The 72,089-nt window shown below is 44.5% G+C and overlaps 1 protein-coding gene across 1 annotated transcript; it reads left to right on the top strand.

The window, feature by feature from the left end:
• The first annotated feature begins 30,025 nt into the window (after positions 1-30,025).
• Positions 30,026-57,733, top strand: Ercc4 (ERCC excision repair 4, endonuclease catalytic subunit). The gene is made up of 11 exons (XM_057776373.1): positions 30,026-30,241; positions 31,593-31,773; positions 40,216-40,411; positions 41,180-41,387; positions 43,356-43,536; positions 44,470-44,598; positions 45,173-45,283; positions 47,947-48,544; positions 50,368-50,460; positions 54,312-54,424; positions 55,993-57,733. Exons 1-11 carry the CDS (start codon positions 30,035-30,037, stop codon positions 56,724-56,726), a joined length of 2,751 nt encoding a protein of 916 aa, XP_057632356.1. The 5' UTR covers positions 30,026-30,034; the 3' UTR covers positions 56,727-57,733.
• Positions 57,734-72,089: the final 14,356 nt, after the last annotated feature.

Genomic DNA, 72,089 nt, shown 5'->3' with positions numbered 1-72,089 from the left:
GAGAACGTGACCAGGGGACAGTTACTATGGGTAAACAAACTCCCCTAGGCAATGACAGCCTATCAGAGAATAGCAGCTAAGCTGCACCTAATCTTTAGCCAATTGTGATATAGGATAAGTAGTTTTGTACTTCGAGACTGTAATCTTGTGACTGCTTTGTGGTTTTTGTCTTTATAAACCCCTTACAAAAATAGATGGGGTCCGTCTCCCTCCATCTGCTGTGTCAGACTGTGAGACAAGGAACCCGTGCTACCCCGTACATAATAAGTGAAATCTTGCTTTTGCACTCTGAAGATTGTGGCTCTGTGGTGGTCTTCTCGAGGGTCTCAGGACTTAGGCACAACAATATTGACCAGAACTTCCTCCTCCAGGGTGACTGCTCCCTTACAGAGACTCCATCTGGGATCATCTCACTTCCTTCTCCTACTTGCAGCCATATTTAATACATGACTGTGCTTCCCCGCTGCTGGTCAACTCCATCAGACCCGACACAATCTAGAATCTCCCAGAAAGAGACTCTCAATAAAGGATCGTGTCTCTATAGGGATCGTCTACATTGAATTGGCCTTTGGGCCTATCTTTAGAGGATAGTCTTTATTACATCAGTTGATACGGGAAAACCCAAACAACCATGTTTGACACATTCCCCAGGCAGGGGATCCTAAACTGGGTAAGACTAGAGAAGTCAAGCTGAGCATGAGCAAATGAGGAAGCGTGCATCCACTTCTCTCCACTCTTGACTGTGGGTGGGCCTGGCTGCTCAACATACTCTAACCTGGAATTTTAAACCGAATTTATACTTTGTGCCTTAAGCTGCATTCTGTCAGGGTAGTTTTTACAGTTACAGATAGGAAATCAGGACAGAAACCAACACATGTCAGCTCATCCTCATAGATCATAAGAAGAAACCTTTTCCTTTACAGCCAAGATAGTTTCCTTTTCCTGTCTGCCTGCGCTGATGACTGTCAGCCCAGTGCCATACACTGAAGCAACAACCAGAAGCTGGCCATTCATATAGTTCTAGGTCACAACCCCCAAACAAATTCTTATTCCATGTAATACCTAGCGTATCTTCTTCTCCAGTGGACCCACTCCTCAGCATGTTTCTGGAGAATCCATCCAAAGGCAATAGATGTTTTATGATATATTGTGATGGTTAACCTGATTGTTAGTTGACCAAGATATGGAATTATCAAAGAAACAAGACTTGTGCATGTCAATCACTAGTTATCGAGAATGGGTTAATTGTGATCAGAAGATACAGCCTAACTGTGAACATCATCATTCCTTGAGCTGGGGTGTCAGACTACAAAGAAAAATGTTTTCTGAGCACTGGCATCCACAGTTCTCTGACGACCTGTTGCCTCCTGCTACATGATTTCCCTGCCATGATGGACCTTCTCCTCTGGTAATATTGGATGTCCTTCTGTATATGGGCTGCTTTTATTGGTTGAAGAATAAAGTTGCTTTGGCCTATGGCAGGGCAGAATATAGCCAGGTTGGAAGAGATATAGAGAGCTAGTAGGCAGAGTCAGAGAGATGCCATGTAGCTGCCAAAGGAGAAGGACATGCCAGAATCTTAGGAACCTTAGCAGTAGGCCACAGCCTTGTAGCAATTGTAGAAATGGGTTAATTTAAGATGTAAGAGTTAACTAGGAATGTTCTAGAGTCATTGGTCTAAGAGTGTTGAAACTAATATTGTTTCTGTGTGATTATTCATGTCTGGGAGGCTGGGAAACGAACGAGCAGTCTCCTACTACAGCCCAGAACCAGAACCACAATACACTCTTCCTCTCTTAAATGCTTTTGCTGGGCATCTTATTGCAGCAACAAAAAAAAAAAAAAAACATAAGCAGTGCAGCCACGAGTGCAGTGCAGCTACACTGGCTCTCAACCAGGGGTGTGAGACTGAAGGTTGCAGTCAATCGTCCAAAGCACACAGACCCTGGAGGAGGGGATTGGCAGAACTCTCCCAGATGTGTGAAGCTGGTGCATGGGGAACAAGAGGGAGTCCACACACAGAGAACATCGCAGAAGGCAATCAGCAGGCAGAAACTGACTAATTCTCAGCACAGGTGTTCTCGCTGGTTTGATACTTGGTCTAACGTCAAAATAGAGTCTCTGTGGCTCCTCCTCCACAGGCAGGTGTTTTCTCACTCCAGAGCCTGCAACGTATGCATCTTCTAAGACTACAAAAATAGGCATCACTGGTGTTTCTCTGTAGGAACACTGGGAAACAAAAGGCATTTCACTTGGAGAGCTGCCTACATCTTTTATGAACTTGTTCTACTTCCATGGGGGGCTTGCTAGGTCTGTGTGTGAGCATAGGTTCATGGAGAGTAATAAATTTCTGGTGCTGATGTACTTCAAGTATTCAGCTTCTGGGTGGATGGGTCAACTATAAAGAAGCATTACCTTTTATTTTAAAAGTGTTCACTAAGCAAACTTGTAAATTTCTAAATTGCTTCTGTTGCTAAAATCTTGAAGTTATAGATTAGGATTAAAAATATCAAATTCTAAGTATGATGTTGGAAAATGCTCAAATAAATTTAATTTTCTAATTTAAAAATAATTACTACCACAATAAAACAATCTTTATACAAAATATTTTCTATCTATATTTATAATTCCTCTTACAACTATATTTTGTTCCCAGTAGAAGAAAATAATACATAATAAGTTTTTTAAAGCTGTTTTTATTCTAAGACTCCAAAATAGACTGAATGTTCTTTTCTGGTGCTTTATAACTTGGGATCAATAACCCATGTGATAAAAAGCCACAGATCTTGCTATTCATAAAGAATGTTTTGGTGGAATCGTTAATTAAATGATGCAAAGACTTCTGTGAAGTTATGATTCACATGTGAGGATTATAAAAAGACACAAAACATAAGGAAAGAGAACATCACCCTCCAGACACAGAAAAAAAGCTTCAGTTAGAAGTGTTTTTCTAAAGAAATGAACAAGAACGTTGTCAAATACCAAGTAGGTATTTATATTCATATATATATATATATATGCATGCTGTCTATCCAACATTTTATCTCATGCCCTTCTCCAAGCAGTGCTGTCTTCGGGTATCTGCCATCACTCATTCTCATAACATGGCCAAAGTATCTCAAACAGCATTGCCATATCCTGTAGTTTACTTCCTTCTGTGGATGGAGATGTTTCTTAATGTCATCATTACACAGCCGATCTCTTCATGTAATACGTAGAATCCTCCTGAGACACGCCATCTCAGACACATTCAGTCACTGTTCAGGGGAGTGTTTCACTGTCCAGTTTCGGAGTTGGAAAGAAGGCAGCTCAAGACAAGTGTCTCATATAATTGTAATTTTGTTGTTTTCATTAGTCTCCTGCTGTCCAAATCTTTCCTAGTGCCTGGATGCAGTCCTCACTATCTCTATCCACCTCCACCTCTTGATGTCTGAAACAGTTCCCTCCTTTGAACTGAGGTTTCCTCCCAGACAAACTAAGTTGAGTGTTTGCTTGAGGTTCTGATTCTTTATTACAATGTTAACATCCTTGTGCGCCCTTCCCATGTGTTGTATCTCAGTCTTCTCAATGTTTATTTTCACACCAAGGGTTTCACTGACTTCCACCACCCTATTTACCATGGCCTGCAGCTCATTTAGACTTTCAGCAAGTGTGGTCAGTGAAGTGCAAGCTATTGATTCTCACACTAAACACCTATCTCTTCATCCTCCAGGGCTGTTGCTATTATTAATTCCAGGAATATATTAAAGAGCAATGGTGAGAGGACACAACCCTGCAACACTCCTATGATTGTCTTAAACTAATTACTTAGTTCTCCACAGACTTTGACTGATGCAAAGGTATCTTTATAGGTATTTTCCGTATTCTTATAATTTTCTCTGGGTACCTGTAGAACCTCATTGTTTCCCAAAGTCCTTTGCTCCAAATGCTATTAAAATGCCTCCTGAATTCAATGTAACAGACATATAAGTCTTTTCAAAATTCTTTGTATTTTTCTGCCAGTTGCCTTAAAGGGAAGATCTGATCACTTACGCTCCTGTTAGCTCTGAATACACTGGGTCTCTGCTAGGGTTTCCTCTGTTCTGCCCTTGATCCTTTGCAGGATAATAGAGGAAAAGATCTTGCTGCTATGGCACAACAAGCTAATGTCCCTGTAATTTGAGCAATCCGGCTTGTCCTCCTTGTGTATGGGAATTATGACTGAGTGCTTCCATTCTGTGGGAATCACTTCATGTTCTCATATCTCTCTGAAGGGTCTGAGAAGCATCTCGGTCCCTGAGCCTAATGTAGCTTCCTCCAGCTCCTCCACCATGATGTCATTCACTCCTGGGGCCTTCTCACAGTTTGCTCTCTTGTTAGCTTTTTCTGTCTCACTCCTGTCAATATTTAATATTTCCTTATTGTCTCTGGTATTTGAGTGGCTGCCCAAGTGTTTGTCGTTGTCTCCCAGTGCTGCCTCCTCATTTCCTAGTGCTGACTTAGGGTCAGATCACCAACTTGTTATGGCCAACAACTGAAACTTAGAAGAGGCCCGCCAGGCAAGATGAACCGGAAGATCGATCGTAAACAACTGAGGAGCCCAGCTATACAGAGAGAGTATAAGAGAACCGCTGAAAAGAATATGAGGGAAATCATGAAACAGCCTTTACAAATATATAAAGTGAATGGGAGAAAATCAAAAGAGCTACGCAGGGGGCTTCAAAGGAGATGTTCGGTTATGCAAACAGGGGACATCGGTAGAATGGCTTACTGCAGAAAGAAAGAATAGAGAGAGCAAATGAAGATGCAATCTGGAGGCAGCAAAACATCACAACTATCTGTGCAGGGAGGGCAAAAGAAGAGCGAAGAAGTAGAAAATTGTATATACAAAGAGGCCGAAGACGCTAGACTCCATAATAAAACACAGCTTGTCTACAAAGCTATCAGATGAATAACTGCCAGATATGCTTGCTCCTCAGATTCGGGTGATTAAAGATAGGCATAGTCATTTATTAACAGAATTGGGGGAAGTAAAGCAAAGATGGAGACAGTACTGTGACACCCTATACAATGACCCCAATGCTGTCAACATAGGTTGCAGTGTACTGCACACCATATCTACCATCCTGCCCTAGTGCACCACATGCCATATCCACCCTTCAGACCACAGTGTCCTGCATGCTACAATCACCCTCCAGCCCCAGCACACTGGACACCATACCCACCCTGCAGGACTCAGTATACTGCATACTGTATCCACCCTGCAGGACTCAGTGCACTGCACACCATATCCACCCTGCAGGACTCAGTGCACTGTACAATGTATCCACCCTGCAGGACTCAGTGCACTGCACACCATATCCACCCTGCAGGACTCAGTGCACTGCACACCATATCCACCCTGCAGGACTCAGTGCACTGCACACCATACCCACCCTGCAGGACTCAGTATACTGCACACTGTATCCACCCTGCAAGACTCAGTGCACTGCACACTGTATCCACCTTGCAGGACTCAGTATACTGCACACTGTATCCACCCTGCAGGACTCAGTTCGCTGCACACTGTATCCACCATGCAGGACTCAGTGCACTGAACACCAAATCCACCCTGCAGGACCCAGTGCACTGCACACTGTATCCACCCTGCAGGACTCAGTGTACTGCACACTGTATCCGCCCTGCAGGACTCAGTGCACTGCACACTGTATACACCCTGCAGGACTCAGTGTATTGCACACTGTATCCACCCTTCAGGACTCAATGCACTGCATACCGAATCTACCCTGCAGGACTCAGTGTACTGCACACTGTATCCGCCCTGCAGGACTCAGTGCACTGTACACTGTATCCACCCTGCAGGACTCAGTGCACTGCACACTGTATCCACCCTGCAGGACTCAGTGCACTGAACACCGTATCCACCCTGCAGGACTCAGTGCACTGCACACCATATCCACCCTGCAGGACTCAGTACACTGCACACTGTATCCACCCTGCAAGACTCAGTGCACTGCACACTGTATCCATCTTCCAGGATTCAGTGCACTGCACACTGTATCAACCCTGCAGGACTCAGTGTACTACACACTGTATCCATCCTCCAGGACTCAGTGCACTGCACACTGTATTCACCCTGCAGGACTCAGTGCACTGCACACCGTATCCACCCTCCAGGACTCAGTACACTGTACATCATATCCATCCTCCAAGACTCAGTGTGCTGCACACTGTATTCACCCTGCAGGACTCAGTGCACTGCACACTGTATCCATCCTCCAAGACTCAGTGCACTGCATGCTAAATCCACCCTGCAGGACTCAGTGTACTGCACACTGTATAAACCCTGCAGGACTCGGTGCACTGTACACTGTATCCATCCTCCAGGACTCAGTACACTGTACATCGTATCCATCCTCCAAGACTCAGTGTGCTACACACTGTATTCACCCTGCAGGACTCAGTGCACTGCACACTGTATCCATCCTCCAGGTCCAGTCCTGCTGCACATCCTGTACTTTAGTACAACCTGGTAAGTCTGTTTTTTTAATTCTACCCCATGTGTGTTCACGCCAGTCCTCAAATGTTGTAGCTCCCACATGCAATGCCTACCTGCACCTTCCCTAACATCCAGGCTTGACTCAGGATCACATCCTGTGTGTCAATCAAGCCTGCTGTGTTCACATCAGACACAAAGTCAACAAAAGGAGTCTGTATGCTCAGGTCTCATCCCAAAATACAAACAATGTTAAAGGTCAGAACAGAACCGCCCCCATCAACAAATTCAGGAATAAATAAAAATCCATATATTCTGTGCAACCATACTGCAGTAATATAAAATCAACAGCAAAGAAATCAATAGTGAGAATACAAACCCATGGAGATTAAAGAGCTCATTACTTACTGAGTGATGAATGGGTTAAAGGAGAAACAAGATAGAAATAAAAAAACTCCTAGAGCTAAACAGAAGCAATAATAAAATACAAGAGTACCTCTACAACATGGTGAAAGTAGTCTACAAGGGATCTTATCTCTAGCAGCTCCTGTGCTGGAATAGCAAAAAGAGCACAAATAACTTAATGATGCAACTCAAGGAAGTAAACAAACATGAGCAGATCAAGCACAAATCCAGTAGAAGGAAAGAAATAATAAAAATTAGAGCAGAAATGAATGAAATAGAAACAAAGAATCAAAAAATCTAACAGCTGGTTCTTTAAGAGAATAAATAAGTCAGCCCAACTGATCCAAAATAACAGAATCTGAAATGAACAGGAAATATTATAACAGATACCAAAAATCCAGAATATAATACCTTAAAAACCTATACACCCTTAAGTTGGAAAATCTTTTAAAAATGAATCGATTTCTAGATTCATCCTGACTGCCAAAGTTAAACCGAGATTGATGTGGGAGAGTCTTCTGTTTGGTGTTGATTTCATTGGTTAATAAAGAAACTGCCTTGGCCCTTTGATAGGACAGAAAATTAGGTAGGCAGAGTAAACAGAACAGGATGCTGGGTAGAAGGAAGTGAGGTCAGAGGTGATAGAGCCAGCCATCAGGTAAGACATGCTGAATCTTTCCCGGTAAGACACTACCTCGTGGTGCTACACAGATTATTAGAAATGGGTTAAGCAAGATACGAGAGTTAGCCAAGAAGAGGCTAGATATAACGGGCCAGGCAGTGTTTATATGAATACAGTTTGTTGTTATTTTGGGGCATAAGCTAGCCAGGCGGCTGGGAGCTAGGCGGCAGGAACATAACCCGCTGCTCCTACACAAGATGATCAACAACCTAAACAGACTCATAACCAATAAAAAGATTGAAACACCAACAACAGCAACAAAAAAGCCCAGGCCTAGATGAATTCAAAAGAACTCTACCAGACTTTCAAAGAAAATCTACAACCAATGTTTCTTTTTTATTTATTTATTTATTTATTTATTTATTTATTTATTAAAGATTTCTGCCTCCTCCCCAGCACCACCTCCCATTTCCCTCCCCCTACCCCAATCAAGTCTTCCTCCCTCATCAGCCCGAAGAGCAATAAGGGTTCCCTGCCTTGTGGGAAGTCCAAGGACCACCCACCTCCATCCTGGTCTAGTAAGGTGAGCATCCAAACTGCCTAGGCTCCCACAAAGCCAGTATGTGCAGTAGGATCAAAAACCCATTGCCATTGTTCTTGAGTTCTCAGTAATCCTCATTGTCCGCTATGTTCAGCGAGTCCGATTTTATCCCATGCTTTTTCAGACCCAGGCCAGCTGGCCTTGGTGAGTTCCTGATAGATCATCCCCATTGTCTCAGTGTGTGGGTGCACCCCTCGCGGTCCTGAGTTTCTTGCTCGTGCTCTCTCTCTTTCTGCTCCTGATTTGGACCTTGAGATTTCAGTCCGATGCTCCAATGTGGGTCTCTGTCTCTGTCTCCTTTCATTGCCTGATGAAGTTTAATATTCAGAAGGATAACTATATGTTTTTCTTTGGGTTCACCTTCTTATTTAGCTTCTCTAGGATCATGAATTATAGGCTCAATGCCCTTTATTTATGGCTAGAAAACAAATATGAGTGAGTACATCCCATGTTCCTCTTTTTGGGTCTGGCTTACCTCACTCAGGATAGTGTTTTTTATTTCCATCCATTTGCATGCAAAATTCAAGAAGTCATTGTTTTTTACTGCTGAGTAGTACTCTAATATGTATATATTCCATACATTCTTCATCCATTCTTCCATTGAAGGGCATCTAGGTTGTTTCCAGGTTCTGGCTATTACAAACAATGCTGCTATGAACATAGTTGAGCATACACTTTTGTTGTATGATAAGGCATCTCTTGGGTATATTCCCAAGAGTGGTATTGCTGGGTCTAGAGGTAGGTTGATCCCGAATTTCCTGAGAAACCACCACACTGCTTTCCAAAGTGGTTGCACAAGTTTGCATTCTCACCAGCAATGGATGAGTGTACCCCTTTCTCCACAACCTCTCCAGCAAAGGCTATCATTGGTGTTTTTTATTGAATTATTTTAAAAAATAAAACAGAAGGATCTCTTCCAAACTCTTCCTAAGAATTCAGTATGCTTTAATACTAAAACCAGGTAAAAGTAGGACAATAATGACAGACCAATATCCCTCATAAACATAAATGCAAAATTCTCAATAAGATACTTGCAGACCAAATATAAACACATGTCAAAAAGATCATCTACCATAATCAGCTTTATCCCAGAGATAGAGTGACAGTTTAGCATGTGTTAAGTCACTAAACGTAATAATTCATGTAAATGGATTAAAGATAAAAATCATATGATCATTTCAATAGATGCATAAAAGGCCTTTGACAAAATCTAGCATAACTTCATGATAAAAGTCCTAGAGGGAGGAAAACTCAACATAATAAAGACTGTATATGACAAGCCACAGGCAACATCATTCTAAATGGAGAAAAACTCTCAAGTAATGGGACAGAACTATGTTCTATCTCCACTCTTTATCATGATAGTTCTCAGAGTACTAGCTGGAGGAATAAAGAAAAGAAGGAAATCAAAGGGATACAAATAGGGAAGGAAGAAGTCAAACTATCCCTGCTTGCATATATGCAGATATATGATATTATACCCAAAATACTCCACTTGAATTGAAGCAAAGTACCAGGATACAAGATCAACTTAGAAAAATCAGTACATACCTATACACCACCAACAAACATACAGAGAAAGAAATTCTGGGCACATTCATATTTACTATAGCTCCAAAGAAAATAAAGTATCTTGGAATAAGCTTAGTTAATTAGGGAAAAGATCTCTTCAATGAAAACTTTAAATCTTTGAATTGAAAAAAACACTAGAAAATGGGAAGACCTCCCATGTCATGGATTAGTAGAATTGTGGGGGGAAAAAAACATTCTAACAAAAGTAATTTCCAGACTCAATACAATCTCAATCAAAATCCCAACAACATTTTTTACAGAAATAAAAAAAAATACTAAAATTCTTATGAAAGTAGAAAATACTCTAGATAGCATATGCAATCCTAAAGAAAAAAAACAATTCTGGAGGGATTACCTTTTCAAGTTTAAAGATGTATTACAGACTTATAGTAATAAAAGCAGTATGGCACCAGAACAAAACAGACATGAAAACCAATGGCATAAAATAGAAAACCTCAACATGAGTACATATAATGTCAGCTGTCTGATATTTGACAAAGATGTCAAAAATATACACTAAAGAAAAGAAAATGCTTTCAACAAATAGTGCTGGGAAAACTAGATAGTCACTTGTATAAGAATGAAACTAGATTTCATATCTATCACCCTACACAAAAAGTAACTCCACATATAAGACTTCAATTTGAAACCTGAAACAATAAAACTGATAGAATCAAACATAGGTAGTACCTACAAGATACAGGAGCAGGAAAGGACTTTCAGAATAGGACTCCATTTGCCCAGAAATTAAGGCCAACAATTAACAAGTGGGACCTCATAAAACTAAAAAGCTTCTGTACAGCTATGGAAAATCAATTGAGTAAAGAGAAAACCCATAGAATAGGAAAGAACCTTTGCCAGCTATATATCTCATAGAGGATTAATATACAAAATACATAAAGAACTCAAAAACAGAAGAGTCAAGAAACCAACACAATTTTAAAAATAGACTATGGTTCTGAAAAGAAAGTTCTCAAAAGAAGAAATAAAATGGCTAAGAAATATCTCAAAAAAATGTTCAGGATCCCTGGCAGGTCAGGAGATGTAAACAACTCTGAGATTTCATTTTAGCCCAGTCAGGATGGCAAAGATCAACAAAACAAGTAACAACAGATATTGTCAAGGATATGAAGAAAAAGAAACTCCAAATCGCTGTTGGTTGAAAACTGTTTTGGCCATTCTGGAAATCAGTGTGGAGAAGATTCAAAAAGCTAAAAAGAAATCTACCATATGACCCAACTTTACCACTCCTTGCCTTTTGCCCAAAGGACTCAGCATCCTACTCCACAGATACTTGTTCAGCAGCAGTCTTTGCCCCTCTATTCACAATAGTGAGAAAATTAAAACCATGTAAACGTCCTTCAAATGATGCATGGATGACAAAAACAGGGTTTGTGTACATGATGGAATACTTTTCAACCATAAAGAAAACTAAAATCATGAAATATGCAAGTAAATGAATGAATCTAGAAAAAGGGTAACTCCAACCCAGAAAGATAAACCATGTGTTCTCTCTCTTCTGTGATTCCTAGCTCCAAATCTCCAGTAATGAGTAAATAATCTGGGGTATTTTCAGAAACCAGGAAAGTTCAAAGGGACCTGGACTGTCAGGAGGACCAATAGAAGGAATAGTAGGATGCAGGTAATGTGGAGGGGGAATGGGAAAAGGGGAAAAGATTCTTAGTTGCAGAGGGAAGAGGAAGGGAATACAGAAGAAGGAAGTAGGGATAGACAACAGTAAAAATTCTTGAAAAAGATACCATGAATGATTATTCTATAGTTACGTAAAACTACTTATCAGTGTATGTATATACATGTACATATATACATACATATACAGTTTAAATTAAGTTACACCACTGGGGATGACAACATTTGTCCCAAGAGCCATAGACTGTTCAACACAAACCCCAGTGTTGGGCACAGAAAATGTTCATTTCTGTTGTTGGTCAGGGGAGTCAAGGAGACTCGAAAACAACATAGACTGCTTTTATTGCCCATAGTAGCTTTCCAGAAGTTGAAGGTGAGTCCCTATTATTAAAGATACCACACATCTTGGACATAGAACACAAAAAAAATTAGAACTAGAACTGCCTCCAAAAAAGCCCTCCTTCCTGGAAACTAGGTTTCATGGTATGAGAAAATGCTATGGAAACCGCTATGAAAGAAAGCAACCAATAGCCCTACCTCTCTGTGATACTTATGAACCACAATGATTTCCAACATGGCAAATTATACCCAAATGTACAATAGAGGTACTTATATCTTGTCAGTAGCTAAGCTAATTGAACTCAAAGAAATCACGCATGGTACTAGAAGCCCTATGCACAGCAAATAAGGTCATGGACCTGCTAGTGTCACTTTCCTAAACAACTACAGTTACTAACTACACTCTAAATACTCATCAGATAAATTTCCTAAACAACTACAGTTACTAACTACACTCTAAATACTCATCAGATAAATTTCTTTTTGCAGCAGGTGGAGACCATTACAGAAAGCCCACAACTGTTCAAAATGCAATAAACATTTGACCATAAGGTGCCCAGCCACATCCACATATACACCTCCAACACAACTCCTGTACCTATAGCTCGAGAACATACCAGACAAAGGAGTGGATAGATTGTAAGAGCCAGAGAACCAAGGGGTCTTCTGTGAGATTGTGCCTTCTAGCTATGGCAGGGAGAAATTTCAGCAACATGGTTGCCTAAACAAGACCTGAATAATTCCAACAACAGATGCCATCCCAACTTGGACAAAGGAAAACTCACATATTAAGTAATAGAATAAGTCAATAAACTCTTAGTTTTAATAAGAGTAAAATTCACATTGGCAGCAGTTTCAAGGAGAAAAACACAATAGAAGATTGTGAGTGATATAAGAGATAAACTTAAGTCATCCCAAAGCAGGAGATGAGTCAATCAAAGTCAATTTCCTCTAAGAAGAAGAACAAAAATGGCAACCATAAAATATTGGGTTAAATCAAGCATATTTTTTGCAAAGATGAAAATAAATAGGTATATTTCCTTGTCGGCTGTAATCATAAAATGAAATATCAGATGGAACACCAACCATGTTTATTGTGACAAAAAGTATAAATGGATTAAATTCCCAGTCAAATGGTTGGGAATTTCAAACAATGTTTTAAAATGATATATGCTTAAAATACATATACCAAAAATGAAGATTAAACTAATAGACCAACCACGCCTATAATCTTAGCACTCTGGAGGCTGAAACAGAAGAGTAGGAAACTACAGGACATCCTAAGCCACTTGGTAAGTTCAGGGGCAGACTGAGGGTTGAAAGCCAAGGCTTTCTCAGAGGCCCTGTGAAAACACAAAAGGTACCTAGTTCTGTGCCCCTGCCCAAGTGCAGGTGTGACAAGGCTCAGTCTGGGATGGCCATGGCCTCAAAGGAGTTAGGGTTTCAGTTCTTGGGAATCTTACTTTTCCCCTGAAGAGACTGAAGTCATTATCTCAAGGCCACTGTGTGTTTAGTCCTCAATGTACTTGAGCTACTGCGTTCCCTTTGTGCAACACTGCTTAGTTAGCTTCCTTCTGACTTCACCCCACTGTATTATACTTTCTGCTGACTTCATCTGTTTTTATCCACAAATAGCTTATAAGACGCTATACTTTTGAATAGCCTTCTTGGTATGAAACAAAGCTTGTGCAAGACCTTCCGATTCTAGTCATCCCCTGTTCCATCCCTGGGATCTGTCTCTGAATAATGTAGTCCAGGTCACTTGAGTGAGGTCACAATGAAACTGCATTCAATAAATAAGTAAATGGCAAGTATAAGCAAAAAAGGTGAAATATGCCTACATATACACATATATGGAATTGTTGTAACAAAACTCACTATTTTATATGATTAATATATGCTGATTTTAAAAAGATCATGAGAGTAGCCGGGCGGTGGTGGCGCACGCCTTTAATCCCAGCACTTGGGAGGCAGAGGCAGGCGGATCTCTGTGAGTTCGAGACCAGCCTGGTCTACAAGAGCTAGTTCCAGGACAGGCTCCAAAACCACAGAGAAACCCTGTCTCGAAAAACCAAAAAAAAAAAAAAAAAAAAAAAGATCATGATACAAGGCCAAGTATGTCAGTTTAGACATATATGAATGCTCAGGGTATGGAAACATCTTGTACCTGTTCACGAGAACTGGCTGTACCCACCTCTTCTCAACTCCATGTTTGGTAAGGTCACCTTGGTAACCAGACACCAGCAGAATGCTAACACTGAAAACACCAGTGTCGCATACAGAGATTAGGAGGGGCTCCTCTTCTCTTTGGGAAAGTGCTCTACTTTGAATCATAAATGTCTCCCCAAGGTCTGTGTGGTGAAAGGTTTCTTTGTAGCGGGCCAAGACGCTCTGCGCACCACAGCGCTGTCAGCTGTCATGTTCCGATGTAGCGCGCCACGGCGCTCTGCGCACCACGCGCTCTGCGCACCTCGGCACTGTCAGCTGTCAAGTTCTCAGGGTCTGGCACTAAGCCCGTTGCCGCCATTTGCTAGTGTCCCTAGTAGTAAACAACTTCTGCGCACGCTCGCTACCGGCCCAAGAGTGGTTTGAATCCACTTATCAATTGCTCACACATCTTGCTCACGCAATTGCATCAGTGTGGGCTGAGCCAATCAAGCAATGACACATCATAGGCAGACCAGGCACTGTATATATTCCCCGTGCGGTCGGGCTCGGGGTCTTTTCGCCTCCATCTTATCTTCAGTCTTCTGCGCTCCAATAAAGTACGTTCCAAGAAGAATCCTGTTGTGGTCGTCTTCTCTGCTGGCAGAGTTGCGCGCCGCATTTCTTCACTATTATGATGCTATAGGGTGGCAGGGCAATGTTTAAAAGGAGGGATGGCGAATTTGAAGTCTTAAGACAATTGAATGAACCCTTCATAATGGGACTCAGTCCCTTCTTTCTCCTCTAGTCCACATTCTAGTAATGAGTCGAGTGCTTTTATTGTGCTTCTTCATAGGCCGACAGCAATGGACTGAAACTCTGCACCAGTGTAAGCCTGCTCTGTTTACAAGAAGACTGTAGAAACAAAGGGCATGAGGGAGGGTTGTTGGCTGTGGCTCTGGCTAGGGTGGGTGTGTGGGTATGAAGCTGGCTACTGGAGCTTACTATAAACACCCTCCTTCATTCATCTGCTAGGGTTTTCTCAGTTTTGTTACTGCCAACTGCTCTTCAGGCCCTAATTATGATTCCTGAAGGGCTTGTATTAATTGTCATGGCCTCCTGGTTTGCATTTTGGATCTGTGGTAAGTACCATGACCAATAGCACCTTGGGGAGGAGGAATAGGTTTATTTTAGCTTACAGCTTAGTCTATCACTGAGGGAAGTCAGGGCAAGAACTTAAGGAGGGAACCTAGACGTAGGAATGGAAGCAGAGGTCATGGAGGAACTCTGCATAATGGCTTGTTCTCCATGACCTGCCCAGCCTGCTTTCTTATACCACCCAGGACCTGCCCAGGGATGGTGCTAGTCCCAGGGGTCTGGGTCTTTCCAGATCAACCATTAACCAAAATAATGCCCTCACACTCTCGCCTATATGTCAGTTTGATGGAGGTGTTTTCTTAACCGAGGTTCCCTCTCCCCAGATGACTCCAGCGAACTGACCAGCACAGTATTCTGTATGTGGGTAGGCACCATCAGAAGAAGGCATCAGAGCACTGGGACTGGAATTGTGGGTGCTTATGAGCTGCCACATGTTTGGGTCCTTTGGAAGGACACCAAGTGCTCTTAAGAACTGAGTCATCTCTCCAGCTCCTTCACTCTTTTGAATGCTAAACTTATCGTGGGTAGCCTTGAACTCTCTCTGTAACTGTAATGTTTTGAATGGAATTGGCCCCCATAATCCCACAGGGAGTGGCACTATTAGGAGGTGTGGCTTTGTTGGCATGAGTGTGGCCTTGTTGGAGGAAGTGTGTCACTGTAGAGGTGGGGTTTGAGGTTTCCTTTGCTTAGGATATGGCTCAGTGTCTCAGTGTGTTGCCTGCACAATGTAGCACTCCTCCAGAACCATGTCTGTCTGTATGCCATTGTCATGCTTCCCACCACGATGACACTGTAAGCAAGCCCCTCAATTAAATGCTTTCTTTATAAGAGTTGCTGTGGCCATGGTGTCTCTTCACAGCAACAGAAACCCTAACTAAAACAGTAATCCAGGCAAACTTAGAACTTGGCTTCCCTAGTCCCTGGGGCTACACGGAGCACCAGCCCAGCCAGTAGTCTTCCTCCCAACACACACCGTAACACACACCTTCTTGAGTCTCGAACTTCCCATGCCATGGAATGAACTTAGACATGCCAATCTGTAGTCATGTCTGTTTATCTTTTGATAAGCTGTAAATATATATATGCATCTTTTGTCTCAGTTTCTCCGGAGAACATCAACTAACACATTTCTATTATATGCTTTTGCTTTTCTTTAATGAAATTTCTGAATAGTTTGGTTAACTTAGAACTATGCTAGTAATAATTATTTAATGAAAGCATTATTAATTTGATGACTTAACACTTTATTTCCAATCATGAATTCTACATTTTTAATATCATTGATTCAATTTATCTCTTGACTTTCTAGAACACGATGGTCAGAGACTCGTTTAGGGCACAGTGTGTTAGAGGGTTGTATTGAGAATGTCTCTACTTTGTACCCACTTCAATAGCAAAGGAAGCATGTACCCAAGTGTCCTGTACAGTTTGCTCCACTGGTCATCAGATGTTTCCGAGACAGGGTGCTGGAGAAGTAGCTGAGAGTGCTGCGTCCTGCGGGCAACAGGAACAGCAATGCCCAGTTCTTGCTTCCCTTCCTCTTGGAGCCATCTTTCAAGGTGTGCATAAGTTCTCTTTTGCCTTAAAATTCAAGTATTTCATCATAAGAGCCAATTTCATGCATTCAGGAAGATGAATTTTCCCCTCATTATCCACTCTGAAATCACATGGTACAGTGGTGTGTCACATCAGCCATGCCATTGTCCTGTCTGGTGACGCTTCTGAACAACCGCCCTAAGTCCTTCCTAGGCTATGTGTGGCTTTTACTATTCTTGATTCTTTTTCATTGGTTTATTTTTGCCTCGACTGGTAAACCATAAATGTAGCACCTAAGTTCATGTCCATTTAAAAGTACTAATCTATTGTTCCTCTGAACTATTTCTCCAGAAGTTACTGCTTCCTTCCTCTGAAACTCTCACTCTTGTTCCTCTGTTCTTATTTCTTTTCTTGAGTTGGCATTTGTGTCTTTAGGCTCTTCTTCCCCTTGGTTTGGGGAGAGGCTGTATCATGTTTCCCGCTCCATTTGGTCCTGTTGTCTGAAGTACACTCCTATAAATGGGCAGCAATCACATCCCTGCCAGATTTCAGTTTTCACATAACTCCTCTCCACACACTCCTTTCCTGTCTTCACCTTCTTGTAGAACACTACAAATATAATGCGTATGACTACAGTGCTCCACAACGTGTCAAGACAGATTCAGCGATCTCTGTAGCGTGTTCTCTCCTTTCTCGTAGCTCCTCTGGCTCATAGGGCAGTGCTGGTTTTGAGTGTTGAGCCTCATCCAAATCTTCCATCTTGATGGACTAGTTACTTTACAATGCTGAGCCCAAATTTGTGGCAGACAAAGTGAAGAGGGCAGCAGTTTATTCTGGCGCACAGTTCAGGGGACACAGACCATCACAGTAGGATGGCATACACCATGTCGTAGTCCATGTTGATGAGTGCTTGCGACTGTTCACAACATAACCAACCAGGAAGCAGGAAGAGGTTCTAATCCTCAAGGCCAACTATTAGGACCCACCTCCACCAACCAAACATTTTGTAACTCCTTAAAGATTCCCACCATCCGGAGACCAAGTGATGGAGCAATTAAGCCTGTGGAGGAGATTTTACACCCAAACCACAGCTCCTGATGTGCTTTCATGCCAGCTGATTTTTCCCACACACTTGCACCAAAGAAAGCAGCAACATCAAAGCCATTGCACCTTGAGTTAGCGATGTCTATCAACTAAGCATGCCTCTACTCCTTCCCTACAGGAGAAACTAGTCCCTGAGGATTAAAATATGTGGCTTAACTAGTTAGAGAGCAAACTGCTTGATCACCACCTCTGCATTCTGCCCTTAACATCTGGCCCGTCCTCCTCGTCACCAGTGTTTCCTCTCTCATTTGAGCCAGCTAGTATATCTGGCTCAAGTCATTTATTTCTTGAAGAAGTCAGCACATTAATGAACAGCCATTCCCTAGAGCTCCATCAGTCATTTTCCTACAGAGACAAAAGACGCCCCAGAGACACACTCTTGCTTTTGCTAAAATGATGTGAGATAATTAAGATGCTATTAACTCATTTGAATCATTTTGGAGTCTTTGAAGTTTTTTACCTAATAAGATTAAAGAGTCACACTAATATCATAGGAAAGTTAATTTATTTTCTTCATCAGAATAAGTAAGCAGTTTCTCATGTCCCCACAAGATGGTGGGGTCTATATTTGGGAGCAAGACACACATACACAAGAAAAGATAAGACAGCCTTTCTGATTTACTGCTGATCACATCAAGGTCAGAATCTGCACTGGTGCAAGTCAGTCAGGGTAAAGTTAACCACGCACGGCAATTATTGTACATGCACGAAGCTACGTAAGCTTTTATAGCTGTGTTCACATGTGCTATATGTGTTCCTCACTGGTAAAGCACAAAATCACACTGTGTGCATGTGTATGAACTAAAGATGCATCTGTATTTAAAGCAGACTGAATCCCTATTTATATTTCCTTCTGACTTACTATCAACTCCAAATAAATCTTCTGACCATTTTAACTCCCAGTGTTTCCTCTTCTTTTGTTTGTTTTTCTTGCTGGAGAAAGAAATACAGGGAAATTTCTCTTAAATATATTTTTATTTAATTCAATAAAATAACTTATTTTAAATTTTAAAGGATTCCTTTATTTTATTTGCCTATATCTTGTATGCACACCATTTAGGCTCCATAAGAGGCCATTAGATCCCCTGAAATGGGAGTGATAGAGTTGTGAGCTGCCGTGTGGATGCTGGGAACCGAGCCCCATCCTCTGCAAGAAGAGCCAGTGCTCTGACCCACTGAGCTGTCTCTTCAGCTCCTTAATTACATGTTTTAATGGGAGCTGTCATAAAGAATAAATAAAAACTAAAGAAAGAAAATGTACTTTCCCAAAATACGCATAATTCAATACACAATATAGTTCTTTGAAGCAGCAACTCCAACAAAATTGCCTATGTAGTATTTTTTAAAAATCTATGGTTACAAATTGCTCTGATGGGTCAGGGATCTACTTAATTAAATAATGTCTTTGCCCTAATACTCTCTGATCTCTAACTATGCTATAGGGGAAGTAAGTTAATTATTGAGACATTCCCACCAGATGTCCTCCATTTATGTATTCCCATTTTACATGGAAAGGGCAAACACTAAAGATACCTGTGGACATGTCATGGATACGATGAAAAGAGAAACCCAGCCACATACTCTCAGGCTCCAGCAGATCAGGCCGAAATGCCTTGGAATGGAGTTTCACCTTTGGTTACTATGGTTCCATCTCATATGTTCTTCCAAGGGTTTCCACAAGCACTATTACCTAATTATCTAAAAGTCATGTGAAAATCAAGTATGGATTAATATTAGGACATTCAAAACTCGGCCCATTTCTATAACAGGTCAAAGAGAAGATTCACTTGACCACAGCAATAGATGCTTGAAAGTATTTTATAAAATTCAACACCCATTCTCAATTTATATACCTTATAAAGGAGAACTGTGGTATATGAAACTGTCTCAGAGCAGAGCATACACAAGTGACAGTGACCGGCTCTGGAGGCAGAGGGGAAACATGGCCATCACTAGACTTGGATCTACAAAAGGAGGATGGCAAAGGTCTAGAGTCATGGAAACCATAGTTGGGCTTGTAAAAGACTAGTGGACTCATCTTCACAAGGACAAACCTGTTCAAGAGGAGAGTACTAGAGGTATGAGGCCCAGACATCCCTCAATGAAACCAAGAGGTCCAGGAGCTCCGTGTATGCAGAGTTGACAGGCAATGCGCAGGTTCCTTACCCTGTCCTTCTCTGTTAACAGAATCACAGGTCTCCAGGCACATGAGCCAGCCTCCAATAGGCAAGATGGAACCAAAGAAAAAAAACTTCTAGAAAACAAAAAATGGCCGATGATTCCCTTTCCAGACACTAAAATAGTCCATTTACAAGTCTCACCCATTTCCTAACTGCTGGATTACACATAGATACTTTCACACAGACTCCTGAGTCTGAAGCAAGAGACACTAAGAGACTGGGGAGAAGACTACATCCTCCTTCCACAGAGCAAACTCCTGCTGTCTTGATCTCTACTGTCCTTGGTTCCTGCACTCACACTCTCTCATGTTTCTCTCTCTCTCTCTCTCTCTCTCTCTCTCTCTCTCTCTCTCTCTCTCTCCCTCCCTCCCTCCCTCCCTCTCTCTCTCTCTCTCTCTCTCTCTCTCTCCCTCTCTCTCTCTCTCTCCCTCTGTGTGTGTGTGTGTATTTGCAGGGGGAGGTGCACACACATCTTCACACTGAGTAGAGACAAGAGGGCCATTTTCAGTGTCATTGCACAGAAGTTAACCACCTACCCACCTCGTGTTTTGAGACAGGGTCTCTAGACAACTTGAAGCTCAACAATTAGGTGACTGTCCAGAGTCCCAGGGACACACTCATCTCCACCTCCCCAATGCTGGGATTAGAAATTCATACCACTGTACCCAGCTTTTTCGCACAAGTTCTGGGGATCAAAATCAGATACTTATGGTTGTGTGGCAAGTTCTGGGCTGAATAAGCTGTCTTCCCACCCTGTTCCTTTTAAATAACCTGGTTCTTCATCTTCCTGGAAATTATGTGAGTCATATAATAGCTTACCATAAACTCCTAGGCTTTTTAATAAGCCAGAATTCCTTTCAGTTGCTAGCCATTCAGCATCTGTCTCAACTAATTCCCAAATGTCACTAGACAAAATATAATACAATATTTATGGTATCATTTAAATAAAAATAAACTTGCCCACAAAGCAATAATTATGGTTGTCTTTATGCTCTTCCTTTTACTGTTCTGTATTTTCTAATTATTGTGCAGTATGTATGTATATAATAATGATAAATATGGTTAATAATTGATAAATGTATTCACTCACTATCACAGTCTCCCAAAAGCTGATTCTGTGAAACAAGTCTTCATGCAGAAAGTTCACTGGGGAATTCTCAACACCCGTGAGGAAACAGCCCCAAACCTGGTTCGTGGAGGAGCTGAACTGAGCTGCATTCCCAAAGACTTCAGGAGGGACTCTGAACTTAAGCTAACCATTCTGTCACCCTGGACTGGATGGTAACCACAGCTTAATCCTCACATAAACAGGGCATTATATATGGCCTATCCCTAATCATGAGCAAAGCAGCTTTTTAACTGAAGGCAAATCTTTGAAAAGAGTTTGGCTGAGCTTGCAGCTGCCAAAACCCAAGCAGCTGAGGGAATTATTCCGCACTGCCAGAGTGGAGCAATCTGCTCAGTACTGAGCAGTGCACACAACTGCTCGGATGTGTGCTTAACATAATCAGATCTGGAAACAGCTCTTCCAAGACTCCACTGGGCATCTTTTCTGGGATGAGTTTGGAAGAGGCTAGTTAATGCAATGAACTAAAGTGACTCCAACTATCACTAAAGCTTCCTTCTTCCCTCTTCCCTTTATCCCCTCTTCCTTCTTCCTCTCTTCCCTTCATCCTCTCTTCCTTCTTCCTCTCTTCTTTTCCTCCCCTCTTCCTTCTTCCTCTCTTCCCTTCATCCTCTCTTCCTTCTTCCTCTCTTCTTTTCCTCCCCTCTTCCTTCTTCCTCTCTTCCCTTCCTTCCCCCACTCTTTCTTTCTTTCCCTCTTCCTTCCCTTCCTCTTTTTTCTTTCCTTCTGCCTTCCATCCTTTTCTCTTTCTCTTTCCTTTCTTCCCTTCTTCCTACCTACAGAACTGTTCTTGATTCCCCACCATGGACAGCACATTTGCTTGAGAAGTCAGAGACTCCCATCACCAAGAGGTCTTCTAAGAGGCATCTGTGCCTCTTAGAAGTGACTGCTGTTTCCATGCTTTGTCCAGCAAAATTGGAGCAACAACAACCAAAAGACACCCATGGGAATGATGACCTGTGTGTCCACTATATTCTTTTCTGCCCTTGTTACATCATCTAAGCCCAGCATTCTTTCTGTGACTAGTTAGAATTATACCTGTCAAAATGGTGGCCCTGTCCTTATTCACTCTCTTTACTCTTACCATAAAAAGTCTCAGGTGCCCAAGAGCATGGCTTTTACTGTCTCCTCTAGTGTAAGTATTCTATCTTGGGATCCAGACCTCTAAATCCACAGAATTCAAAATGTGTGTGGACAGAATGTATAAATTCTTGTGAGTCACTCTGGCCAGCCCTTGTTTCCAAGACCTGTTATTTTTACACATATGATGCACCATAGACAGGTGATTCCCTTAGAGTTGAACTGTGTACTGAATGATGCTGTGGGACAATGGTTTTACCCTGTACTTGTTTAATAAAATGCTGATTGGCTGGTAGCCAGGCAGAAAGGAGAGGTGGGACAATGAGAACAGGAGAATTCTGGCAAGAGAGTCATTCTGCAGTCATCAACGAGACACAGAGGAAGCCCACAGAGCAAGCAAGATGTGACTGCCTCGTCACATGGCTATCACAGATAAGTATTGTGGGCTAATATAAGTTATAAGAATTAATAAGAAGCCTGAACTACAAGGCCAATCAGTTAATAATTAATGTAGACCTCTGTGTGTTTCTTTGGGACTGAACGACTGTGTGGCCCTGGTGGGACAGAAACCTCTATCTGTCAACAGGATGATGCTAGTCTACAGGCTACCCTCACCTAGCTATGTCTCATCTACAGATCCACAGGCCATGTTCTCAATCTATCAAGCCAACAGTCCCATGTCCTTATTCCTTGGTGGGTATGATACATTAATCTTCTTTCATCTATCATATAAATGGACTTCAAGGTCAGTGACCTATGTAGTCATAGTCAAAAAGGACCTTTGTTCAATTAATTACATTACTCTATTGTCACTCTCTTGAAAACATCAATAATTGTGTGTGTGTGTGTGTGTGTGCATATGAGCACACGCACATGCATGATGGTCAGAGGACAACCTGTAACGCTTCACAGAAGCCATCCACCTTGTTTTTTAAGACAGGAACTCTCATTGGCCTGGAGCATCCCCAAGCAGACTAGACTGGCTAACCGGGGAGCCCCAGGAATTCTCTTGTCTTAGTTCCCCAGTAATGTGCCCACAATTTTTAGTGTGAGTTATGGAAAATGGACTCAGGTCCCCATGTTTACAAGACAGGCATCTTACTGAATGAGCCACCTCCCCCGTGCCTGAATGATTACTTTTTAACAGGATACCCTGCGTTTTTTTATGCTGAAATGCACTGCACAGATTGTGCAGCCAGTATTCCCTCTGCCTCTTCTCAGAGTAAACACCAAGAAGAGCAAAGCAGGAGGGAAAACATTCCAAATAAGGACGAACATTCCACAAAGCTTGCCTGCTTCCCACACTATTTTCTGCACAGAAAAACTTCCTTAAGACATCCAGTGAATCCGTACAGGTTAACTAGTAAGCCATGCAAACACTACCATGTTCCCAAAAGGGGAGGTTGTCTGGTGTTCCTGTTCAGCTTCATTCCTGCTTTTCTCTGCCCATTTCTGATTGTGATGAATGGCTTGTCAAACCATGTAAAAAATGTTTAATTTAACAAGTCATCAGTGGTCCTTATTTGCGAGAAAAGAGTTAATGATTAAACGCCCTCTCCCTCTTAGTGGTTAGATACCAAATAAGCATCTCCAGTCAGTGGGCACAGGCCAGTGTGCAGGTGACTTTCTCCGCAGAGAATTAATGTGATACCATCTGGGTCCCTGTTTTCAGAGAACTGATTTAAGTGGTGCAGACAGCAGGGTCCCCCGTGGCTTCCAACCCTGGGCAGAGCTTTGGAGCCATTGCAGCTTACAACGGTTTCTTTTCTGCCAGCCTAACCCAGGCCACAGTATGGCTGGATGTTTGGTGGGATATTATTCTAGGAGTTTCTGTGAGGGTGTTTACTTCCTGATTTATCTACTTTTACATACAGATTGTGTTTTAGTAAGTAATCTCCCACTTTATACTTCAAGTGAAAGTAGAAAGGGAACTATGAGAGAAGGGAACCAGGAAGTGGGGGACAGTTGATTTTTCTTTTTACCTAGATCTGTATATGACAGAATACAATGCTTCTCTACTTCTTAGCCTAGATCGGTATATGACAGAATACAATGCTTCTCTACTTCTTAGCCTAGATCTGTATATGACAGAATACAATGCTTCTCTACTTCTTAGCCTATATCTGCATATGACAGAATACAATGCTTCTCTACTTCTTAGCCTAGATCCGCATATGACAGAATACAATGTTTCTCTTTCTTAGCCTAGATCTGCATATGACAGAATACAATGTTTCTCTTCTTCTTAGCCTATATCTGCATATGACAGAATACAATGTTTCTCTTCTTCTTGGCCTAGAATCTGTATATGACAGAATACAATGTTTCTCTTTCTTAGCCTAGATCTGTATATGACAGAATACAATGCTTCTCTTTTCTTAGCCTAGGTCTGTATATGACAGAATACAATGCTTCTCTTTTCTTAGCCTAGATCTGTATATGACAGAATACAATGCTTCTCTTTTCTTAGCCTAGATCTGCATATGACAGAATACAATGCTTCTCTTTTCTTAGCCTAGATCTGTATATGACAGAATACAATGCTTCTCTTTTCTTAGCCTAGATCTGTACATGACAGAATACAATGTTTCTCTCTCTGGCTATTTTGTTTTGTTTAATGATGCTCTCCAATTCTACCCATTTCCTCTAAAGGTCATAATTACATTCATTTTGTAGCTGAATAAAACTCCTTGTGTATATTTACCACATGTATTTTACCCACTGATTTTATGACTTGGCTATTGTAACAGGACCACAGCAAATATAGAGATATACAACACACAACTGTTTCTCTAGTCTCTATCTCTGTTAACCATTGTCAGAAAACATAATATGTTAAAAGTATAACCTATCTAAAGATGGCTACTGGATTCTTTAAACATTTGCAGATGCTGTTGGATTAACAAGACACAATCTATATGCAATTGTTGCTAACTCATAAAAGCTCTATGACATCACAGCACTGTAGGCATTTCCCAGCACCCCATAGCGCAACTTCAAGGGGATTAGATGCCCTTTTCTGACATCATAAGGCATTACACATATGGGGTGCAGGCAAAATATACATATAAAAGAAATATTTTTTTAAAAGTCTTGTAAACATCAGTGGACATAAAAGTCCAATTCTAGTCACTACATGTTGATCCAAACTTTATGCTAAAGGAATGCTTAAGCAAGGAGAAGATGGAAACCACCTGACTCTCAAGTTCAAGTCTAAAAGGCATTTGATTTAAGTCAGGCATCCAATGCAGCCTGTGGGAAAGGGTGATTAGCAGGTACGGCAGGCATCCTGGGCTCTGGGCTCCAGGCTTAGCCAGGCAGACTTGGGAAACTTATTTAATATCTTTGAGTCTTATTCACTTGACAAGTAAAGAGAATAACATTCCCCACCTTTGCAGGGACATGGAGACGCGCTTAGCCTGAAGGTGGGTGCATAACAAGCCTCTCACTGAGCTTTGCTCCTTTCACTTGTCATCGTTAGTTCCTGCCCATGCCCAACAGAGGAGCCTGATAAACACGTGTGTGTGACATTAACTGTTGGCCTCCATAAACATCCTAAATCTAGAATCACCTGGAAGAGATGCTCAGAGAAGGATTGTCTACATTGGACTAACCTGTAACTATCTATGGGAAAGAAGGATTATCTACACTGAGCTAGCCTGTAGCTGTCTATGGGAGAGAAGGATTATCTACATTGGGCTAGCCTATGGCTATGTATGAGAGATTTGTCTTAAGTATTGCTGTGAACAGACCCAGCCCATTGTGGGTGACACCATTCCCTAGGCAGGTTTCTGTGAGTAAAGAAATGGAGCTGAGTACAACAAGCGAGCATGCAAGCAAGCATGCATTAACCACTCTCTGCTCCTGAGTGTGTGATGTAACTGAGCTCCTTCCTGCCTGGTCTTCCCCACAGAGCTGGGCTGTGACCTGGAATTGCAAGCTGTTGGAAATTCTTTCTCACTTTCTGAAAGGATATTTTATCATAGCAACAGAAGCAAAATTAAAACATTTGGCTAGCACCCTTTTATGAGTGAGAATTCCAGGAGTGACCATCCCAGAAGGGTCTAGATTTAATAAGATTGAAAGATGAAATGCCGGGAGAGATGTCAATGGCCTGGCTCTGGCAGTTGAGATGAGGCTGGGATGTGTAGGAGAAAAGTGATGCCTAATCTCATCGCCAGCCTCATGCCAGAGGCCAGTGAGGGCTGCTTATATCCTTATGGGCAAAGTAAGAAAGAGGTTGGTCTGCTCTAGAGAAAGAAGAAAGGAAGAGGCAAGGGAGAGGGAGGGGAAGGAAGGAGAGAGGGTCAGAACAGGGGAAGAAAAAAGAAAAGAGGGAGAGAGTGGGGAGGGAAAGCAAGCTAAGAAAGAAAGGCTTGGAGAATCATTGTGATAGAAACACAGGAAGGAACCATTGCTCTGCTCATGAAGGACCAAAGGTGAATGGTAAATCCAACCTGTGGAAAATGTACAGAGATCCACCACCACAGACGCAAGCATGAGACCTTAGCCATTGTCCACCATGCACGTATTAAATCTAGACTTCACAGGGTAAAAGTTCTGGTGCTAATGAAGTGTATACACAGTAGTTGGGAGGTTTCTCCTACAAGGGAAGGAAGGCAACAGAATGAGGGGAATAAACAGAAAATGTAACGTTTCATAGGTGGTGCTGGCCTCCTGACTTGACTCCAAAGGTGGCTGCTTGTGTTAAGAGATTTGGTTTCTTTCTGGCCCTTTCCATGCCGTCCTCTGAAAATAAATACTATTGATATTTTTGACAAGTAGGGCCATCCATGCTATCCATTTTTGCTTCACAATTTATTCTTCCTTCGGTAGCTATTAGATATTGGTCCTTTTCCGCATTAACATTTTAATAGTTCTCTGTAGTCTACTTACTAGGGATGCATAATTCTTTTCAAATACTCTCCTGTGGTTGGACAATTAAGAAAACTGTTCAAGAAATACTCACAGTTCACATATCGAGATGATCAATAGACTTCTTCATGCAGGAGCTCCTCAGAAGAATATAAGGCAGGGATTTTGCCTGCTTTGTTCCCTGATAAGGCCCTAGCCCTGACACATTGTATGTCTGATTAACATTCTTTGAAAGAGTAAATCCTAATGCATTTAAACATCTCTATGGATATTGTGTGTGCACATGTGTGGACTCACACATTGTTCATGTATATGTAGTGTGTGCACACATGTGTGGAGACCAGAGGCTAACCTTGAGGGTCAATTCTCAGTAACTGTCACCCTGGTTGTTTTAATTACATGCATTTACTTGTGAAGGGTACAAGCCATAGCGCACACGTGGGGGGGGGGTCAGTGCACACGTGGGGGTCAAAGGGAAACTTTGAGGGGCCAGTTCTCTGCTTCCAGCATGTATGCTCCTGAGACTTAATGACAAACATCTTTACCCACTTTGTGTTGAAGACAAGCTGCCTCAGTTGCCTGGATGACAAGCCCTAGTACTGACCTGCCACTATCTCCCAGCAATGGGATTCTACAGTTCTTTCCATGGGTTCGAGGATCATACAGGTAGGTACCTGTTCTTTCACAGTAAGCACCTTCTGTACTAGCTAGACCCCAGTCACTATACATATGCTTGAACTTTCAATAAATCTTGACCTTCTAAACAATTGTTTTCTTTTCTATTACTTCCTTATATATTGCCTCCTTATATATTTCTATCTATAGGGGTTTTTTAAAGATTTTATTTATGTATTTATTATGTATACAGTATTCTACCTGCATGTCTGCCTACACACCAGAAGAGGGCACTAGATCTCATTACGGATGGTTGTGAGCCAACATGTGGTTGCTGGGAATTGAACCCAGGTCCTCTGAAAGAGCTTCCATGCTCTTAACCTCTAAGCCATCTCTCCAGCACCCTATCTATGGTGTTTCTTGGTTTGTTTTGATAAAGCTGGGAACTTCATCTTCAAAGTTCAGTGAAGTCAAAATAAGAAACACTTGTTCATTCATTTCCCATTATCGTTGTAACAAATTCCAGAGCTTAAAATAACACAAATCCGTGCCTTCCAGCTCTGGGCACCAGATATGCAAAGTGGGTTTTGAAAGGCGGCTGTAATATTTCTTGAGGTACCAGGGGAGATGCCATGTGTTCCCCAGCTTCTAAAGGTTGTGTTCCCAGCTCTTCATGCCTCACTCTGACCTCATTTTCCCCTTACATCTTCTTTGAAGCTAACTCTCCTGCCTTTAAGCACCTTTATCATTATATTGGGCACACCTGGATAATTCAACATCATTTCTCCATCTAAAGTGTTTAGCTTAATTATGCCTACAAAGTACCCTTTGCCATGAAAAATAACATAAAAGATTCTGGGAATTTAATGCGGGCAGGCATCTTTTGGGTTGCATTATTCTGCCTGCCACAGTGTGGGAAGAATTGGGTGTAAATACCAGTGTTGTCACCCACGCACCTACCTACCTCTGAATGTGTGTTTGATCCCTACTTACTGTTTCCCGAACAAAAGCTAAGAAATACATCACCTGGCTCTGTCGCCTTGCCTGGTTATATAACCTACTTGTAGAACTACAGGCGTTACTGCATGGCTCGCGGAGACACTGCAAGTAAAGCATCTGCAGGCATCGCTTTCCACGTCAGGAGGATTCGGGAAATATTATATGCGGTTTTCACTGTGACTAAACTTAAGAAAAACACTGGAGGAAGGAGAGGAGGAAGAGGAACGGGTCCTCTTATAGGCTGCTGATGTCAAGGGAAACGTAGATATTTTGGAAGGCTATGTAATTTATTAGGTAGTAATTTTTTAGGTAGTGAAAACTCGGATAACTGTTTCCCTTTTATCCTACTAATCATCTACTTCCAGAAGTGGACCTCGAGGGTTTGGTTGGGCTTCTTACAAAGCAGCCAGTGAGATGGTCTGTATGACCCTGGTGGAGGGAAGTACGAGCAGACTAATGAGATAACCAACGTATGCATCCACGCTACAGAAAACTCAGCCACATAAAAGAACTTTAAAATATTAGAGATTTGTGAAATATTAGTGACAAATTCGGGGGTCTACCATTGAGCTATATCCCAGCACTCTTTATACTTTGTGTTGGAGAGTCCCCATCTGTAACTCGGGCTGACCTTGAATTTGCTTCAGCATCTGGAATAGCTGGGATTACAGCCTGTGCCACCTGTATAAACCAAGCCTCGGGTTTCAAATCTGGGTTATTTATTATTTCATATAGATAAAATGTGGGGGGAGGCATCGTATGAGTTCCATGGCGTTGACCGAGGTTATTCCTGTATAATGGAACTGTAGTATTTTGGCTTAACTTGTGTTTCTCATGGGCTAGCATTAAAGGGAAGTGGAGGATGATGGGAGAGAACAGGTCTCTTACCTAGCATTTCTAGGCAGTTACAAACACGACCCAAGATGTCCCTCTAGTGGAGGGCGGAACGCAACTGCAGTTGGTACCTGATTGTGACTTTGTCAAACAGTATATTGTATTCAAGACTTGCAAATAAGAAGTAGAAATTCATAAACTATTTTGTTTATTTAAAATTTTAGAAGGGGATAATTACAAAACAGAGACTAAACTGTACGCTGGGTGAGCGGTGTTGATTCTGGGTGCGCTTGGAATATTAACAGCTAACATTCTGAACTGTCGATATTGGAGGGTTACGCCTTCTCCTATGTTTGCATTTTGTAGGTCTAGAGAACCAAATTCCGAAGCCACCCGGTTACCGCCTGAATGAACACCTTTCCGCGCGCTAATGCCTTCAACGGCTTTCGCTGGCTCTCGGCTAAATTCGGCTACCTCCGGCACATTTATCCCTGTCTCGACTCTTCTTCGGCTACAATCGGTTGACTCTCTTCTTGGATTCGGCTCCCTTCGGCTATGTCCGGCCTCCTCTCGTCTCAAACTCCGCTGTTGCTGTTACCTTCCTTCCGCGATCCTCCAGCCGCGGCGTTCAGCCCTTGCGTTCGGCCAGCGCTCGGCTAAGCTCGGCTCATTTCGGCTCTTTCCGTTCTCATCAGGCTACAACCCCGGAAGGACGCAAATGGAGCGGTGCCTGCCGGCCTTAGGCAAAGCAATGGCGCCGCTGCTGGAGTACGAGAGGCAGCTGGTACTGGAACTGCTCGACAGCGACGGGTTGGTGGTGTGCGCCCGCGGGCTTGGTGCCGACCGACTTCTCTACCATTTTCTGCGGTTGCACTGCCACCCGGCCTGCCTGGTGCTGGTGCTCAACACGCAGCCAGCCGAGGAGGTGCGACTGAGAGATGGGTGTTCTCGAGGGTGTAGGGACATCCGAGCCGTGACCGGCGCGGTGTGAACGCGAAGCTGTGCGGTTGCAGGGGCCCCGAGTCAGCGCCGATCTCAAACGGGACACGAAAGGGAATGAATTGAGATCCCTGGGGGAGATTCAGAGCGTCTACATAGTTCTAGGGCGCTGCGAAGGAGGGGAGAGAACCCCCAGGGAAGTCCAAGTAGCTGCCAGGACTTGAGGGCTTTGAGTGCAGGGCTCTGGCCCTGCGGGAGTACCCTGCGAAGGAGGACAGCGCTTCCTCTCTTGACCTGGAGGGCACTCAATAGTGCTCTTCCGGAGAGATACAGAGCCTACAGCTTGAATACACTAAAAATATGGCTCCCACACACTCTGACAGTGAAAAAGAGAGGCGACTAGGGTACACATTAGTGGAGTGGGTTGGATTGCTCTACAAAGGAGGGAAGCTATAGGGATAATGTTGAGCCTGGAAATTAAGTATTAAGGGTGTTTCTGGTGACTGCTGAGTGGGGTCCCTGAAAGGGCAATGATGGGGATGGTAAGGTCTCTGAGAGCAGTGGAAGATGGAAAAGGAGACCTTTAAGGATGCACAAAAGAGGGACTAGGGGCATAAGGCCAGGAAGGAAGGGACTGGAAGCTAAGGCTATTAGGAGAGGTCAATCCAGGTTAAGGAGAATAGGTGACCCTGAGGACAGTGGAGTGGGAAATGTTGAGAGATGGGAACACAGCCTGGCATGATAAATCTGGTGGTCCTCTAGATGGTGTGGCCAGGAAGAAAATGTCATCTGAGAAAAGGCTCTATGGGACTCCTCTGGGCATCGCCTTTTCTTGGCATGGGACTTCATGCGATGTAAGATGCCCAGGAGAGACTATCAGCCATGGGACCTTTGGACATTCTGGCATTTCTCTAGGATGCATCAATACTGCTGTAACTAATGACACAGCACCAGCAGTGTAAAGCATTGTCTGCAGAGAGGAATCCCTTACCTCACAGATATGTTGGCTAAAAACCTGGCTTTGGTGGGAAATAGTTTCTAGGTAGTAGAAAACTTTTAACCCAAGGTTTTAGAAGGTTCTGTTTGGGGGTTTGTGTTGAATGGAAATAATGTCTGAAGCACAATTATGTCTTAGTGTAAGCTCCAAAGCACAACTAAACAAAAACCTTAACTAAAGTAACTCAGTTGGCTGACGGATATAAAGAAATAACTTAGTTTGTATATTTGCTGTGATATTTAGGAAGCTGAGACTGGAGACATTTTAAATCTCTGCACCCTATTTTCAAAGTGCCCTGCCCTGTATCAAACCGCTTCCTAATGAGTATACTCTGATTTAGGAATATTTTATCAACCAGTTGAAGATAGAAGGAGTTGAACACCTCCCTCGACGTGTGACAAATGAAATCACAAGTAACAGTCGCTATGAAGTGTACACACAAGGTGGTATTATATTCGCAACAAGTCGAATACTTGTGGTTGATTTCTTGACTGATAGGATACCTTCAGATTTAATAACTGGTAAGAATTTGATATCTTTCTTATTTACAATGTGAGCATTTTTATTTGTGTCTGTCTCTCCTGCTAAATGCTGCACTGGCTCTTATTGTCCAGCATTGCTGTCAGACTGTTGGCTTAATACCCGATACGGTGTAGATGCTCAGTAAATAGGACATAAGGGTGGCCACGGGTTCTCAGGCTGTATGATTTAGCCATTGTATGAAGACCTTAGAGCTACATACAGAAACCTGGCTGGAGGGGAGAGCAGAGGTTAAGACTGCATCCTGCTCCCAGCACCCATGTCAGTGGTTCACAGCTGACCCATAACTCCAGCTCCAGGGGCATCTGATACCTTCTTTGGCCTTCCAAGAGCACTGCACTCAACATGCACAAACATATGCATAATTTTTAAAGTAAAAATAAATTTTTAAAAATCCTAAATGCCAAAACTCAATCCAATGTTGACCTCTTGATCCAACCAAGAGACACATGAGCTGTTTGGGCCTGATGCTGCCATTAGCACAGCACACTGTTTTATGGTTGATTTGTTTTTATAAGAAGGGGACCTCCAAAATAAGGAAGAAAAGCACAGTATAGTAAACTAACCAGACAGCCATTTGCTACATTACTGAGTATTATGTATACAGCACATAATTGCACATGCTGTACGTGACTGGTGGTCCAATGGTATATTTGTTATAGCTATTTTTATGTTTATGATGCCATGTCTGATGTCTGCAGAGGCCATTAGAATCCTGGAACTGGAGTTACAGGTGGTTGTGGGCCACCATGTGGGTTCTGGGAATCAAACCTGGATCCTCTGAGAGAATGCGTGCTCTTAAGCACTGAGCCCTCCCTCCCCAGCCCCAGCCTTGTGTCAGCACACAAACCATCAAAGGTCGTGATCTGATAGAGGTGCACCTACTGCAACGCGGGTACCTTTCAGCTCTGTGTTAGCGTTTACCTCCGTTGCTAGTTGAAGCATCTTTGTTCATTGTGTGGCTTTGTGTAAGATGTGGCCCGTTGTTTCTGAATCTTGCTTTCACTAATAGCACTAGAGGGGACTATAAGACAGGAGGAGACAGGTTTCGGGCTCAGTCTCTTTCTGAGGATTCTTCAAGGCAGGATCACCATTTTTGGACTGAGGTAGATTAGGTGTAAGAGGCAGTGGCTGGCTGCTTTGCTTTTCTGGGCTTCAGGTTGAACCCCAATATATGTCTCTGAGTTTTTATTAATCATGCTACATTGTAGTTGGCAGGCATTTGCCTTTTGAGCATAGCCAGACTTGGTGTGTTTATCAATATTCTTCACAGATCTCTAAGTGAAGGTGTTGCCCTTCCTTTTCCTATGATTTAAATTAACCTACATAGTTACTTAATACTTTGAGTGGGAGATTTTAGCTAGGAGTAGTATAGAAGCAATAAATTTTATTATCATTTATTTCTTCAGAAATGGCTGCTTTCCCTGAAGCAAATCTAAGAGCCCTGTCACTCTGCCATTAAACTGCCCTGGGCTTCTCTACCCAGAGTGCCCAGGACGATACATCGCACTTGGCTCACCCGTAAGATCAACTTTGCACCGGGAAACTCTTGTTCGTCCTGGCCTGGAGAGCCGTGCAGGTGGCTCACACACTTGCCCACTGCTGTTGCCCTGCGTGCACACTGTTCGCCACTGAGCGTAGGAGGCAGGAAATGCAGATTCATGTGCACACTTCCCAATGTGTCCTCCTTTTTTCCAGACTAGGCTTAGTGAGGTTCCTGGGGCTGAGGAAGGAGGTCTTGTCATTCTTTTCTGGCATCTTTATTGTCTCAGACAGTGACTTTAGCCTCTTGGCCAGACACACCTGACTTGCAAACACCAGCACATGCTTAAAAACAACGTCCTTCGCTTTCCTGAATTTCACTTGCTCATTTCTTTTTTAAAAATTTTTTATTGAAAATAGATTCTTCTCTCATACAATACATCGCAAATCCAGCCATAGTTCCCTCTCCCTTTACTCCTTCCAGCTCCCCATCTCCATTTCCTCTTTAGAAAAGAGCAGGCCTCCAAGAAGTTAACAAGACAAGCACAGCCAAACAAGATACAATAAGACAAGGCAAAGCCCTCATATCGAGACTGGATGAGGCTACCTGAGAGGGGAAGAGTCAGAGACACACCCATCCCACTGTTAGGAGTCCCACAAGAACACCAAGCTACCAGCCATAATAATTATATAGAGGACCTGGTGCAGACCCGCGCAGGCCCCATGTTTGCCACTTCAGTTCTGTGAGCACAGGTGAGCCCTGCTTAACTCTGTGGGCCGTGTTCTCCATGTCCTCCATCCCCGCTGGCTCCTATAGTCTTTCTCCCTCTCTTCATGGGGTTCCCCAATCTCTGAGGCCTGGGACCCAATGGAGACCTCCAATTTAGACTCCTCTCTCCATAATGTCTGGCTGTGTGACTCTGCTCCTGCTCCCCTCTGCTGCCAGAGGAGGCCTCTCTGATGATGACTGGACAAGGCACCAATCTACGAGTATAGCAGAATATCATTAGGAATCATTTCATTAATTTTTTAAAGATCATTCCTGTTTGGTTCTACTGAAGTTCTCTGGACCACCCAGTCCCCAGACTCCACCCATCTCAGTCCCCAGACTCCACCCATCGCAGTCCCCAGACTCCACCCATCGCAGTCCCCAGACTCCACCCATCTCAGTCCTCAGACTCCACCCATCTCAGTCCCCAGACTCCACCCATCTCAGTCCCCAGACTCCACCCATTGCAGTTCCCAGACTCCACCCATCTCAGTCCTCAGACTCCACCCATCGCAGTCCCCAGACTCCCGCCATTCATAATAGCCAGAAACTGGAAACAACCTAGATGCCACTCAACTGAAGAATGAAAAGAAAACATGGCAAGTTTACACAGTGGAGTATTACTCATCAGTTAAAAAAAATAAAATCATGAAATTTTCAGGCAAATGAATCCAACTAGAATCATCCTGGGTTAGGTAACCCAGACCCAGAAAGACAAATATGGTTTGTATTCACTTATGAGTGGACATCAGTTGTTAGTAAATAATGAAGCTACAATCCATAAACCCAGAAAGGCTAGGCAAAGAGGAATGCTAACGGGGTGGGGGCGTGGATCTCCTGGGAAGGGAGAATAGAATAGATTCTGTGGGCAGACTAGGGGTGGGTGAGGATGAGAACAGAGGGGTTAGGAGGAGGCAGGGGTGAGGTGAAGGGGACTCAGCAGCTGGAGTGGGGTTTTGGGGTGGCAATGGGAATTTTCTAGAATCTGTAAGGGTGACTTAGTGAGGACTCCTAGTAATGGAGGATACGGAATATGAACTGGCCATCTTTGGTAGCCAGGCAAGTCTTCCAGTGCTGGGACTGGATGTTGGCAGATGCCATGGAGATCCCCAAACAACCCAGACTGAGCCAAGTGGTGGCATCATTGTCTTTAATCCCAGGAAGACAGAGGCAGGTGGATCTTTGCAACTTTGAGACCAGTCTGGTCTATAGAGAAAGTTACAGGACAGTCAGAACTGTTTCATAGAAAACCCTGTCTCAAAAAAACAAACAAAAATAACAACAAAAGAACAACCCAGATTGACGTTAGGACAGGTGCAGCCTTCTGAAAACTGACAGTAGGGTCTCATTGCTGAGGACAACTTCTGCTCAGCCCACTGAACACAAGTGGTCAAGCTGGTGTGGGCTTGGGAACTTTCACCTCTATGCTCTAGTCTCTTTGACCTGGGGAGGTACAGGCTACAGAAGGAGAAACCTAGACACTAACAGACCAAAGACCTTGACCTACAATCTGTCCTGCTCGCTGAAGCAATAGTGGTGAAGAACTTGTGGGAGTGGCCGAACAATGTCTGATCTAACTTGAGACCCCTCGTGCAAGAGGGAGCTCATGCCTGACACTGCTGAATAAAGCCACAGTGAACATTTTTGAGCAAGTGTCCTTGTGGTAGGATGGAGCAACCCTTGAGTCCCGAGGTAGAGTGAGTCCCCATTTTCTAAGGAACTGCCATATTCATTTCCATGGTGGCCATACAAGTCCGCACTCCACCAGCAGTGGGGAGTGTTCCCGTTGCTCTGCATCCTCACCAGCATGAGCTCTGTCATTGATCAGAGCCATTCTGACAGGCAAGGTGGATTTCCCTAGTGGCTAAGAATGTTAAAATTTTTTTAAGTGTTTCTCAATCATTTGAGATTCCTCTATTGAGAATTCTGTTTAGATCTGTACCCCATTTTTAATTGGATTTTTAAGTCTACTTTCCTGAGTTCTTTATATACTTTAGCTGTCCAGCCTCTGTCAGATGTGGAGTTGGCAAAAGTCTTTTTCCATTCCTTAGGCTGTTTCTGTACAGTGTCCTTTGCCTTGCAGACCCTTCAGTTTCGTGAGGTCTTTTTATTAATTGTTGATCTTAGTGCGTGTGCTGTTGTTCTGTCCAGGAAGTCGTCTCCTGTGCCAATGAGTTCCCAGCTATTCCCCACTTTCTCTTCTGTCTGGTTTAGTGTATCTGGTTTTATGTTGAGGTCATTGATCCACTTGGACTTGAGTTTTGTGCAGAGTGATAAATGTGGATCTATTTGCATTCTTCTACATGCTGACATAGAGTTTGACCAGCACCATTTATTGAAGGTGCTATCTTTTTTTCCAGTGTATATTCCTGGCTTCTTTATCATACAAGCAGGCAAGACACCCATACACATAAAATTTTATATTTATATATATATTATGTATAAATATTAAATATATATTTTAAAATATATATTTTAAAAAATAAATATATATTTAAATATATATAAGCATATATATTTAAAAAACAGTGCCTCTGGCTGGGCAGTAGTGGTGCACGCCTTTAATCCCAGTACTTGGGAGACAGAGGCAAATGGAACTCTGTAAGTTTGAGGACAGCCTGGTGTACAGAGTGAGTTCCAGGACAGGCTCCAAACCAACACAGAGAAACCCTGTCTCGAAAAACGAAAACAACAATGCCTGCTGTGCCACTTGCACACAGAAATCCCTAGTAAACTGTACCAGTAGTTTGCCCTTTTATAGCTGGAGATATCTGCCCTTCCAAATCTTACTGCATCTTCTAGAAACTACCACTAGATGTCAGTATTGCACCATTCTAGATGTTAGGTTGCCCTGCCTGGGCCTGCACAATCTGGCTCAGCCTGAAACTGCCAGAATCAGGTCCATCCTGGTCTATGCTGCCCTGTCTCTTGAGAGGCTCCTGTGGCACTGAAGCCCCCTCCACTCACACGCTGGACGCCAAGGGGCTGCACTCAGCAGGAAGCATGTGGTAGAGCCTCTGTCAGCCCTACTTCCAGATGATCTTGGTCAGCTCCCCTCCACTGCCTTCGTAAAAAATTTTCATTTTACATTCCAACCACAGTTCCCCCTCCCTCCCTCCCTCCTCCTACTCTCTCCTCCACCTTCCTCTCACCCAATTCCCCCATCTACTTCTCAGAGGGTAAGACCTCCCATGGGGAGTCTGGTATATCTAGTTGAGGCAGGACCAAGCCCCTCCCCACTGTGTGGTGGCTCAGCAAGGCATCCCACCATAGAGAATGGGCTCTAAAACACCAGTTCATGTACTGGGGATAAATCCTGGTCCCACTGCCAGTGGCCCCACAGACTGGCCAAGCCACACAACTGTCACCCTCATTCGGAGGGCCTAGTTCTGTCCTATGCAGTTCCCCGCTATCTGTGCAGTCAGTGAGCGCCCACTAGCTTAGGTCAGCTGTTCCTATGGATTTACCCATCATGGTCATGACCCCTTTGCTCATATGATCGCACCTCCCTCTCCTGTTTTTAATTTTAAAATAATCCTTACATAAAATGAAAACGCACAAAGCCCTCTGAGCACGGCTGTAGGAGCAAGCCTTCACCGCACGATGAACCCTTGGGGACATTTCCTATCCAAGTCATAATGTCAGGTGGCCCAGAGTGGCCCAGCCTCCAAGAGCTTACCTGGATCCTGTTCGCCAAGCCTGGCTGTGCCTGGGCCTGGAGCTGGGGTCAGCTTTCCCCTCCCCCTGGACTCCAAGGCCATGGCAGCCTCTTGGAGCACACATCCTGTCATACTGTTTTCAGGTTTATGTGCTGTTTCTGTTGTGTGTGGTTATGCACATGTATGTGTGTGCGGTTGTATGCACCTGTGCATTACGTGGGCCAGAGGAAGAGAGTGACCATCCTGCTATATCACTGTGCACCTTACGCCCATGGGACAAGGTCTCATGGACTGAAGGCAGGTTGGCAGCAGCCCCAGTGATCCTGCCGTCTCTGCCTTCTACAGCTCTACAGCCAGTGTGCACAGGGTGGCCATGCCTGGCTTTTCATGTGGATGCAGCTCCCCATTCTCATGCATCAAATACTACTGGGCCACCTCCCAGCCCCTGTATAATGTTTCAATACAGTTTGCAGGAAGGCCACCTGCTAAGTTTAGAATATTTTCTGAGCAATAAGTGAGTCCACCACGTTCACCAGTATGATTGGAAGGTCTTTGTCCATAAATTTGTAAATAAATTTTCACATACTTGTTCCTTGGCTAGGGAGAATAAATTGTAGTGCCAGCCACCTTAGTCTGCAATTTCAAAATAAAGTAATAGAATCTGTGAGTTATTGAATGACAAGAAGGGCACATTGATCTCTGTGTCATTTTCAGGACCTGATTAGTGAGGAGAGCAGGCCCCAAAACAAGTGCATGTATGTGCCTGTATGTGTTGATGCAGCTTGATTTAGGTCTAAAAAGACGGAGACTCATTACAGAATGGTAAGTTTGACCCAGAAATTATGTCTGTTCTGTTATATCTCCTGCTTCTCTTTGTCACTAAACACACGTGGTACCAATAGGGCCAACAAGATGGCTCAGTGGATAAAGGCACTTTGTCTCCAAGCCTGACCCGAATTCCATCACCAGAATCTATGCAGTGGAAGGAGAGAACCAACCCGGAAGTTGTCCTCTGACCTTTACCTGTGCCACGCCACACACACATGCTCATGCACGCTAGCAAATAATCAAAATGGTAGTACATTCAAGATCTGTTTAAAATTAAGAAACATTTATAGCTGTCTTTCTACATGCATATGTGTGTGTGTGCTCACGTGTGTAGGTGTGCACATGTGTGCATGTGTGTGGAAGCCCAGAATTGACATCAGGTGTCTTTCTCTCTCTCTCTGTCTACTTTATTTATTGAGACAGGGTCACTTGCTGAAGCTGGAGTTTGCCAATCCACTGCCTCCCCACACAGACCTAGCTGTTACAAGGTTCTAGGTGTACATGATAAGTGCTTTATCCCCCGAGCCATCTCTTCAGCCCTCATTCCTGTTTTTAAGATGCAGAGGTATCATACTAGTCAGAGCACAAAAGTCATGTATTGCCAGGTGTGGTGGTGCATGCCTGTAAACAGGAGGCTGAGACAGGAAGATCATGAGTTTAATTAAGGCCAGGCTAAGTTAAATATCAAGTGCTTGCTTCTACAAACAAAACAAAATGTTGTGTTAAGCTTGCTCCTTAAAATTTTTGTTTTAACTCATGTGATTTGCCTCTTTATTTTATCTGATGGTATGTAGATGCTCCCCTGACTATAAAACGGAGCTGTTTTATGTAGTCCATCCGTTCACCTGTGTGCCATTCGAGTTGTCTGCTGTTTATCTTCGCTCAGCCTGGCCCCTTTGTGGTCCAGACGCCCAGGAGACTCCCTCCCTCCCCTCCACTTTCCATTTGCACACTCATCACTGAAGTTCAAACACAGACCACCACCTGTGCGCTCTAGTTTCATGTCCACTTGACAGAAGCTGGAGTCTTTGGAGAGGAGGACGCCTCCCCTGAGAAAATGCCTCAGTAAGCCCGGGCTGTAGGCAAGCCTGTAGGGCATTTCGTTAGGGATGGAGGAGGGATTGTGGGTGGTTCAACCCCTGGGCTGGTGGTCCTGGGTTCTATAAGAAAACAGGCTGAGCAAGCCAGGAGGAATGAGCCAGTAAGCAGCATCCTCCATGACTTCTGCGTGATCTCCTGCCTCCAGGTTCCTGCCCAGTGTGGATTCCTGCCCTGACTTCCTGTCAGTGATGTGGAAGTGTGAGCCTAGTGAATGCTTTCCTCACTAGCTTGTGCTTGGTCGTGGTGTTCCGTCACAGCAGTGGCAACCGTGACTGGGGCGCCACCCTTGCTCACACTCCTCCCTCCGACTGGTTTCCTCCTTTGCACTTGTAACATTAAATATTTTACTCAAATTCCGCAAAAGAACATGAGTTACGTCTGTGCCCATCCGAGAGCAGGGCCTGCCTGTTTTCAAGTACGTGTTCCAGAAAAAGGGAAAGAGCCAGAGTAAGCGTGGCAATCACCCGCGTGCACCACAACCCCTGTCTTCTCCAGAGTTACTGTTGTACACATCTCCCTTCTATACGTAGAGCTTCACCCGTAAGTTCTGTCACTTACAGAGCCTGACCACTCCACCCCCACAGGCATCCTTGTGTACAGAGCGCACAGGATCATTGAGTCCTGCCAAGAAGCCTTCATCCTGCGTCTTTTCCGCCAGAAAAACAAGCGTGGCTTCATCAAAGCTTTCACAGACAACGCTGTAGCTTTCGACACTGGGTTTTGTCATGTGGAGAGAGTGATGAGGAACCTTTTCGTGAGGAAGCTCTACCTGTGGCCGAGGTAATGACATTATGGGACCGCTTTGTGAGCAGAAGAGCCGTAACTTAGCTGCACTTTACTGTGGTTGATAAAACCCATGTGAAATTTGCCATTCTGTCTTTGTAAATACATTTGTGCATGTGTATCAGTTTTGTGAAGAATGCTAGTTGTATGATTATGATTATTCTTTTGTTTAATTGTTCCTTAGTTCAGAAGTAAAACCCACCATTAAGTGACCAAATAGTGTTTTGGAACTGGGGGCACACTTAGCTCAGCCTTGCTGTTAGAAGCACAGGGCGGAGCCAACAAGACCACTCAAGGGGTAAAGGTGCTTGACACCAAACCCTGAGGATCTGAGTTCAATCTTGAGGACCCACATGGAAGGAAAGAAAGAATTGACATTGTCTTCTGAGCTTTGAGTGCTCACAAGGAAATAAAAAACATGTAACTTTGAAAAGAATTGGAGTAAGGGTGGCAAGATGTCTCAGTGGGTAAAAGTGCTAGCTACTGACCTTGATGCCTCGGGGTCTGTCCCCAGGACCCACGCAGTTGTCCTGTGAGCATCACACATGCACACAAAATAAGTATGATTGGTTTTTGTTCTGTTTTGTTTGTTTGGGTTAGTAGGAACTCAGTGGCTGGGGCCGTGTTCCCTTGCCAACACTTGGTTTTGAGACTGTCTTGCTTTAGTGATGCCCCTCTTCAGCAAGACCCAGTGTGTTCTTAAGTCCTGTCATTTTGCTTCCATTGTGTTTGTAGCTGTTGATTTTGGAAACTCTGTCTCCTTAGGTTCCATGTAGCAGTCAACTCATTCTTAGAACAGCACAAGCCTGAAGTGGTAGAGATTCACGTGTCCATGACTCCTGCCATGCTCTCTATCCAAACAGCCATACTCGACATCTTAAGCGCATGTCTGAAGGAACTGAAGTGCCACAACCCATCTCTAGAAGTGGAAGATATGTCCTTAGAAAATGCGCTCGGGAAGCCGTTTGACAAGGTCCACTTCCTTTCCTTCCTTTCGCTGCACAGCTGGTTAGGTGGTCATTTTAAAGAACACAAAGCATATTAAAACATTAAATATTAATATTAAAATATTAAAATTCAGCATGTCCTGGTTTAAAGCGGGGTTGCTTTACCTCCTGGGAAATAGTAATTTAGTGGCATCTGTGTTTGGCATGTCAGCATAAGGCTGACTTTTCTGTTACAGGGTGAGTAAATGTCCTATTGGAAGTATAATCAGGGTCTCTGTTCCACGATGACCGGAGCTGGGTATCTGGAGACACGGAGTCTATAAGTGAATGCTTCGTAATTACACATTCCTGAACTTACCATCTTTTTTAAAATAGAAAGTTAGGTGCGTTTTTTTGATGGAGGGTATTTCTGCTTTTGTTTTGAGACAGGGTCTCACTGTGTATCCTTGACTGGCCTAGAACTTACAGAGATATGCATGCCTCTGCCTCCCATGCTGGGACTAAGGGCAATTTTTATTACTGAGACCTCTGTTCTGTCTTCAGAATTATGTTCTGAACAGAGAAAATGCTAAGTCTTCAATACAAGGAATTTTTCTTGTTTTTTCACCATAGGTATGTAAGGTATATAAGTGTTCAGTCCTATAGTGAATTAAAGAGCTCCAGAATGGTACCTTTCAAAAGTTCAGGTAGCATTTTTTTAATTTATTTATTATGTATACAGTGCATGGATAATATGTATATTACATGTATACCTGCAGGTCAGTAGAGGGCCCCAGATCTCATTACAGATGGTTGTGAGCCACCATGTGGTTGCTGGGAATTGAACTCAGGACCTCTGGAAGAGCAGTCAGTGTGCTTAACCTCTGAGCCATCTCTCCAGCCCCCAGGTAGCATTTTTTAAGAACATGCTACTGTCTTTTGAACTGTGACTCCATCTTGGTGTCACTGGGAACAGTGTGTGGGGACTGCAGGAGCGGTCCTCCTACATGTGTGCTCTGTCCTGTCTCTCTTTGTCTTAAAGTGCATTTGGCTTAGTGCATGGTGATACAAATCTTATTGTTCTAATAGAGTAGATATGTCCTAGAAATGCAGAATGCTTTAGTGAACACTGATTGCTGTTTGATGTCGCTGGCTGGGGAGAATCAAGGATTGGATTGGACATCCTTACATTAATCACATCTAAATATAGATAGATCTTGCATCATGTAAAACAAAAACTTGAGGTTCTGTACATCTTTAAGAGAAATTGCCATTGTAGAATGGCTCTCGCCTTCCTGCTACCCTGTCACATGCACCCCTCAGGCACCCCGTCTGCTCAGTGTGAGCTATCAGATGAAGCTACTGTTTCTGCTTCTAAGAACAAGTTGCTGGCTTTTGATACTTAGCAGACCTTTTCTGTCTGTAGTGTGTTTGTGTATGTCTGCATACATGTACCACTGTGTGTTATGTATGTGTGTGTGTGTACTGTGTGCACGTGTGTGTATGGGTGTTGTATGTGCTTCTGAATGTGTAGAGGCCAGCGGAGGACATAGGGCGACTTCTCTATCACTTCTTTTGCTGAACCTAAAGCTAAGCTGACAGCTAGAATGTCCCAGAGATCTTTCTGTCTCTGCCCCTCATAGTTCCGGGGTTATAAGGCACATGCCCGTCTTCTTATGTGGGTGCTGGGGATTTTAACTCAGGTCCTCCTGAGCCATCTGGAAGTCAGTTAATAAGAATTAAAGGAGATTAACTTCATCCCATCATAAAAATTGTAGTAATAAGATATACTTTTAAAACATTAATAGCACCCTATCTCAAAAATAAATAAATAAGTATTAGTAGGATTTGGTGGCCTGAAGTGTTCTAGCCACTTTCTTGGAAAGAAATATTTAGTAAAATATAAATAACAAAATATTTAGAATTTTAAATATGCCCTTATTGAAAGGATGGCTGTGTTGAGAAAAGCTATAATGAACATATTTTAGCAGTAGTAAATTATATTCTTTTTTCAGACAATCCGCCATTACTTGGACCCTTTATGGCACCAGCTTGGAGCCAAGACTAAATCCTTGGTTCAGGATCTGAAGATACTAAGGACCCTACTGCAGTATCTCTCTCAGTATGATTGTGTGACATTTCTCAATCTTCTGGAATCTCTGAGAGCTACAGAGAAAGTGTTTGGCCAGAACTCAGGTGGGAGATGGAAGCACTAGTGTTATTCTGGGGGGGGTTGGGGTAAAGTGTGCGGGAGGAGGCTGTATTCAGCGGCACGTTATAAACTGCGTCCCATCTCGCTGCACAAGGATGTAGAGCTTTAGTGAAAGCTAATGCTCCCGCCTACTTAACTTCTGTTCTGTATATTAAATATTCATAGCCATTCCAGGCAGCTTTATTTCCAGAAAAGACTTTGTAGTACAGACAGTCTCCAATTTGGAAATAGGTTGTGTTCTGGAAGTTTAGTTGGTAGGAATTTAAAATTAATTTTACTCAAAGAGACCCCAAGGAATGGGTTTTATCTACTAGAGTGCCAAAGCACTGAGAGATTTGTTTAGAAATATATCCATGTACAGTAACTGTAATGCTAACTACTCAAGACCCTTGAGTCCTAAGGTCAAATTTTATGCAATCAATAATTTTTACTGCTTCTTTGGACATTCTTAAGTAACAAAATACAGAAATAGTGATATAGCACCATGTAGAGCACATTCATAGCACATATACTATTCCCTAGTATTGTGTGCACCCAGAAGCAATGAACTGTGAACTACAAGGTACACAAGAAAAGGCTTCACTAGCTGGTGGTACCCAGTACCCCTGCCTCGGGCTGTTCAGAGTGGTGCTTCCTGCCCAGTCATGAAAATGTCAACACAGCTGTCTTAAAATTATTGTAAAGAAAGTTTGGATATCTCATACCCCATGGAGACCTCTTGGGGAACCCTGAAGGAGTCGCTCGGCCACACTTTGAAAACCACTGGTCTAGTCGAGCCTAGGCCACAGCAGTAAGAGACACTAAGGCACATCTGCTGGGAAAGCAAGATTGCAGCAAGTGACCCATGTGGGTTATGTGCCGTTAGAGTGTTTAAAACTACCACTAACTGAAACCCTTGTTTTTAACCATTTTCTTAGGCTGGCTTTTCCTGGATGCTAGCACCTCCATGTTTGTGAATGCCCGTGCACGAGTGTATCGCGTTCCAGATGCCAAACTGAACAAAAAGACCAAAATGTCCAAGAAGGTGGCAAGTGCAGAAGCGCAAGGTCAGGCTCAAATCCCTCTCTGTTCATTTGGTGTGGGAGCAGGAGCCAGTGTAAACCTTCTGCTACACATGCGAATGCCTGCAGTGTGTGGGAAGAGCACGCATGAAGACAGGCTGAGCGCCATTGCCAGAGGGCACCAGTGTCAAGGCCAGGCATCAGTCAAGAGTGTTCTTATTGCTACATAAGAAAGAGTTTAGCCTTGGCGGATCTCTGTGAGTTCGAGACCAGCCTGGTCTACAAGAGCTAGTTATTCAAAATAGTATGTTCATAATCTGTTTGAATGCTCTTAGAAAAAATAGTTGTTACCTGCTTTTAGCCATGTTCAGGATTGTAGAAAGCACAGGCACATTAGAAATAATGAATATTGATGGCATCTAGTCCATGCATGCCATCACCTCTGCACATTCCGGCATATTGGGCAGCAGCTTTTTCCAGGGAAGCAGCTCCTGTGTAGTATGCTAGACACCCAAGGACATGTCTGTTTCAGCGATGCTAGTTTTCTGTTGTGGGAAAGCTTTTGGCATGGTTTGGCTAAAAATCGTACAGGATGTGGTTACATTTTATTTCTATACAGAAACAAAAAAGGAACTGGTCCTAGAAAGCAACCCAAAGTGGGAGGCGTTAAGTGAAATCCTGAAAGAAATCGAAGCTGAAAATAAGGAGAGTGAAGCCCTTGGAGGTCCAGGTAGGAGCAAAGGGAGACGGTGACATTGGCTTAATCTTTGTTTTTGTTTCTGAGACAAGAACTCGTTGGCCCAGATTGGCTTTGAGCTTGCTGTGCAGCTGAGGCTGGCCTTGACATTCTGATTTTTCTTCGCTATACTTCCTAGTATTAGATTCCGGGCAGGTGCCACAAGACCCCACACAGCACACCGGCATTAGCTGTCAATCACATGACTCCCAAGGCCGCTTCAATTTGTTGTGCTTTTCTCCGGGTTGAGTTATTCTGTATTCACGAAGCACATTCTTTACTGCATGGCTTCTTGGAACCTATTTAAAATTCAGCAAATTTCCATGTATATATTCACCAGGTTTTAAATCTCGAATCTCCAAGGAATCAGTTAGTGGTATTTCTGTTTTATATCCCTAGTCAAGTGTCTTTCCAAAGAAGCTTGAATGCCTCTACTAACTGAGCCCTTAAAAAACAATTCCAAGTTCTAGGCCTTCTACCTTCAAACATGTGCTAACAGATGAGCACAGCAGACTAAGCCAGAACTGTAAATTCAAAATAAAACTAGATAAAGAGTAAATCCACATGTTTGAAAGTACTGACTTAATCTTAACTGCAAAGTAATAAAGGCAAGCAGGATGATATAGTGGGCCCTGGGTAAGTGAGAGCAAGGTGCAATGGCACTGTACGGTACTGCAGTGAAACCAATTAGTCTGTGCACTACTTAAATGAATAGTCTTTCCAACGTTGCTGAAGGGGCTGGTGGGATGGTGCAGCAGTTAGAGCCCTTGCTGCTCTTGCAGAGGGTGGTGTTCAGGTCCAGCACCCATGTTAGGTAGCTCATGACCACTTGTAACTCCAGCTCCAGGGGATCTAGTGTCCTCTGATCTCCAAGGCATCTGCATGTTCACACTCGAATTTGGGCACATGCACAAATAAAAAATGAATCTTTTTTTAAAAGGCATTTGATCCTTATATTAGTAGATACTGGTGATAATTACCCAAAACTTACAGTACTGTGATCTAAGATCCAAGGTCACAAATGTGGGATAAGGTTTCCCAATACCAGATGATGTGATGTTGACATCAGTTTATCTCCTTCTAGGCTTCTTTCACATGGTTGTTAAAGTCATTCAGATGTGCCCAACCCTTGTTCTGCAGCCAGGATAGGTAGGCCTATGGACCAACACAAGGGCTTACACTTAAAGCATTAAGAGCGGTTGGTGAAATGGCTCAACCTTTGCTACCGAACTAGACAACCTAAGTTCAGTCCCTGGAAACCACGTGGTAGAGGAGAAGAACAGGGCTTCTGACCTACACACACATACTAAATAAATAAATTTAACCAAAATTTATAGTTAAAACAACTGAGGGGTTTTGTAACTTGGTTACACAGTTCTCAAGAGGCTCAACTAGAAACTTGTTCTGTAGTCCAGACTGTCCTTGAACTTGGAACAGCCCTCCTGAGTGCTGGGATTACAGGCTGTCATGGCGTTGGTTTTTATGACAGTCATTTTCATTTGACTCAGCTAACTAACTGGAACTCATTATTATATCTCTGTATACATACTTTACACATGCATAACAACTTTACTAACTCGAGAAGACATCTTAAATGTTGTTATGAGTAAGCCCCTGCTCTCAGCTGTATTTCCATGTTAGCTGCTTGGAACTTAAATGACACCAGTTTCTCAGCTCGTTGTTAGGATAGTGACATTGATCAGCTGATTATGTCTCCAGACTTTGCAATGCTGTTTTTATTGCTCTAAAAGGAACCTTTAGATATAATCTTCTCTGTGAACTACTTTTCTACTTTTTTTAAGAATTTCATTTTACATTCCAATCACAGTTTTCCCTCCCCCTCCTCCCTCCCTCCCCTCACATCCCCCCAGCCCACCCCACCCTCACCCACTCCTCCCAAAGGTTAAAGCCTCCCTTTGGGAGTCAACAAAGCCTGGCACATTAAGTTGAGACAGGACCAAGCCCCCTCTTCCCCCCACCCTGGCATCAAGGCTGAGCAAAGCATCCCACCATAGGGAATGGGTTCCAAAAACTAGCTTATGCACCAGGGCTAGATCCTGGTCCCACTGCCAGAGACCCCCTCAGACAGACCAAGTTACACAACTGTTTCCCACATTCAGAGGGCTTAAGTCCTGTGCAGCCTCCACTGCTGTCAGTCTAGAGTTTGTGAGTTCCCACCAGCTTGATTCAGCTGTCTCTGTAGATTTCCCCTTCATGATCTTAACCTACCTTGCACATAAAATCCCTCCTCCCTCTCTTCGACTGGATTCCCAGAGCTTACTTTTCTACTTTAAAGATAGAAAATCACCTCCATCTTGGAGGTGAAGGCAAGCCATTCTTTCTTATGATTTAAGATTTGACATTTGAATAAATATATCCATTTGGGCTGTATTTTGGTATCTAGAAGCCTCTAGAAAATTAGTCATTAAAAGTTTAATTAAAGCCTCAGCTCTGCTTTCACTAGAGTCCTGGCCTTGGCGTCATTCTGAATCAGTCTGGAGGTAACAGTGTGGGATTGGGGCCCCAGCCCTTTTTTAAGTAATTTATAAATTGGGTTCTTTACCAAGGGTTTCTCTAGAAGGGGACAGGGGACCCAGGGTGACCCAAAGGAGCCGAGAATGGGAGTGAGCAAGCAAGCATGCGTTCTCTGATTGCAGGCCAGGTGCTGATCTGTGCAAGTGATGACCGCACATGCTGCCAGCTCAGAGACTACCTGACCATGGGGGCGGAAGCCTTCCTGCTGCGGCTCTACAGGAAAACCTTTGAGAAGGACAGCAAAGCTGAAGAAGCGTGGATGAATTTTAGAAAGGAGGATGGCGCAAAGAGAACCAAGAAGTCTGACAAGAGACCCAAAGATGCCCAGAACAAAGAACGCACCTCTACCAAAAAAGGGGCTCCCAGAAGGAAGAAGCGAGAGCTGACTCTGACGCAAGTGGTGGGGACTGCTGAAGAGCCGCCAGAGGATGGGGCTGAGGAGGAAGGCCGCCCCAGACAGGTCGCCAGTAGCCCAGAAGGCTGCGGAGGGGAGGTTCAGCAGGAAGCTTTTGATTTAAATTTATCATCTGATGCGGCCTATGGCATCCTGAAAGAGCCTCTGACCATCATCCATCCGCTTCTGGGGTGCAGCGACCCCTATGCCCTGACGCGGGTACTGCACGAGGTGGAGCCCAGATACGTGGTTCTGTATGACGCAGAGCTCACCTTCGTCCGCCAGCTAGAGATCTACAGGGCCAGCAGGCCGGGGAAACCGCTGAGGCAAGTCTGCTTGGTGGTTCTGTGGGCTTTAAGACAGAAAGCTGTCTGGCCTGCAGGGGGGTTTTCTTACCTTTAATCCACCGTGAGGTTGGTTTGTCCCTGCTTTGTGGCGTGAGGAAGTCAGCCACCCCTGTTAAATTACAATCTTCCAGCACCTCTGGCATTTTTCCTGCCCTGTTCATAGCTGTCTTTATGTCTGAGTGTGTCTCTTCCAGGGTATCTGTAAAGTCTAGGAAATTTATGGCGTTCTGTGTAATATCAAAGAGACTATGCTAATGACATAGCCAAATGTTCTTAATCTCCTAAAACACCCTGTAAAGTTTTCAATGTTCTTCACTATGTGTGTTTGTGTGTGCACACCATGACAACCTGCAGGAGCTAGTCAGTGCCTTCCCTCTTTCTGTGGGCTCCAGGGATTGCACTCAGATAGGAAGACTCTACCTATTGAGCCCCCTCACCATCGCCCAGCTTATAGACATTAAGACGTGACTCTAGGTTTCATTCTTATAAAAAACCAAAGTGTTTTAGGAATTATTGTACCAAGTTTTCTTGGGTTTCTAGAAATATCTCTTAAAAATCTATCACTCTATCAGATGAGAAAGTGATATTTCCCAAAGAATACAATGTTCTTGCTCTCCAGCTAGCTCAGGGGAAATAAACATCAAAATTAATATCTTGAACTCAGTCTGAACCAGAAACAGAGCCAAGAGAAACCTTTGTAGCAGGGTAACTAAGGCAGCCTTTCAGAGCAAAGGCCTTCTCAAGAGCCCGGCCGGCATTGCCAGCCCGTCAGCTACCCAGCCTCCAGCCAGGGGCTTCTAGGTAATGTATGTGCACCAAGCTTCTTGCCCAAGAACACAACCCTGTCTTGTTTGAATCAAAATGTCAAGCGTAGAAGAGACCTGAGAATTCAGCTGTTCGCTTTGTCAGTGGGAAACTGAGACCCAGAAATAGAAGTTGATTTGGCTTCAGACAACGTGGTACATCCACGGAGCAACTCATGTCTTCTAGCTCACCCAGCGACCTGTCCCCTCTCTGCACCTCAAAGCAAGATAGTCTGGGAAGACGTGTGCTTGGAGGAAAGCACTTAGAGGGACGCACCTCTAACAGGGTGCGGTGGGGGTGGTTTTTAATGATGTATGTGTACGCGTGCACCAGTCGCCAAAGACGCGGGGTGGGTGCTGGAAGCTGAATGCTGGCCCTCAGGAAGGGCAGGAAACACTCTTAACCAACTCTCTCCAGAGCAGAGCCCTTTAGAGACAAAATACATCAAAAGAGTGAGATTCCTGATGCTATCCGTGTGTTCGTGTAAAGCATTTTTAGCTCTGGTCTGTTGTGACGTGAGCAGAGGAACTGAGAAAGTACTGTGAGGTGAAGGCCTTAAATATTTAACATGTTTGCTTGTCGCCAGCAGTGAGCTGTCCTAAGCTGGTTCTGATGATGATTGTCCAACTTTTAAGCTATGGTTTGGCAGAAGTACAAAGAAAAAAGTTGAGAAAAGAAGCCTCTAAGAGATGTATGGGTTTTTTTTTTATTTGTTTATAGTTGTAAAGAAAGAGTTCTATCATCCAGTTATATTTCAGTATTTACCTAAACTGTGTTCCTCCAGTTGTTAAAAAGGAAGCCTCATGGGTACCAGCCCTAGGAGGCGGGGTCCGTGTAGCTCCACGTGAGCCTGTGTGCTGTGCGTGAGCAGGCCTCACTCTTACTTGGCTTTCTTTGCTCAAGTGTCCAGGGCTCCCTTTCTCAGATTCTCCACTGCTGTCTCTCCAGGGATAAGAAGCTATGGTTCTAACCTAAAAGAGTTCTGTCTTAACCCACAGGGTTTACTTTCTTATCTATGGAGGCTCCACAGAAGAGCAGCGCTACCTGACGGCTCTGCGAAAGGAGAAAGAGGCCTTTGAGAAGCTCATCCGGTGAGAAGCATGGTCCACAGCACCGTGCTTAGAGTAGGCCTTCCCTGGGTCAGTGGACGGCCATCGGACACCCTGGGAAGAGACAGCAGGAGAACAGGGAAGGGGGAGGCTGTCCCTGGGGCCTGCTTCACACACCCCTCCCCTCCTCTCTCTCACCCCAGCAGGAGCTTCGTGTGGGTTTAGTGAGTAGAATCTAAGTTGTATCCCTTACCTGAAATACTTGGAACCTGATTTTAAAATTTGTAATAGTTTCCTATGCGTAATAAGATGTGTTAGTGATAGGGTCCAATCTTGAACATGAAGGTAGTGTGTCTGCTGGTTCTGTGGCCTGGAGGCCATTGGAGGCAACATTTGGGCATGACTGTGGGTCCCTTCAGCACTGGACTGGGTGTGGGATTCCCTTCCCGCCCGTGGGATTCCCTTCCCGCCCTGCTGTGCTGAGCAGCCACACACTCTGCATTTCATAGCACTTTGAGTTTCTATCAGAGATGTGTGAAGGAAAGTGCTTCTTATCCATAGCGTGCGGCACCAGACGCACTTGCTGCCCCAGGAGACAGCTCTCCAGCCTGCACCTCTGAGCTGTGGATTTTCCCGCCTTAGACAGTCCTGCTTGTCTGCAGATGCTAAGGTAGCTGCTCTCCCATTTCTGGCCACTAGAACTAGAATCACTCTAAGGTGGTATTTTTTTAAAAAAGGTGTGTTTGTTTTTTGAATGTGTGTGTTTTTGAGAGTGGATATCATGTTGCCAATCCTGGTAGGAAATGCTTTTTGGTTTAACATGAGCTGTTATGGACAGTCACAAACTGACTGTTGGCCTCTCACCCCTAAGCACCTGAGGAGCTCAGATGACCCACCAGTAGTGAGATTAATAGACTGCCATAGGCTAAGAAGCCAGGCTTAGATCAAACATCCTAGACCTGACCCAGAGAAAGCAATGGCCTACATCTTCTTAACTGACTTTCCATGCCTTGAACGTTGGCAGTGTGCAGGGGCAGTAAGCCTAGCTCTGAGCTAGACAGAATCTCAGAGTGGCCAGTGTCCCACAGGACTAACTGTGGGTGCTCCTCTCTCATCCTCTGTATATTCTTTTTTTTTTTTTTTTTGGTTTATCGAGACAGGGTTTCTCTGTGCAATAGCTCTGACTGTCCTGGAACTCGCTCCACAGACCAGGCTGGCCTCGAACTCACTGCCAGAAGTACTTTTTTCTAAATTCGGTCCTATTTATTATAAATAAAGTCTTCCACTTTGCCCAGTAGCCAAGCAGTTATACTGTTCAGCATCTTAGGACTTACTTTCCTAGAAGATTGGAGGATTTAAGTGGTGTTTGTCTTTAAGAACACAAAGCAACATTTGGGATCCATTGCCAGTAGGGTGTTTGCACTCTAGCTGAGCCAGGAGAACGGTTGCTGTAGCAAGACCTCCGGGGTGACGCTGTAGGAAAACAACCAGAGAGCAATGACTCGGGCAGACTAGCCGTGAGCGAGGACTGCTTGGCCGCCTTAGAGATGAGTAGGTTCAACTGCTGGAGAGTAGGCAAGGTGCCACCTGTTGGGCGGGTCAGCGGTTCACAGTGAAGGGTCAAGACTGCGTGCCTTTGCCAAAGAGGCCTGGCCTGTGTGCCATCCAGAGACGACTCCTTCCCACATCACATCACTACTAAAGCCATGCACATACCACGGAAATCCCGGCACCCTGGGCAAGCCTGAGCTACGTAGTAAGAAAATGAGCACTGGAGATTTTACAGCAGCACTGGGAAATGTCAGTACCTGAGGATGAAGTGGACAGAGGTCTGGAATTTTGACATCTCATGTCTGTCCCAGGGCAGCCAGAGTAGCTGCACTGAGTGACGCTGGGAAGGGACGGTGCTTTTGATGGCAGAAATGTCTGTTAAACGAGTTTGTGTCTGCTGAGCGAGACTAGCTTTCTTTATGGTTACCAGTTCCTTTCTGGGCTGCGAATTTGCTCAGAGGGAAAACAGTGCCAGCCTCCTTTGAAAGTAGACTGTCAGCTTCTTAGCTAACCATGGATAACTGGGAGGCAGGCCAGTGCCACTGAGGGCTTCACTCAGCATAGCAGGGGTGAGATGCAGGAGCGACTCTTAGGACAATACACACATGCTGCAGTCGGTCTCTTCAGGTAGACTGCATCAGCATTGTCCCCATTTTACAGATTCTTAAAGAACTGAGGCAAGGAGCCACTGAAAGACTTATTCCAGGTCACACTGCCAGTAAGGGCTCGGTCTCTGCTACTGACTACACTGTCTGACCACACACAGCAGATCCATCAGGAAGCTGGAGCCCCACACCAGTGACCTGTAACTTAACACGTGAGAGCAGTGGAAATAGAGGACAAATCAAACAATGTCAGCGAAAAAGATACTGAGGGTCTGCTAGTGTTCTCGAGTATGTGGCCATCCTCTCGGGTCTCTTGGGTATGGCCAGGAGGTGCAGCTGGACAAGGGTTTACATTAAAGAGCCCTTGACCTGGCCTACAAGACAGCAAGGAGAATAACCAAACCCTTGTCCATCCCCACTGGACCAGGAGCAGCTCTGTACTAGGGGTTACCATGCACCATATAGAGTCCAAATTCTACTTTCTGGCACACTTGTGCCCACATAGATCACATCCATCCTGCTCTCCATCGTGTGTGAGTGGAGCCCTGCTCTACCTCCCCTCCAGGAAGAGTGTCGTGCTGACGCTGGTGGAGACTCATGCGCCCTGGCAGCCCCTCCTGTCTCCCCAGCCCCAGTCCCTGCTACAGTTGTCAGTGCTGTGGCTTCAGAACTGATTTACGTCCTCAGCTACTGCAGGCCTCAAGAACAAAGGTCCAGGCGTGCATGTTCTCGCACACCAGGCACCCTTGGTACTTGAGTCTCGTGAGTTAGCCGTCCCAGGCTTAGTGATCTCACCATAGTGAGTCAGGACTTACTTGACATCATGATGTCTGTCAAGTCTTAGCAAGTGGCACAGTCATAGCCCACGTGTGTGAGATACTGGGTTATTCCAAAAACTAGAAGAAGGATTATATGGTCATCTTTATTGTTTGTTTACTTGTTCCATGCATGTCTGTATCTGTATTCATTCAAGTATGCATGTATACTATGTGGGGGTCAGAGGTCTCTTCTTCCATCAGGTGGGGTCTGGAGCTTAAACTTGGATAGTCAGTTTTAGTGGCAAGCCCCTTAATCCACTGAGCCATCTTGGCAGCCCAGTGATTACTTATATCCTGAGCACCTACATAGAACAGGGGACACTCCATATTGCTTTCAAGCAAACCCACGAGGAGTGACTGCTGTTCCCAACTCTTTCCCAAGATGTGGTTATCGGTTTTGACCCCTGACAGAAACCTTATTCTTGGATTGCCCTTGATTCTCCTTTGAAGCTCGTGGTGGGGCCTCCCACCTGGAGGGTTTCTATCCAGAGTCCTGTCATGTCTGTTTCCATTGTATTTTTCTCAGTCATTGACTGAACCCTCCCTACTTATGACCTTGAAAAATATCGGACTTTAAATAATTTGTTTTTCATTATTGATATTGCCTTAACCTTGCAGCAGGCTCAGGCAATCTCAATCACATAATGGAAACTAAAGAACTTCTTATTTGAACTCTGGAGGGTGAGAAAGGAAATTACAGCCAAGTGACTCTTCCTGCCCAATTCTTCCCATTTGCTTATTTATTTCTGATGCATTCCTTGTCAGTCAATGGCATAGATAATCCTCCTGCCTCGGCCTTCTGAGTGCTAGCATCGCAGGTGTGCACCCCTAGTGCCACCTTAGAGATGAGACTTTTCCAAAGATTTCATCTAGAATGTTGGAATTAGTCAAGTAATGCTTACCGTACTTGTTCCCCCAGGGAAAAGGCTAGTATGGTTGTCCCTGAAGAACGGGAAGGCAGAGATGAAACCAACCTGGACTTAGCAAGAGGCACGGTGTCCACAGATGCTCCCACTGACACTCGGAAGGCTGGTAAGTCCTGCCTGGGCCTAGTAAAGGAAGCTGTGAAGCCCCAGGGCTACGTAGCTGAGTTTTTCTAGATAAAATATTAAAAAAAACATCAGACTGGGGAGATTGCTCACCTGTTAGGAGCACTTGCTTGACTGTTCTTGCAGAGAACTTGAGTTCAGTTCCCAGCACCCACATCGGGGAGCTCACAGCCACCTGTAACTTCAGCTCCATCCCGGGGCCGCTCTGAGGACCTCATCTCCTGTTGTGTATATAACCCATGCAAACACACACTTCAAATAAATAAAAATAATAAATATTTTATAAAGAAAATGAAATGAGGGGGCTGGAGAGATGGCTCAGAGGTTAAGAGCACTGCCTGCTCTTTCAGAGGTCCTGAGTTCAATTCCCAGCAACCACATGGTGGCTCACAACCATCTGTAATGAGATCTGGTGTCCTCTTCTGGTGTGCAGGAATACACACAGACAGAATATTGTATACATAATAAATAAATAAAGCTTTAAAAAAAAGAAAAAAGAAAGAATGAAATGATTGGGGGAGATTCCAGATGAACTCTCTACCAGTGAAGCCTTGGGAAAGCTGGGCAGATTCTGTAAGCCAGGGAAACTCGAAGATTCACAAGGTAGCTAAAGGAAGCTTTCTCTAAGTTCTTCTGCCTGTCCTCTCGGGGTCATACATTGCTAGGACTTCTTGGGGCACACACGTGCCCTCCGTGCTCTGAAGCATTTTCTGCTTCTTGCTGTCTCTCCAGTCCAGGTGTTTGTCATGCGCCAAGGCCTGCTGGCCTCCACGTGAACCTTATTCACAGATCCCCATCCCATGGCAGCTGTCGTCAGCCAAGCAATGAGAGGGTTAAAGCTGACCTGGCCTCTGAGGCTGGTGGACTGATGCTTTCATGCCTGTGCCTTCCCTGTGGCAGCCTGCCTGCCGTGGGCTCAGAAACCATGGAGCAGCTACCAGTGCACAGAGGCCCTGCGCCAAAGTGAACTCCTCTCCTTGTGTGTTCACGCAGGGCTTTGTCAGGGGCCAGGAGAGAGGGCTGGGAAATGGCTGAGGTAATGTAGAAGCACGTGCATGAAGGCCTGACAATCTGAGGCCCTTGTCCCATGCCACTAGCTAGCAGGAAGGAAGCCACTACCGAGAATTGTCCTCTGAACTGCACACATGTGTTGTGTGTGGCCCGCTGGCTTCAAACAGATTCTGTTTCTGTGGTGGGAGCATTGATGGTGAAGGACCTTGGACTGCGCATTCCAGAAGCACTGTTTCAGAATATCTTTTTTGAGGCAGATTCTTAGCTTGGTGACCTTTTAGGAAGAACTACATCCCGTAAGGCAGGGTGAAGGAGGGAGGGCCAAGCATAGTACCGCACACAAAGCACTTTATAGAGGTCTGCCCTTTGGAAACCTCTGTCTGAGTTTCCTATTGATGCTGAAAAAAAAAATTACACAAACTTGATTCCATTTCATTCAGGGAGAACTACCTGTTTTCTCTACAAATACTATTTTCTAGAATATTAGAAAGTGTTATAGCACTCTTCCCTGTGACATGACCTAAATAACCCTTTTCATAGGTGGCCAGGAGCGGAATGGCACCCAGCCCAGCATCGTGGTGGACATGCGTGAGTTCCGGAGTGAGCTACCATCCCTGATCCATCGGAGGGGCATCGACATTGAACCAGTGACACTGGAGGTGGGCGATTACATCCTGACACCTGAGCTGTGCGTGGAGCGCAAAAGTGTGAGCGATCTCATCGGCTCACTGCACAGCGGCCGCCTGTACAGCCAGTGCCTCGCCATGTCACGCTACTACCGGCGCCCAGTGCTGCTCATCGAATTCGACGCGGGCAAGCCCTTCTCCCTGGCGCCACGTGGTGCCTTCTTCCAGGAGATAAGCAGCAGCGATGTGAGCTCCAAGCTCACACTCCTCACCCTGCACTTCCCACGCCTGCGGCTGCTCTGGTGCCCCTCACCTCATGCCACAGCCGAGCTGTTCGAGGAGCTGAAGCAGAACAAGCCGCAGCCTGATGCAGCCACAGCCATGGCCATCACGGCAGACTCGGAAACGCTGCCTGAGTCAGACAAGTATAACCCCGGCCCCCAAGACTTCGTGCTAAAGATGCCAGGGATCAATGCCAAGAACTGTCGCTCCCTGATGAATCAAGTGAAGAACATCGCAGAGCTGGCCTCTCTGTCCCAGGAGCGGCTCACAAGCATCCTGGGGCATGCAGGAAACGCCAAACAGCTGCACGACTTCCTCCACACCGCTTATGCAGACGTGGTGTCGGGAGGCAGAGTGAGAAAATGAGCCCCGGCGCTCAGATGCTGTTCATTAATCATTTGCCTAGCAGTTCATTCGTTCCCAGGGCTTTTAGGGACAGACCTTCTGTCCCCACCATTTCCCCGAGCTCTGGGCTAAGGTGTGTCCTTCCCGTCCCTTGCTGGCTCTTGCCCCTCTGTGCCCTGTCTGCGCTAGGCTTGCGGTGCTTATTTTAAATGGGGTGTGGCAGGATTGTGCCACCTGCAGCCGGCAGTGCGAGCGTTTGCTGCTCAGGCTGGTGAAAGATCCTCCATTGCGTTCCTAGCACTGTGTACACAGGGTGTGGCAGAACTGAGACGGGGCCGATGTTCTTACATTCCTGCCGGCCACGGGACAAGCCAGCCCACTAGTCTTCCGGTCACCACGGATATGTAGTGTGTACTGTGATGTGGTTGCTTAAACCAGTGCTTTGGCAAAAACTGTTGACAAGATTTGATGAGGTCATGAAGGATTCCTCAGAAATCTTGGTTTTCTCAATGTTTGACCTCCAAATTCCTACTCTAAGCCCAAATCACATCAAAGAGTCTTCAGCCTCCTCCCACCCCATGTCACTAACATCATTCACACATCAGTAGCGTTGGTGCCATACCAGAAGCACGGCACCCTGCCCATGCCCCTGTGCTGACCAGACAAGAGCAAAGGAGGCCCAGGTGCTTTTTAGATGTGGGTTTCTCTTCTTCACTTAAACGGTAAATGCAAGATCAGTGCAGAGAGTGCATGCGAATTCAGAAGAAATACATAACTCTTTAAAGACCCACAGACCAAATCTCATGGTTGATTTAGATTGACCTTTCTGTGTTAACATGGAATTCGCATGCCATTTGCAAACTGTGGTATGTAAGTCTAGCTGTTGATGTGTGCAGTAACAAGCAGTAAATTTTCTACCTCAAGAGCTGATGCCGACATGAATTCTAGCCTTGCCGCACACAGTTGATTGTGTCATCAGTGTCAGCCATCTTTGGGTTTGTTGTGCCAAACTGATTAAAGTGGACCTTGTAGCAAAAATACTGTCTCTGACTTTAATGAAAGCACTTTGAACTGAAATTTCCTGTTGACATCATGATTTATTGGTACTTAAGAGTGCAGTTGTCCCTCAGTGTCCATGGGCGGTTGCTTCCAGGACCCTCTGATGGTGCAGGGTCAGGCTCTGCAGGCCTTTAGCGACATTTGCTCATAAACCTCTCCTCCTGTGAACTTCAAACCATCTCTAGGTGGCTTACAGCAATAATGTAGGATAGCTGGTGTGGGGGGGCTGTCCCCTGGGTGTTCAGGGCTAACGACAGAGTCTGCATGTTTAGTAGGGGTGCATTTGTTTCCTGTGTTCCCCATCCTTGGTTAAATCGGAAGACGTGGTGGATGCTCAAGAGGATCCGGTGTTCTGTCGGACCCGTCAGGAATGAGGTGAGAGTGTCAAGACCCAGTCGATCATTGGAGGCTTCTAGTATGTGATGTGGGAAATAGGGGGGAAGATGAAAAAGTGAGTTCAAGGTGGAAAAGGAATCTGAGCTACTTGTTTCTTCCCGGGATAGAAACATATTTGCCTTCCGGACTAGGGCAGAGCTGCCTGGTGAGCTGCACTCACATGCTGGCATGGGTCCAGCTCACTCACACTGTCGTGTCTCTTCCACTCACGGTGCAGGAACTCCACCTCCCTTTTCTGTTTTGTTCCATAAACCAAAAATCTTAGCATAGCGCCGCTATGATGGGCGTTTCATTCAAGGTCAAATTCTCACAGCTCCTCTCAAAGCCGCCATTTTAAACATCCTTGTTACCTAGTGCAACAGTCTTTAACACTGACTTCCAGGTCCGTCAGCTGTTCACTGTGGCATATGTGGGAATAAGCAGCCGCACAGTCTCCCTTGGGCTTGACCATGACTGATGGTTTCCACTGAACCGTAAGTGGTTGTCCCGATGATAGCCCACCACCTCTTCCTCACTGTCTCTCAGATTTCCAGGTGTGGAACCTTCCAGTACATCCGTGAGTTGTTTGGTTTTCCCAGACTTTTTTACACATTTTTAGAATCTGTGCTAAAGGAACAGGAAGCTGCAAACTGCAAATCCGACTTGGCTTGCAAGCGGCGTTCGGCTGCCTTTGACTTTCGTTGTTGCTCAGAGTCATAAATGCCCAGTTTACTGATGAGCGCCTGGGCAGCTCTGGAAAGGCCTTTGCAGGCTGGGTCGGCCTTGTGGTTACAGCCGTTTACATAAAGCCTTGAGCCTCAAAATACAGGAAATTCCCCTTGGGTTTACTTGTTTGAATCTAGCGCCTCTCTTGGTGTTTTCTTGAAATTATCTAAGGAGATATCGTACTTAATAGCAGCCACCAAGCAGAGCGGAGTGGCACACAGTCCTGATCCCAGTTCTGGCAAGGAAGAGGCAGGTTGATCTAAAAAAACTAAAAGTGGCCGTCAATACTGTCCTCAAGTAGTCTGGCTGCCCCTTTGGTGGACAATCGCCAGACTAACTGTGCAGATGTCTGACTGCTTCATGTTGCAATCCTCACTTACAAGTACTGGAAATGATCTCATCCCGCCCCAGCAGGTCCGGGAAGTATTGAGATACAGGGACTGGGAAGAAGGAGGCTCAAGTCTGGCCTTTCCTTTTGTTTTTCCAGCAGAATTTGATTTCGTGTTGCCTTAGAGAATATCTTGAGGGAAATTCTCTGTTAGTTTAATTTAGAAATGTTCACTCAAAAGAATCTTAAGAAAGTGTAGCCAGCCAGGCTTTGACAAGAATTGTTACTTTCCTCATTTAGATGTTAATTAACTGTGTCCTGTCTGGTCTCGAGCTTCATCACATGATTGTCCATATTTGTCAGTGACACTTGGTAGCTGCACCCCTGGACTGCTGGGTGGCTGTTCCTGTCTGCCTGTCTGTTTTACTTTATGGTCGTATAAGCCAAGATTCGATAAGAGGGAGTCAAAACTGAAATATCTGTGTGCGTTTGTGTGTTTATTCAGTATCTTCCTCAGCTTCATGGGCAAAAAAGGTTTTCATTATACGGAATACATGGTTAAAGTGGATTTGCTCCGAATTTCTACTCCTGTCTGGAGCTCCGTAATCCACAGTCTGGGTCATCAACACACTTTCTCGGTCGTTCCCTTCTCTACATCTTATGAAAGGAGGCGGAGAAGAAAAGGACGCCAATTGGTGGTCTGAAGCATCCAAAGGAAGAGTCATATCCTATATTTTTTTTTATTCCTTTTAACTCAAAAGTTGGAAGAGGTAAATTATCCTTTGGATAGCAATGGAATTTATAATCTCTTAAGCAAGTTTAATTATAGTTTAAATTGGGCCACTACAGTGGTATCCTGGTTGCTGCCTCTGCTTTGAAGAGTGCAGTGCACAGCCTTTGTAATGGATGGGAGACAGGCCGCTCTTGATGTTCCCCCCTCTGAATGAAGACTGGCAAACTAACCTTTTCATTTCAACAGTGCTGTCCCCCGTTGATTGACCTTCATGCCTTATCCCCTCAGCCCCCAGCACAAGACCATGCAGGTGCCGCCGTGTAAGCCTCCTTCATGGTGACGAAGCTGAGACCAGAGGGCTTGAGCAGTTCACCCGGTGTCATCCAGTATGCATAAAACCATGATTGAAACCCACATGGTGGGGCTTCAGAGCCGTAATGAAGCGTGAGCGTGGGAGGGCACCTGGAAAAGGACTGTTTGGGGGACGAGTGTGTGTGTCCACTCTCATGCCTGTGACTCCACGCACACTAAAGGAAAAGCAGACACGCCTGTTTCCTCGTCAAGATGAACGCAGCTCTGGGCAGAGGCTGGAAGAATGCTCAGAGCCCCTGTGCACTGCCGCCTGCACCTCCGGCTCCGTAAGGCTGAGTATCTTGCGCTGGATGATTAAGAGGGCTGTTTGCAGCCCTATAAAGGAAGTAGGAATTTGGGGGCTGGAGAGATGGCTTATGGTTAAGAGCACTGGCTGCTCTTCCAAAGAACCCAGGTTCAATTTCCAGCACCCACATGGTAGCTCACAACTGTCTGTAACCTCAGTTCCATGGGATCCACCAGCCTCATATAGACATAGCAGGCATAATACCAGTGCACATAAAATAAAAATAAGTAAGTTTTTTTTTAAAAAAACAGATTCTTGGTAGATATACTTGTGCTTGCCTGTAATCTTAACACCAACACAATGGGGACTGAGGCAGGAGGATGGTAGGATTCAGGGCCAGCCTAGGTGGCTGTTGGTCTCTGCATCTGTTCCCATTTGCTGCCTCTCTGATGATGACTGTACAAGGCAGGGATCCAGGAATATAGCAGAATGTCATTAATGATCTCTCCATTGATTCGTTTGTTCATTTGACAGTTGTGTTTGGTTCTGGTCTGTCCAGGTCTGGAAAGATGACTTCAGTAAGTGAGAGCAGTTTGCTGCTCCAGTAAGAGGACCTGAGTTCAAATCCCAAGCTCTCAAGTAGCAGCTGGGCATAGCTGCACTTGCTTGTAACCTCAGTGTTGGTGAGTGAAGACAGCCTATCTGAAATGGCGAGTTTCAGGCTCCCCCATCTTCTACATGCATGTGCATGGACATGTGTGCATACATCCAAAATTATCTTATGAAAAAAATCTTTACCTTATTTTTTTCTTTTCTATGAATCATGGTTTTAATCCTTGAAAACTATACTTTCTGATAGTATTCAGCACAAGCTCCCATGACTCCCAGGGATACAGCCTGTTTCCAACATCATACATCTAGAAGTTACACCTTATTAAAAAAGTGTATGGGCTGGTGTAAACAGAGGTTTCTCTGTCCCATCCCGTGTGCAGCCGCTTCTAAATAAAAACTCAGAGGCTTAATATTAATTACAAAATGTTTGGCCTATAGTTCAGGCTTATTACTAGCTAATTTCATTTAAATTAACCTGTTCCTATTAATCTTTGTATTGCCATGTGGGTATGACTTTTACTAATCTGCTGGCATTTTGCTTCTTGGGTGGCTGGCTTGCCTCTCTTCCCACTCTGTCCTCTCTCTCCCTGTATTCAGTTTGGCTTTCCCGACTAGCTATATAATGTTTTGCTACAGGCCAAAGTAGCTTTTATTATCAACCAAAGAATGCAATACAGCATACAGAAGGGATATCCCACAGCATTTTTCCCTTTCTGTCTATTCAGAAGGGAAGGTTTCAACTTTAACGTAGTAAAATTACAGACAATAAAACAGTTATCAAGTAAGAATTACAGTTACAATATCTAGTCTATTTTTGTATTTAAGAAAATACTCTATTATTATAATCTACTTGGTGAATGTAAAGTTTTATATCTAATTTACCTTTTTATCATAACTGAGAAAAACTATAATTTTAACTATCTAATCTTCAACTCCATCAAAGACCTGAGAAGGAAATAATACCTGAGTAAGCAGGAAGTGAAACAGGCAACTTCTAAAAACTGTGAGAAATGACAGAGACAGCTGGCTGCCTGGACAGTCACAAGGTTCCTCTGCAACATTGGGGCATCCATCTTTGACCTATGGGCCTAGCATATCTAACAGGTTTTGTTGTGAAGCAGAGAATTTGAAGGACTCCTACCTTGTCTTGGCAAAACTCAGCAATCACCTTTTTTTTATATCCTTCTGGTCCGGTTTGGACGGTAACTGTCAACAAATGAGGCAAGGGCAGTTCCTTTGCCCACGTGGCTTGCTTTTACCTAAAGACAACAAACTCCATATGAAGTGTCTTTGATGCCCATCATCTTCTCTGAAGTAAGTTGGTGCTGCCAGGAGCAGACGTGCCTCACTGTCATTTAAGTTGCTAAAACATTTTAAATGCCATATGCTGTAGGTCTTTAAAATGTTTGAAGAGCCGGGCGGTAGTGGCACACGCCTTTAATCCCAGCACTTGGGAGGTAGAGGCAGGCGGATCTCTGGGAGTTAGAGGCCAGCCTGGTCTACAAGAGCTAGTTCCAGGACGGGCACCAAGACCACAGAGAAACCCTGTCTCAAACCCCCCCCCCAAAAAAATGTTTGAAGAATACCTATTTATCTGAAATATATCTTTGTATATCTAGAAAACCTAACATTACTATGTTTGATTATTATAACAATGTTTTTGTGTATTTGTATTTTTAATTATACCTTACATTTTGAATTGAGCTGCATAAACACAATACCTTAAACAAGTGTAAAATAATACATACATATTATAACAAAATTAACCTTAAATTTATAGCAATAAACTAAAATCCATGCCAGTGTAAAGTATTTTGAGATTAACAGTTGTTTTTTGGATTAAAGTAGATTCAATATTCTACCCTCTTATCACGTTTCTATATCATATCTCCCTTTCTTCTTTAGGAAGAAACTGGCTATGACTAATAACAATTTATAACCAAGTCCCCTTAAATGAAAACAAACATTCATAAACAATATTTTGGGAATTTGGGCATAGTTTTATAGACTGCTTCCTGTTGATTGGGACACTGGTAATGTTATGGGAACCCTGAGAAATTTTTAGAATTATGGTCAAGTCTCTACCAGCATCCTTGAAGCTGTTTTGAAGGTAGAACTCAGAGGAAATTGTAACAGGTGTGTTGAAACATTGGATCATCTAGGCCATCCATTTTTATTGATGTCTGGTCCCTTTATTCTGAAAATATATAACAATATCTGTATTAATATAAATATAAACTTGTATTGCACACAAGTCAACCAAAGATAATTTTGTTTTATGCCTGAGCAGGTAAGATACATGATGTGAGCCCTGTTTAGGTTTATTTTCCCATGTCTGTAGTCAGGATTTTCAGGATGTCTTCCTTGCTCAAACATGATTTCTGAACCTGGAATGAATCCAAAGCCCTCTCACCTTCTGTGGAAACAAAAGCAGAATCTCCTTTCAAAGGAACACATCCCCAGACTCAAATTTTAAAGTCAAGATATTTTCAAAATATATAGGTTGATTTAACCTAGCAGTGCTTACAATCAAATATCTCTCAGCAGTTAGCTCATTAACAGTCAAAAAAAAAGAAAACATATATAATCCAGACTCTATGTGTTTTCCATTCTCACATAGCTTATTTCCTTCTATTAGTCTATTCCCCCTTTAAAGGACCTGATTTCATTACTTTAAATCTGTATTTTATTCTAACACTGTATATATTTCTTCCATTCTCTCAAGCCTACATACATCTTTTAAACATACCTGCTTAGAGGCTTTTTTCCCATCTGAATTTGTCTTTACTGCATATCTATAATCCTTTTCTGACCACATGAGCCTTTAAACTTTGCTAAGTGGACTTGGCTAGGACCAAAGCCGAGGGCTTTGCCAGCTGGCTTCCTAAGAATCTCATTTCATGGTGGAGGTACTAGCAAGAGTAACACTTAGTGTCCAAACTCTAGGAAGCTGTTGGGTCTGTGCTGCCTGCCACCAAGTAGCATTCAGCCCCAGCCCACAACCCCATTCAAATGCTCCATAGCAGGACCTCCCAAAAGAGCCGGCCAAGCTGTGCCAGCAAGAACCAGGAAGCAGCACCTCAGAGGAGCCATGCCCCTGCTTGCCTCTAGCAAACAGCCTACCTGAGAAAGTGTTGCTACCAAGAAGCCATGCTTAACTCTGTCCTTTTGTGTGTTAAGGATCCTCTTTTTTAAGCTATCTCGGGTTTTGTGAGGAAATTCTTGCTAAACGTGTGAGTGTCATGTGTAAATGGAGTTTCTTTGTTCTACCCTATTCTATAGCAGGCTCTAAATAATCACTCAGATTTAATATTTGTTTCAGGTAATAATTCAGGCTTATTATCAACTAGCTCGTACATTTAAATTAACACATTTATGTTAATCTATGCATTGCCACTTGGCCTTGGCTTTTTACCAGTCTGGCATTTTGCTTTTTGGGCAGCTGACTGGAATTTCTCCCCACTCAGCCCTCCTTTCTCTCTGTATTCAGTTTGACTTTTCTGCCTAGCTATATTCTGCCTTGCTATAGGCCAAACAGCTCCTATTATCAACCAATGACAGCGACATATTTTCACAGTGTATCAAAGGGTTATCCCACAGCAGACTGGAGAGGTGGCTCAGCACTTAAGAGCACCAGCTGCTCTTTGAGAGGACCTGGGTTCAATTCCCAGCACTAACACGTTGGCTCACAGCCCTCTGTAACTCCAGTTCCAGAGGATCTGGTGCCCTGTTCTGCACTAGGCACACACATAGTGCACAGACATACACATACACATAAAATTTAACCAAAAAAAATGCACTTTTTAAAAAGAGGATGTATATACATACGCTGAATGCGTATATAAATATTATGTATTTTAGTAAATATATAATTGTATTTTTATGTTTATATAATAAATAGTACGTAGTTTACATAAATATTTTTTAAAATATATATTTATATAAAATGTAAATTATTTTATATAAAAATTTATTATATACAAAAGTACATATAACTAAAATGTATGAATACATAAATATATTTTCATAATAAAATATATAATATATAATTTTAAAATAAATATGTAAAACAAACATTTTAATGCTTTTGTTAGCATATAGAATATTTCATTATAATACTACTATATATATAGCAGTATTATATTATATGTATATATATATATAATATAATAATTTGTTCCTATTTGTGCCATGCCTATCTTTCCTTCCTCTGGGTCCTCTTCCCTCTCCCAGACAACCCCCTCTGTTTCCAGGGTGTGGCTGTCAGTATTATAGAGCTAAGATGTTAGTATATTTAAAACTGCAAGTTAATGCTTATTTTTAAAGATTTACTTTTATGTGTGTGTGTAAATACGCGTGTGTGTATGTGTACACATGAGTGTAGTGTCGAAGGTCAGAAAATGGCCTCAGATCCCCCTGGAGCTAAAGTTCCAGGCACTTGTCATCTGCCTGTCGTGGGTGCTGGGAACCAAACTCAGACTGGAAGAACACTGCGGGCTATCAATCGCTGAGCCCTCTCTGCAGCCCAGTGGTGCCGAGTTTAAGAATATGGTCGGTTTTAAAATGCCGGCGTGGTACTTGCTCAGTGGCATGTGTCAGTGGGATCTCTGTTCCGTTTGCAAGAACTCAGTGTTGGTTGGGGTCCTTTTCTGTGAAACCACTTGGTACTCCATGTTAAAGAGACAGATTAATGGGTAATAAGAAAGAATTTTAACTAGTTCTAGGATCTAGTTCTCTCAGAAAACACAGCTTACTGAGGACTGGGGGCTAAACAAAATCCATTCTTGCTGTTAGACAAAAGGGGTTTCCTAGGATTCCAGACAATGGCAGATAAGAGCCAGCAGACAAAGGTATTTGCCACCAAGCCCAATGACCTGATGAGTCCCCGGGACCCACGTGGTAGGAGGGAACTAATGTCTGGAAGCTGTAATCTGACCTCCATACACAAAATAGATAAATATAATTCTTTAAAATATTTTAAAATGATAAACAAGCCAGGGCTAATGAAATGTTGGCCAAGCTTATCTGACAGGACACTTGGGATCCTTCTCCCGTCATTTAGAGAGGTCCAGAGTCTGTGTCAGTGAGAGACCACCTCTTGTCTGGTCCGGGAGCGGTCTCTCCAGGAAGCTTTATTTCTGGGCAAAGCTACACCCAGCAGCAGCTGAGGACAGAGCCGTGGGCAGCAGGTGAGGAGAGAGAACAGTGGGCAGCAGCTGAGGACAGAGCCGTGGGCAGCAACTGAGGACAGAGCTGTGGGCAGCAGCTGAGGATAGAGCCGTGGGCAGCACCTGGGGAGAGAGAGCCGTGGGCAGCAGCTGAGAACAGAGCCATGGGCAGCAGCTGAGGACAGAGCCGTGAACAGCAGGTGAGGACAGAGCCGTGGGCAGCAGCTGAGGATAGAGCCGTGGGGCAGCACCTGAGGAGAGAGAGCCATGGGCAGCAGCTGAGGACAGAGCCGTGGGCAGCAGGTGAGGAGAGAGCTGTGGGCAGCAGCTGAGGAGAGAGCCGTGGGCAGCAGCTGAGGACAGAGCCGTGGGCAGCAGGTGAGGAGAGAGCTGTGGGCAGCAGCTGAGGACAGAGCCGTGGGCGGCAGCTGAGGACAGAGCCATGGGCAGCAGCTGAGGAGAGAGAGCCGTGGGCAGCAGCTGAGGACAGAGCCGTGGGCGGCAGCTGAGGACAGAGAGCCGTGGGCAGCAGCTGAGGACAGAGAGCCGTGGGCAGCAGCTGAGGACAGAGCCGTGGGCGGCAGCTGAGGACAGAGAGCCGTGGGCGGCAGCTGAGGACAGAGAGCCGTGGGCGGCAGCTGAGGACAGAGAGCCGTGGGCGGCAGCTGAGGACAGAGAGCCGTGGGCGGCAGCTGAGGACAGAGAGCCGTGGGCGGCAGCTGAGGACAGAGAGCCGTGGGCGGCAGCTGAGGACAGAGAGCCGTGGGCGGCAGCTAAGGAGAGAGAGCCGTGGGTAGCAGCTGAGGACAGAGAGCCGTGGGCAGCAGCTGAGGACAGAGAGCCGTGGGCAGCAGCTGAGGACAGAGAGCCATGGGCAGCAAGTCCATTTTCTGCATCAGGCACTTATCACAGAGGTTACAGAGCCCTCTCTGTTTCTACTGTCACCGTCCAGGTCACCAAAGCTCACTCAGTCCTGCAGCAAAGACAATTCAAAGGCAGAGAAGGCCATGGGAGAGATGAAAGGGCTCCAGGGACCAGAGGAAGAAGTGACCTCACACGTGGCCAGGCAGGGCATCAGAGCAGACAGAAATTGAACAGGGAAATGGCTGGGAGTTTGGCAGACAGATGTGAAGTTACACTTGGTCCAGTCAACCGGATTAGCTGTGGAGCAGATGGGAACTGAGCTGTGCCGTTTGTGAAGCAGGAGCTGCGTGGCTGCATTGCCAGAGGAGCCTAGCAGGAGGGGCTGCTTCTGCGTCATTGAGAGATCTCTTTCCTTGGCTTGTGGTTCTCCCTGGTGGTTCATTCAGCAGGCTCAAGTAGACACCACACAGGTTTCAGGTCACTTAATAATGAGCGAGCTTGAAACCAGCCTGAGCTTCATAGGGAGAACCTGAATTAAAAGTGTAGGAGCAGGGGCTAGAGATATGCTCAGTGGTTAAGAGAACTAGCTGTTCTCCTAGAGGACCTGGGTTCAATTCCCAGCGTGGTTTCATTTGTTTAACTGTGCAGAGATGTGCTACAGCTGTTCATGTTGCAGGGTAAATGTTTAACTATGTAAGGATGTGTTGCTATTTCACCTTGCCTGCCTAAGACACCTCATTGGTTTAATAAAAATCTTAAAGTCAGGCAGTGGTGGTGCACACCTTTAATCCCAGAACTCAGGAGGCAGAGGCAGACGGATCTCTGTGAGTTTGAGGCCAGCCTGGTCTACAGCGCGAGTTCCAAGACAGCCAGAGCTGTTACACAGAGAAACCCTGACACACACACACACACACACACACACACACACACTAGGCAGAGGAGGGATTGGCAGACAGAGAAAAAAAAGGAGAGTCGGCCGGTCTGCCAGGGTCCAGCCAGGCACAGAGGAAGCAGGAAAGCAGGATGGACAGTCGTAGATGAGGTAAGTGAGCCTTGGGGCAGCATGTGATTAGTAGAAGTGGGGTGATTTAAGTTAAAAACAAAGCTGACTAGAAAGAAGCCTAAGCTAAGGCTGAGCACTCATAATTAATAATGTCTCCTTGTCATAATTTGGGGGTTGGCAGTCCAAGAAAGCATGCTGCAATTATCTGTAACAGTAAGTTGAGGGGTTCATCACCCTCTTCTGGCCTCTCTGGCACCAGGCATTCACGTAGTGTACAAAACACCCCTACACTTTCTTTTCATTGAAATCGAGCATGGTAACTCATGCTGTAATCCTAGCACTTGGGAGGTCGAAGCAGAAGGATCGGGAGTTCAGGATCATCCTCAGGTACTAGTGAGTTTTAAACCATCCTGGGCACTGTCTCAAAAAGAAATGAAATCAGTTGAAACTGAGTTTGAAGTGGAAAGAAACTACCATTGAGTACTTAGTGTGCTGAGTGTCCGATTGTGGTAGTTTGAATCAAATGTCCCATATGGAGTGGCATTATTAGGACTGTGGCCTTGCTGTAGTGGGTGCGCCCTTGTTGAAGGAGGTGTGTCGCTAAGGGGTGGGCTTTGAGGTCTCAAGCCTGGCCAGGAGGTCACTGTCACTTCCTGCTGCCTATAGATCCAGATGTAGAACTCTCAGCTACCTCTCCTGTGTGCCACCATGAAGATAATGGATTAAACCTCTGAACTGTAAGCCAGTCCCAACTGAATGTTTTCCTTTAAAGAAATGCCACGGTCATGATGTCTCTTCACAGCAATAAAATTCTAACTAAGACACTGAGAGTCATTTTAAATCTCTAAAAGATTTTTTAAAAATCAAAATCTTGGAAGCCCGTCCACCCCTCTGGCTACACTGGAGGAGTGGGGGTTGAGACTGCTTCCACAATCACCGTAACAATAGTCTCAGCGGCAGGACATGAGGGTCATATGCGTGTAGTGACTTCAGAAATGGAAACAAAGATATAAACAGAAGAAGCATATGGGTTGGGAAGGAGGCCCACTTGCTCTACAAACAAAATGAACTCAGGAGAGTTCAAATCTCCAGTACCCGTGTGAGAAGCTAGGCATGGCTGCACGTGCCTGCACCCAGCACAGGCATAGAGCTGAGCCTTCTGCTTCCATAGGAGACCCTGCCTCAAGGCAGTAAGGCTTGAGAACAGTAGACACCTGACGTTCTGCTGTGGCCTCCACACATGCATGTATATAATATATCTATATATTATATACATGCACACACACATGCCAAATAAAACAAGTCTGGAGAGGGTTTGGTTTTATTGGAGAAGGACAGTTCCATATTGATTATTTGACTGTAAGTCGGAGGCGGGACAGTGTCATGTGGCGATGTAGCAGATGCTAGCATTGGAACAGGGCTGAAGACCTGTGATAAATGTAAAGAAACACAGGACAACCAGTAGACACTTTAGAGGGGGAGGAACTGAGTCAGCAAGCACATGACTAGAGGGTCTAGCCAGGAGTGCACCTTACACTGTGACCAGAAACAGGCGGGTGAATTACAGGGGTGACAGGTGGGAAAACCTGGGGGCGCACCACCGCTCGGGAGACTGAGAAACTCTGGAAAGAGTGAGGGCCAGAATAAGGGATGCAGCAAGCATCAGTGGAAAGGCCGTCTTGCTGGCTGTGGCCATGGTGAAGGAGCAGAGCTGACTAAAAAGATACTGGCATAGAAGATGGCTCATCTGCTGAGGGTGGCTGCGAGTACGTCTCACGACCTCACCAGGACCCACGTGCTAGAAACCAGGAACCTGCACGTTGTCCCTCAAACTCCGCATGTGCTCTGAGGCTGGAATGCAGTGGTGCAAGCACACATGGGCTCTGGCTCTCTCTCTCTCTCTCTCTCTCTCTCTCTCTCTCTCTCTCTCTCTCACACACACACACACACACACACACAGATAGAAAAAATAAAAATGGATTTTGCTTTTGTAACTTGTCCCACCTACAGAAACATACTTGAGTTGTATCTTCTGAAGAGCAGTGTTTATATTCTCGCGTGTACCCCAGCCTGTGATGGAACTGCAAGCCCCAGTAAATAGCAACAAGCCACTTGCTTGTGTCTACTATTTTGCACAGCCTTGCTGTTTGGCTGTTGAGTGTGTGGGTGTTGGAAGGTGACTGAGGAACAGCCTAAAACCTCTTCGTATATGAAACCCAACACTATAAGTTTATTATTACCTTCTGCAAACTTATAAAATCAAAATATGTACTGGCTAGTGTCTCCTGAAACCCAGTCGGCATTCAGCAGCTTGGTGAGGATTTTTATTTTGGTGGTTCTGGGAGTAACTGGGGCAGCTGGGTTGCTATGGTGACTGATTCTCAAAACAGCCCTCTGCTTCCACAGCAGATAAATCCCAGGTTGACATGGTCGCGACATCCTGCTCGAAGCATCCCCCATCAGGACTTATGAAGGGAAATTTGGGGTCAGAGCCAAAAAAGCATTAATTAAAAAAATTTCAACTTGGGCTTTTTTTGACCTGCCCCTTCTCAGTCCTCACACTCCTGAGAACCATCGGCTCACAGCCTGGAGCTCTTGAGGGTGTCATAGCTCGGGAAAGGCTCGGCCGTGAAGCAACCATGTGATTAATCGCTCCAGTGTGGACATAGGCTGAAAGTTGAGACCTCGGCCTCAGTCCTGTCACTGAGAGATGGAGTGGGGGGTGTAGGACTGTCCTGAGGACCTAGCTGCTGCTTCTGGGGCATCTTGCAGATCTACGACTTACTAAGCCCTGTCTGGAGTGGCACCCAGCAGGTCCTGCTCATCCACATTCGTCACTACACTGTTGGCAAGAGCCAGGTTCTGCCATCAACACATTAAGAGAATGTGATGTTTTATTCAGCCACAAAGAAGAATCCTGTCAATTCAGGGAAATGGGTGTAACTGGAGACAATTGTGTTTAAAAAAAAAAAGCTAGACTGAGACAAATATCACTTTTCTATCATGTGAGGAATCTAGACTTTAAAAAAATTAATTAAAATACAAATGTATGTGACATGACAGTAGACAAGGAAGATCTTCCGGGAAAAAAGGGACAAGAGAAGGCAATCCAACATTTTCAAAACAAAACTAACAAAAATTATGTGAGCGTTTTGCCGAAGAGGGTAGGCGGGGACAGACTATGTGATACTCCAAGCCGACCTCCGCGCCCGAGTCGTCCTCCCGGGTCTCGCCGGTAGGGGACCCCATTGAGTCACGCTTCTTATGCTGCGCTGGGGTTTCCGGACCCTAAGGACGGCGGCACTTTGAATAGGGCGTCTCTGCCTCTGGTTCTTGCCTAAGCATGACATGGGAAAGGGGAAGGAAAAAAAAAAAAACAGATTCCTGATTTGCAGAATGACTCATTATGAACAAACTAAGGACAGACTCTTATCAGAGCTCCCGTGCGCCCCAGGACAAGCCTGAGTCAGACCAGAAGTCCTGAGTCTCCTCCGCCAGAGAGCATGTTCCCCCTTGAGGGAGAAATGTATTTAGGGCAAGTGCTACGGATTTCTTAATATTGTCTGTGACCCCATGTCAAACCCTGGTCTAGGTGACGTCACATCCCTCAGAAACAAGACTTCCAGACTGAAGATAAAAACTGGCCTCTTCCGCAAAGAAACCAAGAATAGGTAAAAAGATTTGTGATTGTGGCAGTAATAGTTCTACAACACACAAATGCATAAACCACGCCTGACCGTGCTCACCTTTCTGCGTACAAATTGGACCAGTGGTTTTTATTTTGTTGGTATTTATTTTGTTTTTAAGACAAAGTCTCAAAATGTAGCCCAAACTAGCCTCAAATGCAAAATCCTCCTACACTAGCCTCCTGAGAGCTAAAGTTCTAGGTGTGGACCATCACACTAAACTTGAATGTGT

This window comes from Chionomys nivalis, chromosome 7 (genome assembly GCF_950005125.1).
Source record: "Chionomys nivalis chromosome 7, mChiNiv1.1, whole genome shotgun sequence".
In the NCBI taxonomy this organism is placed as follows: Eukaryota; Metazoa; Chordata; class Mammalia; order Rodentia; family Cricetidae; genus Chionomys; species Chionomys nivalis.
This window is presented reverse-complemented; position numbering and strand designations above follow the sequence as displayed.

Excerpts from the sequence above, each read along its gene's own strand:
- Ercc4 (XM_057776373.1), top strand. The coding sequence starts at position 30,035 with ATGGAGCGGTGCCTGCCGGCCTTAGGCAAAGCAATGGCGCCGCTGCTG. Across the intron at positions 50,461-54,311 it reads GCCTTTGAGAAGCTCATCCG|GGAAAAGGCTAGTATGGTTG; the intron begins GTGAGAAGCATG and ends TTGTTCCCCCAG. Across the intron at positions 54,425-55,992 it reads CACTGACACTCGGAAGGCTG|GTGGCCAGGAGCGGAATGGC; the intron begins GTAAGTCCTGCC and ends CCCTTTTCATAG.